Source organism: Muntiacus reevesi, chromosome 1 (genome assembly GCF_963930625.1).
Source record: "Muntiacus reevesi chromosome 1, mMunRee1.1, whole genome shotgun sequence".
Lineage (NCBI taxonomy): Eukaryota > Metazoa > Chordata > Mammalia > Artiodactyla > Cervidae > Muntiacus > Muntiacus reevesi.
In genome coordinates this window covers 47,424,427-47,482,139 of record NC_089249.1, presented here as the reverse complement: position 1 = coordinate 47,482,139, position 57,713 = coordinate 47,424,427, and the positions used below count along the sequence as shown (strand labels likewise).

General features: G+C 46.0%; 2 protein-coding genes and 1 non-coding gene across 4 annotated transcripts; 2 read left to right on the top strand and 1 right to left on the bottom strand.

Moving 5' to 3' along the window:
* Positions 1-16,706: 16,706 nt before the first annotated feature.
* COPS7A (COP9 signalosome subunit 7A) lies at positions 16,707-23,266 on the top strand. Of its 2 annotated transcripts, none has more exons than XM_065942081.1 (8): positions 16,707-16,825; positions 17,268-17,472; positions 19,359-19,434; positions 19,659-19,747; positions 20,844-21,046; positions 21,833-21,938; positions 22,097-22,248; positions 22,395-23,266. In XM_065942081.1, the coding sequence occupies exons 2-8, from the start codon at positions 17,311-17,313 to the stop codon at positions 22,432-22,434; spliced, it is 828 nt and encodes a 275-aa protein (XP_065798153.1). In that variant the 5' UTR covers positions 16,707-16,825; positions 17,268-17,310; the 3' UTR covers positions 22,435-23,266. The 2 variants fall into 2 exon arrangements, with proteins under 2 accessions (XP_065798153.1, XP_065798152.1); XM_065942080.1 differs by having other exon boundaries at positions 16,766-16,938.
* A 17,720-nt stretch (positions 23,267-40,986) lies between these two features.
* Positions 40,987-46,195, bottom strand: MLF2 (myeloid leukemia factor 2). Its single transcript, XM_065942079.1, has 9 exons — positions 45,643-46,195; positions 44,977-45,054; positions 44,599-44,725; positions 44,309-44,344; positions 43,669-43,722; positions 43,201-43,329; positions 42,892-43,051; positions 41,889-42,110; positions 40,987-41,496 (listed from the first exon to the last, which is right to left on the bottom strand). Exons 2-8 carry the CDS (start codon positions 45,024-45,026, stop codon positions 41,923-41,925), a joined length of 744 nt encoding a protein of 247 aa, XP_065798151.1. The 5' UTR covers positions 45,027-45,054; positions 45,643-46,195; the 3' UTR covers positions 40,987-41,496; positions 41,889-41,922.
* TRNAG-CCC (transfer RNA glycine (anticodon CCC)) lies at positions 41,597-41,669 on the top strand. Its single transcript has one exon. It is a non-coding gene; the product is annotated as a tRNA-Gly (tRNA).
* Positions 46,196-57,713: the final 11,518 nt, after the last annotated feature.

Here is a 57,713-nt window from a genome sequence, read left to right as displayed (position 1 = left end):
GGAGAAGGGAATGGCAACCCACTCCAGTATTCTTGCCTGGAGAATTCCATGGACATAGGAACCTGGCAGGCTATAGTCCATGGGGTCGCAAAGTTTCAGACACAGCAGAGCGACTAACACTTGCTTCCTTAAAACATCTGAGGGGCTTTTCATTGTAATTAGAGTAAAATTCCTTGTTAGGAGAGGCCCACCCACTAGTATTCCTCAATATTCAAATGATGTGCCAGATCGGACTTCTAAAAGTTCTAAACATCTGAAATTATCCTCTTGACACCCCTGTACTTTTCATTCCAACTGCCTGGAATCCTTTGCCCACCCCTCCCATCTTCCTCTTGTTGGGTCCCTCTTGTCATTCAGCCACCCACTCTGTCTCTTCAGAAGGTTTCGCTGTCTTTCTGACTCATCACTCTCTGAAATGATCTTATATTTGTTTCCTGTTTATTGTCCACCCCCACCCCACCCCCATATACACTGCAGAACAAAGACCTCATTTGCCTTGTTCATCAGTATCCTTCTTCCGTGCCTGGCGCATAGTAGATGCTCAATATCTGTTGCTTGGTGAACTTCACCTGGGACTCCTGCCCACTCATCCTCTCCCCGCTCTTCACCTGCCTTTTCTGTCTATCTGCCTGCCCTCTCTGATCTCTGCCCTGTGGTGAATGCTCTAAGTCAAGTCTCTGCTTGCACTCCTGCCTCTCTAGATTCTCACCCCTCATCCCCTGCCTTATTACTATTATTAACCTGACACATTCGCCTCCCGGAAGGAAACCTGCTGTCCTGATCGGCATCTGCAGTGACTGCCCTCCTGCTCGTCTGTCCCTGACAGCCCTTCATTCTGAGGTCAGAAGGCAGTGAGGGAGCCCTCCTCCTAGTGTCTCCCTGTGGCCAGGAAAAATGGTGCACATTTTATGTAAACATGGTCATGTGAGGCTGTGTCCTGGGCCCCAGTGAGCTCCAGCTGCATCCTGAGAATATGCTGTAAGAGGCCTCATTATATGATGAGTGTGGGTCAAATTTATCAAGTGAATACTCACTATCAGCCTAAGTGCCTTTTATGCCGAGTACTTTGGGTCATTATGACTTATTTCAGGTATTCTTGATTGATTCATTCTTGCAAGGACTATTTCTGGAACATCTGCTATAGGCTGGGTACTGAGTTACAGCCTGGGGCATGGTGGAGAGCAGGAAAAAAAGCCATCACTGTCTTCATGAAACTTAGAATGGAGCCAGGGAGACAATGAAACACAAAGTGATACATGTGTCTTTAGATGAATTTGAGGACCTTCCCACACGCCGCAGTCTATAAATTCTCTCCTCGTGTCTGGCTCTGCTGGTATCTTTATCAACTTCTTTGGGTTGACTGGGGCTTCCCAGTATTTGTCAGAGTAAATTGCTGTCGCTTTCCTGTCCTCAAATGTCCAGTTCTTCTGAATTCTTCTCACTTTCAGCTGATGATCTTGCTTGTTGCTTTTTTGAGAAAATAGAGGGAGAAGAGAACTTCCCCACTTCCACCACCTCATCCCAGATGCACCTCTCCTTCTGTGGGGGATCCCAGGCTCTTTTCAACCACCCAAAGCTATCACTCCAGCGATTGTCTCTCCCTCTCCTGCACTATCACCTCCTTCTCTCTGCTTGATTATGCCCAACAGCATGTAAACACACTGTACTTCTTGCAGCTTTAGCTTGAAACAAAACTTCCTTAGCTCCAGGTTTCTCCTCCAGCATCAGTCCTTCTCTGCTTCCCGTTACAGCAAAGGTCACAGAAGATGCTTTCTGTTCACCCTCTCTTTCACCTCTCTTCCCATTCCTTCTCTTTCTCTTTTATCAACTTAAACTTTAATTTTTGTAATGTATTCTTTTGAATTGGCAACACATTTCCCCATGTGCAAAAAAAAACTTTCCAATATACAAAAATCTGTGTAGTGAAAGTTCTCATTCTCAGCTCATCTACTAGCTTGTCCACGTCCCATCTTCTGCCTTCAGTGTGACTCATTTCTACATATTCTTCCAGAGTCTTTTATTCCCACACAAGCAAATAATAATGAAAGTTCTTATTCCCCCATATATTTGACATAGTCTTGCCATACTGTCTACACTGTTCTACATCTTTACTCTTTGAAACATTTCTTTATTTGGGGTTGCCCTGAGTCTTTGTTGCTGCATGCAGACTTTCTCTATTGGTGCTGAGCAGGGGCTACTCTCTAGTGGCAGTGCTGCAGCTTCTAACTGCGGGCTTCTCTTGTTGAGGCTCTGAGGCGCTAGTTGTGGTAAACTGGCTTAGCTGCCCTGCAGCATGTGGGATCTTCCCAGACCAGGAATGGAACTTGTGTCCCCTGCATTGGCGGGCAGATTCTCAACCTCTGGACCACCAGGAAAATCCACTTCCTCTCTTAATAGATGGCATCTCCTTTCTTCCAGTTGATTGGGGCAAAAATCTTGGAATCATCCTTTTTAAAAACCATTTATTTATTTTTTGTCCATGACACAAGGCATGTGAGATCTAGTTCCCTGACCAGGGATCTAACCTGGGCCCCCTGCATCAGGAGCTCAGAGTCTTGGCCAATGGACCATCAGGGAAGTCCACATTATTTTGGCACAGCTCTTAGGATCTTAGTGCTTGACCAGGGATCAAACCAGGCAGTGAAAGTGCAGAGTCCTAACTGGACAGACAGGGAATTCCCTCCACTCTTTTCAAATATCATCTCTCACAAATGGATATAAGTTTAAACAATATGTTACTTCAGTTCAGTCACTCAGTTGTGTCCGACTCTTTGCAACCCCATGAACTGCAGCACGCCAGGCCTCCCTGTCCATCACCAACTCCCGGAGTTTACCCAAACTTCAGTCGGTGATGCCATCCAACCATCTCATCCTCTGTCGTCCCTTCTCCTCCTGCCTTCAATCTTTCCCAGCATCAGGGTCTTTTCAAATGAGTCAGCTCTTCGCATCAGGTGGCCAAATTACTGGAGTTTCAGCTTCAACCTCAGTCCTTCCAATGAACAGCCAAGACTGATCTCCTTTAGGATGGACTGGTTGGATCTCCTTGCAGTCCAAGGGACTCTCAAGAATCTTCTCCAACAGCACAGTTCAAAAGCATCAATTCTTTGGCACTCAGCTTTCTTTATAGTCCAACTCTCATATCCATACATGACTACTGGAAAAACCACAGCCTTGACTAGACGGACCTTTGTTGACAAAGTAATGCCTCTGCTTTTTAATATGCTCTCTAGGTTGGTCATAACTTTCCTTCCAAGGAGTAAGTGTCTTTTAATTTCATGGCTACAATCACCATCTGCAGTGATTTTGGAACCCCCCAAAATAAAGTCAGCCACTGTTTCCACTGTTTCCCCATCTATTTGTCATGAAGTGATGGGACCAGATGCCATGATCTTAGTTTTCTGAATGTTGAACTTTAAACCAACTTTTTCACTCTCCTCTTTCACTTTCATCAAGAGGCTCTTTAGTTCTTCTTCACTTTCTGCCATAAGGGTGGTGTCATCTGCATATCTGAGGTTATTGATATTTCTCCCGGCAATCTTGATTCCAGCTTGTGCTTCTTCCAGCTCAGCGTTTCTCATGATGTACTCTGCATATAAGTTAAATAAGCAGGGTGACAATATACAGCCTTGACGTACTCCTTTTTCTATTTGGAACCAGTCTTTCTTGCTTATTTTCAAACTCTATAAAAATATCATAGTGTGTGTAGCTTTCTAATACAAGTATTTTTTCCACTTAATATGATGCTTCTAAGATTTGTCCATATTGTTGCATATTGCTGGAGCTCATAGATTTTCACTGGAATATACTACACCACTGTGGATATGTAATATGTATCATAATTCATGTATTCCCCCATGGATGGATTTATGAATTGTTTCCATTTCTTGCTATAATAAACAGGATTTCTGTAAACATAACTGTGTCTTCTGCATGCTACAAGAATTTCTCTAGAGTATAAATATAACAGTGAAACTGCTAGGTTGTGAGGTGTAAGAATAATTATCTTCGAAAAAGAATGCCACATTGTTCTTTTAGTTTACATCCCTACCATCAATATTTGAGTTCCCATTGATCTACATTCTCTCCAACATTTGTATTTTTAGACTTTGTAGTTCTTGCCCCTCCAGCAGATGTACAGTAATATATTCTTGTGATTTATTTGGCATTTCTCTAATTAAAAATGTAATTGAGCACCTTTTCATATATGTAACAGTCTTTTGGGTTTCTTCTTTTGGGAAACGCCTGATCACTTGGGTTTTATGTTTTTCTTATTGATTTGCAGAAGATCTTTATATATTCTGGACATTAATCTTTTATCGATTTTATGTGTTATAAATGTCTTCTCTGTGAAAATATTTGTGACCTGTCCTTTTGTTTTTTTCACCATATACTTTGATTATCAGAATTTCTTAACTTTAATAAAGGCATATTTATCAACCCTTCATTTTATCATTAAGCTTTTTGCATCTTGTATAAAAAAAATCACTCTCTGCCCTCTTGGTCAGGAAAGCATTTTCTTACATGATCTTTAAAGGATTTTAAACTTTTTCTCTTTATACTTAAGTTCTAAACCTACCTAGAATCAATTTTTGTATATAGTGTGTTACAAGGGTCTATTTTTCATTGTTTAATATGGAAAATCAGTTATCCACTATTATTTATTACATAGTCTCTTTTTTCTGACTATTCTGCTTCGCTGACTCTGTTGGATATCAAAATCCCATATATATATATGTATATGGATTTATTTCTGACACTCTATTTTGTTCCACTGGTCAGCTTTTAAAAACCTGCACATGAAACATGCTTTCCTAAATCCTATGGCTTTAAAATAAATCTAGATATATCCTACAGTGAACACAACTTTACCAATATACTCTTCTAGAGTATCCTGACACTTCTTGACTCTTGCTCTATTTGAGAATCAACTTGTTAAGTTCTACAGGATTTGATTAAAACTTCATTGAATACAAAGTCCAATTGGAGACAAATTGATACCTTTTTTTATACTGAAACTTCCTGTCATGAATTTGGGATACATCTCAATTTATTTAGACCCGGATGCTGGGAAAGACTGAGGGCAGGAGAAGGGAACGACAGAGGATGAGATGGTTGGATGGCATCACTGACTCAGTGGACCTTGAGTCTAAGCAAACTGCAGGAGATAGTGACGGACAGGGAAGCCAGGTGTATTGCAGTACGTGGGGTTGCAAAGAGTCAGACACGACTTAGCGACTGAATGACAACAACAGCGTCTTTCAATGAACTTGCATCATTTTCCACATACAGATAATTCCCATCTTCTGTTTTATGTACTCCTAGGCGCTCTATTGGAGAAGGCAATGGCAACCCACTCCAGTACTCTCGCCTGGAAAATCCCATGGACAGAGGAGCCTGGTAGGCTACAGTCCATGGGGTCGCTAAGAGTTGGACACAGCTGAGTGACTTCACTTTCACTTTTCACTTTCATGTATTGGAGAAGGAAATGGCAACCCACTCCAGTGTTCTTGCCTGGAGAATCCCAGGGACAGGGGAGCCTGGTGAGCTGCCGTCTATGGGGTCGCACAGAGTCGGACACGACTGAAGTGATTTAGCAGCAGGCGCTCTATTGCTTTTGTTATGGTAAATGGTGTTTTTTTAAGATTACATTTCAAATTGCTTTTTGCTGGTATATAGAAATGCAATTGATTTTTAATATTGGTTTCTAGACCCAACAACATCAATAACCTCTCTTTTATGTATACTAACTTTTCCATAGATGCTTGGAAGTTTCTACAAAGACAATCATGTCATCTGCAAATGACAGCTGTTTGCCTTTTCCATTCCAACGCTGTGCCTTTAATTCCCTCTGTTTTTACTGACCAGGACCTATATAGTACAATGCTGTTGTTATAATAGCTGGCTTCTTTCTTTTGTTCTTGTTTTCTTTTTCTTTTTTTAATGTTGGCTGCACTGGGTCTTTCTTTTGTTCCTGTTTTTTTTTTTTTCAATTTTGGTGTATACAGTGATATTTCATTATGGTCTTAACATCCATTTCTTTAATCACTCATAAGGTTGGCCATTATGTTTATTTATATGTTCATTGACCTTGTGGATTTCCTCTTGTGAAGGGCTAGTTCAACTCTTTGAAAAAAGTGAGAAGTATTAGTCCCTCAGTCGTGTCAAACTCTTTTGGGACCTCATGGATTATAGCCTGCCAGGCTCCTCTGTCCATGAAATTTCCCAGGCAAGAATATTGGAGTGGGTAGCCATTCCCTTCTGCAGAGGATATTTCCAACCCAGGGACTGACCCTACATCTCCTGCCTTGCAGTTGGATTCTTCACTGTCTGAGCCACTGAGGAAGCCCAGTTCAACTCTTTAGTTCACATTTATTTTTATTGTTAGGATTTTTTTCTTAATCATTTGTAGGAGTTCTTCACACATCCGGGACACATCCTTTGTCAGTGATGATGTTAAAATGCTTCCTTCTATTCTGTAGTTTGTCTTGATGAACAGATGTTCTTCATTTTAATGTAGTCAAAAGTATCAGTCTTTTCCTTTATGCTTAGCGTATTTGTCTTGAGCAAGATTTTCCTACCTTGAATTCATGAATAAATTCTTCTACATTATCTGTTTGTTTATTTGTTTGTTTGTTTGGTTTTGGCCAAGCTGCACAGCTTGATGGTATCAGTTCCTGGACCAGGGACTGTACCCAAAACAAGGCAGAAAAAGCCCAGAACCTTAATCATTAAGTGACCGAAAACTCCCTGACATTATTTTATGAAACTTTTACTTTAAGACTAAATGTAGCATAGTGGGGAATGAATTTTTGTATATGGCTTAAGATAGGGCTTCCATTTTATTTTTTCTTATAGATATCCAGTTGTCACAGCAACATTGAAATTTGTATCTTTCTTTCCTGCTCAAATGTGCAAACTCTATCAGAAATCACATTTATATATTTGTGAATTTGTTTCTGAGCTCTGTTTTATGTTCTAGTGGTCAATTTATCTATCTTGTGTCAACATTATACTATTGTAATCCTTGGTGATGGTGGTGGTTTAGTTGCTCCGTCTTGTCCAATTCTTTTGCAACCCCATGGACTGTAGCCCACCTTGCTCCTCTGTCCGTGAGATTTCCCAGGCAAGAATACTGGATTGGGTTGCCATTTGCTTCTCCAAGGGATCTTCCCAACCCAGGGATAGAACCGGTGTCTCCTGCACTGGCTGATTAGTTCTTTACCATCTGAGCCACAAAGGAAGCCCATCTTAATTATTGTAGCTTTGTAATTATGGCCTGGTATCTGGTAAAGCAAGTCTTTCCACCTTGTTCTCTTCAAGAGGCTATATTTGGCCTTTTTCATTTCCATGTAAATTTTAGAATCGGTTTGTCAGTTTCATACGCCCACAAAAAAAGCCTGTTAGGATTTTGATTAGGATTGTGCTGAATCTGTGAATCTCTTTAGAGAGAACTGACTTCTTCATGATATTGAGACTTCTAATCTATGACTGTGAAATACCTCTCCATATATTTGAGGTCTTCAGTGTCTCACAATAAATTATAACATGCTGCATGTGAGTCTCGGAGAAGGCAGTGGCAACCCACTCCAGTACTCTTGCCTGGAAAACCCCAGGGACGGGGGATGGGGTCACTAAGAGGTGGACACGACTGAGCATCTTCACTTTCACTTTTCACTTCCATGCATTGGAGAAGGAAATGGCAACCCACTCCAGTGTTCTTGCCTGGAGAACCCCAGGGACGGGGGAGCCTTGTGGGCTGCTGTCTATGGGGTTGCACAGAGTCGGACACGACTGAAGTGGCTTAGCAGCAGCAGCAGCATGTGAGTCTCACTCGTATTTTGTTACATTTATACCTTTATATGTGATATTTTTCATAGTATTGCCAGTGATAACTTTTAAAATTATTCATCATCTAATTGTTGTTCATGTATAAATATATTAATTGATTTTATATTTTCTTAAGCAAACTCTTATTCTAATAATTTATTTGTAGATTCTTTTGAGTTTTCTACATTTGCAATCACAATTTCACATTTTATGTAAATGATACCTGCTTTGTTTCCTTTAAATAGAATTGGTGATACCAAGCATTCTTTTATCAGTCACAAATTTCCTTCTAGGTCTTTTTTTTTTTTTTTTTTTTTACCATATTGTGTGGCTTGTAAGATCTCAGTTCCCTGACCAGGAATTGAACTTGGGCCACGGCAATGAAAGCCCAGAATTGTAGCCACCAGGCCACTGGGGAACTCGCACAAGTTCCCTTCCAGTTTTCTAAAAGATTTTTTTTTTTTTTACCACAAATATATGTTGATTTCATCACATGCTTTTTCTATTGAGATGATTGTGTGACTTATTCTTTTAATACACTAAAATGAATAAAATGAAAGTATTTTCTAGTATTAAGCTACATTTAAATTCCTGACATAAACTCAAGTTAGCCTTGATGTATTATCTTTTTTACACTTTGCTGGATTCAGTTTGCTAGTGTTTTGTTGAAGATCTTTGTATCTATGTTAATAAGTGAGATTGACCTGTAATTTTTTTTTCTAGTATTGCCCTTTTCTGGTTTAGTTATCACAGTAATTCTGGCTCCATAAAATGTCCTTTCTTTTCCTAATTTTTGGACAAGTCTATATAAGGTTAAAATGAGCTGCACTTTGAAAGCTTGGTGCAACTTGCCTGAAGGATGTAATTTTTAACTCTTTATTTTCCTTTTACATCTCATATCTCATCCATTTGCAAATTCTGTTCACCTCAGCTTTAAACTACTACTAACCTTCACTGCTATCACCTTCACCTAAGCCACCACTATTTTTCGCTTGAGTCATTAGAGTACATGCTCAGTGACTTTAGTCATGTCCAACTCTTTGTGACCCCATGGACTGTAGCCCACCAGGCTCCTCGGTCCATGGGATTTCCCAGGCAAGAAAACTGGAGTGGGTTGCCAGGCCCTTCTCCAGGGGATCTTCCCTATCCAGGGATTGAACGTACATCTCCTGCACTGCAGGCATATTCTTAGCTGGTCAAATGATCATGTTCAAAAGGTGTGGATGAATAGATCATTGGCAGCATCAAGGGCTGTGTATTATTCAGTGCTGAGTCTTAAGAGTTTGAAAGAAATAAAGGTCACTTGGAGTGTGCTTAGAAAAGAGCAACTTAAAGGGCAAAGGGCCCAGAACCACTTCAGCTGAAAAGTGATCTCAGGAGCCAGCAGTGTTTAGCCAGGAAAAGGGAAGACGTACTATAGTCCTGTCTTCAGAGATTTGAAGAGCTTCTCTCAAGGAAGTGAAATGAGCCTCTATTCAGAGGTGCCTGGAGGAGGCTGTTTCCAAGTTGCTTGACATTCTGTGAGTCTATGATATGTTCTTCATGAATCCAAAGAGAATGTCTTAGTTCAAGCAGTTATAACAAGGCACCGTAGACTAGATTTAGGAGGGGTCATGGATCTTCCCTCACAGCTCAGTTGGTAAAGAATCTGCCTGCAAGGCAGGAGACCCAGGTCCAATTCCTGGGTTGAGAAGATCCCCTGGAGAAGGGAATGGCAACCGACTCCAGTATTCTTGCCTGGAAAATCCCATGGACAGAGGAGCCTAGCAGGCTAGAGTCTATGGACCTGGAGTCAGACATGACCTAGTGACTAAACCACCCATTGGAGTAGGCTCCTAAATAAACTCATTTCTGTTCACACAACCATCATAATATTTTAAACATGTGGGTCAGATCCTGTTACTGAAGGTGCAGTCATTGCAGCACTGCAGCAAAGGTCAAATCCTCCATTGGTCAAAGGTCAAACCCTCCACTGGCTGTCCATCTCACGCAAAGTAAGAACCAAAGTCCTTACAGTAGGACTGATACACAAGGCCTGATACGACCTGGCCACCTGCTCTCCTTCCATCTCAGCCCATACTTCTCTCCCTTGCTCACTCTGATACGGACCAGGGTTCTTGGCCTTCCCCAGTCAATAGAAATTGACTAAAGGCAAAACAAGCAATTCAGGCAAGCTTTCACTGGGGCTTCTGCGGCCACAGGAGGGAGCAAAAACAAGGAACAGATTCTTGTCCTCCTCTGGGAGAGAAGGAAGAAGCTGGTTTCTGGTTTCTCACATCGGGTGAGGATAGAGGTATGTCCAGGGGGTTGGCAGAGGGGTGTCAGGTGGTCTGCCCACCCCTTTGTGGTGTTGAGTGCAGGGGGCATTCCCAGTACCCTGCTTTTGCTCCTGACACGGTTTTTTCTTCCAGATCTTCAGAAGTGGCCATTTGGTTTTTTTGGTCTTTTTGTATCTTTTTGTTCATAATTTGCCCCAACTGTGCATGCACACACTTATTTTTGGCCCCATATAGTTTCTTCATATTTTGTTGCTTGCTCCAGGAGATGTGTGTCCAGGTGCAAGCATTGCAGTGCTGCGGCAAGCAGCCCCAGGTCCCAGATCCCATCTGGTCTCAACTCAGCTCTAGCCACACAGGTCCCCCCAAGCTGTTCCTCAAACTCATCAAGTATGTTCTCATTACAGAGGCTTTGCACTTGTAGTCTGCTCTGCCTGCATCTGGTCCCATCACGACATGGCAAATAGATAGAGAAACAATGGAAACAATGACAGACTTTATTTTCTTGGGCTCCAAAACCACTGCAGATGGTGACTGCAGCCATGGAATTAAAAGACATTTGCTCCTTGAAGGAAAAACTATGACAAACCTAGACAGTGTATTAAAAAGCAGAGGCATTACTTTACCAACAAAGGTTCATGTAGTCAAAGCTATGGTTTTTCCAGTAGTCATGTACGGATGTGAGTTGGACCATAAAGAAAGCTAAACACTGAAGAGTTGATGCTTTTGAACTGTGGTGTTAGAGAAGACTCTTGAGAGTCCCTTGGACTGCAAGGAGATCCAACCAGTCAATCCTAAAGGAAATCAGTCCTGAATATTCATTGGAAGGACTGAAGCTGAACCTGAAGCTCCAGTGCTTTGGCCACCTGATGTGAAGAACTGACCATTGGAAGAGACCCTGATGCTGGGAAAGATTGAAGGCAGGGAGAGAAGGAGACAATATAGGATGAGATGGTTGGATGACATCACTGATTAAATGGACATGAGCTTGAGCAAGCTTCGATGGACAGGGAAGCCTGGTGTGCTGCAGTCCATGGGGTCACAAAGAGTCAGACATGACTGAATGAGTGAACTGAAATGCCTGGAATGTTGTCCCCACAGAAATTCATGTGACTTGCTCCTTTTTCTTTTTAAAAAATCTCTATTCCATTGTCACCTTAACAGAGAGGTCTTTCCTTACCACCATATACATCATAGGAAATGTTTCTTGCATTATCCATCCACCTTCCTTGTTATGTTTACTTCATAATTTGCTTCTGACCAGTTTTGTGTGTGGATCTGTGTATTTATGGCCTGAGTCTCACCACAAGAATGTAAATACCAAGAGGGCAGGTATTTCATCTGTATCCCTAGTAGTTAGAACAATGCCTGGTAATGAGAGGTGCTAAATATACTCCTTTGAATCAGTGATGAATATTTTATTAAGCGTCTGACTCCTCAGACGGCAGCCTGCTTCTCTAGCTTTATTTCAGTGCATCTTGTTTTCTACCCTCCCATTAAAAACACAGCACCTGGCACATGGCCTTGTGCATAACTGTCACTTAGTAACAAATAACTGTTACATCCTAGGCTTTGCTTGAGTTTAATTAGCTCCCAGCCTCTGCCTTGAAGATCTTTACTTTTCTTCCCACTTTCCCCACTTCTTGCTTCATTTCCTTTTTTTTTTTTCCCCATCACATCTACCCCTCCTCCTCTTCTCTCTCTGTCTTTTCTAATCTCACTTGTTTAGTCCATCCCCTCGTCTTTCTTTCTCCAAATTTTCCTTTCCTATTTATTTATTGTCCTCTCATTTTCTCCTCTTATTCCTCTTTCTCTCATGGAACCATGGAGCATCAGAATCAGAATTGGCCTTAATCTCTTCACTTTCACTTTTTAATTTTCTCTCACTTTGCACCATGAAAAAGGAGACAGACACCACAAGATGGCACAATTCCCTTTAAGGTCATAGCTAGAGTAAAACTGAAAGAGAGAGATCTCAGATTACCTCTTTCTCCCTCTTGGCTTCTTTCATTTCTGCTTTCTCCTCTCTTTCTTAGTATAGTGTTGGAGTCAGACAAACTTGCATTTGGATCTCGGTTCTATCACTTATACTTGTGATTTTCAACAAATTATTTAACTTCTGTGATCCTCAATGCCCTCACTGGGCTTCCGTGATAGCTCAGTTGGTAAAGATTCTGCCTGCTGGGAGTTCCCTGGTGGTCCAGTGGTAAGACTCTGTGCTCCCAAACAGGAAGTCTGGGTTTGATCCCTGGTCAGGAAGCTAGATCCCACATGCTGCAACTGAAGATCCCACATGTCACAACTAAGACCAGCACAGTAAAGTAAATAAACATAAATATTAAAACTTATACATACATTAAAAATTTAAAAAAAAAGAATCTGCCTGCAATGCAGGAGACCCCGGTTTGATTTCTGGGTCAGGAAGATCCCCTGGAGAAGGGAAAGGCTACCCACTCCAGTATTCTGGTCTGGAGAATTCCACAGACTGTATAGTCCATGGGGTCACAAAGAGTTGGACATGACTGAGTGACTTTCACCTCACTCCACTTCAGTGTCCTCACAGGTTAACTGAGATATAAAGGCGCACCTCAAAGGGTTGTTAAGATTAAATAAAAACAACAAAAACATACCCAGGCCAAAAAATCCCTACAACTAACATTATACTTAATAGTAAGAAATTCAAAACTTTCTAAGATCATGTACAAGGGCTTCCCTGGTGACCCAGGGGTAAAGACCCTGCACTTCCACTGCACAGGATGTGGATTTAATCCTTGACCAAGGAAGTTACCCATGCTGTGAGATGTGGCCAAAAAGAAAAAAAAAAAAAAAAGAAGAAGAAGAAGATCAGGCACAAGGCAAGGATATTCCCTCTCACCATTCTTTTTCAACATTACTGTTGTACTGGAAATCCTTGCTAATGCAATAAAAAAAAAAAAAGAAATAAAAGATACACAGATTGGGAAGGAAGACATAAAATTGCCTTTGTTCACAGATGACACTATCATTTATGAAGAAAATCTGAAAGAACAACAACAACAAAAGTCTGCTGGAACTAATGAGCAATTATAGTGAGGTTGCAGAATACAAAGGTTAGTATACAAGAGTCAGTTGCTTCCTATATACCAACCATGAACAAGTGGAATTTGAAATTAAAAACAATGTCATTTAGTAACCAGAAATGTGAAATACTTAAGTATAAATCTAGCATAGCAAAGCATTTATAAGATCTATAAGGAAAACTAGAAAATTCATTAAAAAAATCAAAGAAGAACTAATTAAATGGAGAATTAGTCCAAGTACATGAATAGGAAAACTCAATATCATCAAAATATCAGTTCTTCCCAACTCAGCCTATAGGTTCAGTAAATCACAACCACAATTGCAGCAAGTTATTTTATGGATAGCAACAAACTGATTCTAAAGTTGATATGGAGAGGCAAAAGACCCATAATAGTCAATACAATGTTAAAGGAGAAGAACAAAATTGGAGGACTGACACTATCTGATTTCAAGATTTACTATAAAGCATTTTAGTCATCAAGACAGTATGATATTGATGAAAAAACAGACAAATATATCAACAGAACAGAATAGAGAACCCAGAAATAGACTCCCATAGAGCCAACTAATCTTTGAAAAATAACCAAAAGAAATGCAATGGAACAAAGATAGCCTCTTCAACAAATGGTGTTGGACATCCACTTGCAAACAAAGAAAGAAAGAAAGGACTCTAGACACAGACTTTACACCCTTCACAAAAATTAATAGATCACAAGCCTACATGTAAAATGCGAAACTATTAAACTCCTAAAGATAACATAGAAGAAAACCTAGATGAACTTGATACCTTTTTAGATACACCATCAAAGACATGATATGTGAAAGAAATAATTGATAAGGTCAACAATTAAAATGTAAAACTTCTGCTCTGAAGTAGATAATATCAGGAGAATTAAAAGACAAGCCACAGACTGGAAGAAAATATTAATATTTGCAAAAGATATGTCTGATAAAGGATTGTTATCCAAAATATATTTTTTTAAATGATTATCAATAAAACTCAACAAATAAGAAAACAAACAACCCAGTTAAGAAGTGAACCAAGACCTTAACAGACACTTCACCAAAGAAGATATACAGATGGCAAGCTCCACATCATATATTATCAGGGAAATGCAAAATATGTAATAAAAGAGCAATGAGATGCAACCACACACCTATTAGAATGGCCCAAATCTAGAACACTGACAACATCAAGTGCTGGTGAGTGTGTGGAGTAACAGGAGTTTTCACTCACTGCTGGTGGGAATACAAGTTGGACAGCCTAGCTGGGCAGCCTTTCACCATATGATCCAGGAATTGTGCACTTTGGTATTTCCCTGAGGGATGAGAAAACTTATGTCCACAGTGAAACCTGAACATGGATGTTTATAGCTGCTTTATTCATAATTGCCTCAACTTGGAAGCAACCAATGTCCTTCAATTGCTGAATGCAACAACAGTGATACATCCAGACAATGGAATGCTATTTGGCACTAAAAAGAAGCAAGCTAATAAGCCACAAAAAGACATGGAGGAAACTTAAAGTGAAAGAAACCAATCTGAGAAGGTTACATACTGAATGATTTCTACTCTATGACAATCTAGAAAAGGCAGTGTTATGGAGATGACAAAAGTATCAGTAGTTGCCAGGGGTGGGAGGTGGAGAGAGAGAACTAGGCAGATCATAGAGAATTTTTAGGTCAAGAATACTATATATATAATAATTATAGATATATGTCATTATACAGTTCCAAACCCAATGAATGCATACCACCAAGAGTCAACCCTCAGGTAAAATTTTGACCATGCTGCATACCATGTAGGATCTTAGCTTCCCAACAAGGGATGGATCTCATGCTCCCTGCAGTGAGAGCATGGAATGTCAAGCAATGGACCACCATGGAAGTCCCTCGTGACTGATGTTAATAATGGAGATTATGCACGTGTAGGCTCAGGGGCTATATGGCAAACCTCTGTACCTTCCTCTTAATTTTATTATAAACCTAAAACTGTTCTAAAAATGTAATCTTTAAAACATTGAACAAATAAAGACCTGGCACATATTAGAACATATATTGTCTCATTCCTCATTCTTTCCTCATATGTTTTTTTCTTTCCTTTTTAAATATTAATAGATATGGTTAGATTGATTAATTATTTGGTTCCTCCAAACTTTGGATGGTTTCTTATCCCTTTGATTCCTTCTCACTTTCAGGTGTCAACTCATTTATTCTTCTTTCTCCTCCCCTGCCTCTTCCTCATTTTTTTTTCATCTCCTTCTCTCTTTTCCCTATTTACTGAGCTCCCCGAGGCCTGTTTTTCCATTTGGAAAAGAGAAACAATAATGAATTGTTTCAAGTATCAAGTGCATAAGTAAAACTATTAGCTCAGTGCCTCACCCGAAAGCTCCAAGACATCATTAACTTTGCTCTCATTTGACCTTCTGCAAGGCCAGTATGAAATATAGAACACTATAGAAATGTTAGTTGTTTATTTTTTTCACCTAAAGTATCATGGTGAATTGGAAAGATTTGAAAACACATGGGTTTTGAAAACCCAGGTTTGAAAACACATGGGTTCCACGTAAAATCAAATTTTTATGAGCCTCAATTTTTCTAAGCTGTAGAGTGAGAGTAACAATATATGCCTTCCCTCCTTAGTTATTTTTTTTTCTTTCTTTCTTTTTTTCCTTCCCCAGGAAGTAGAAGAGTCAATATTACAGAAAAGCATCCCTCTATAAGCACATGTTATAATCATGATAAGATGGTTTCCTGGAGTCACAATGGGGACACTGTTACAAGGATTCAATGGGATACAATTTTAATTTTAAAAGATGTCTGATCAATAGTAAATATTCAATTTGTTGTTTAGTCGCTAAGACTCTTTTGCGACCCCATGGACTAGAGTCTGTCAGGCGCCTCTGTCCATGGGATTTCCTAGGCAAGAATACTGGAATGGGTTGCCATTTCCTTCTCCAGGGGATCTTCCCAACCAAGGGATCAAACGGGAGTCTCCTACATTGCAAGGTAGCTACTTTACCATTGAGCCACCAGGGAATTTTCAATATATGCTAGTTATTACTATCTCCTTTATTGTTTCCACTTTTTTCTCTTGCTCCTCCAAAAAAATGAGTGGTTGCTACACCCAGGTGCTCTCTGCTACTGGACATCTATTACTGATGTCTTCTTCTCTACCTTCCTTCTTCATCCTACCTTCCTTTTTTCTTTCTGACCCTCTCTTCGGATCACAGCTTTCCTCTCACCTCAAGCACCCCCATGAAGCCAGAAGTCGAGCTATTAGGCAGCTTAGATCTAACTATGAACAAGCCCTGAACTGCCTAAGACTGGAGCCCCCTCCTCATTTAGCGTCTAGCACCCGACCAACAATAAAGTTTTATTGAAACAAAGCAAGAAAAAGAGCCGCCCATCAGTCTTTCCTCAATAGCCAATCAGAGAGCAGAATGCCCGCGTCGCTCTCGGGAGCTTCAGCAGTCAGAGGCGAGGGCGGAGCATGTCGCGCCCGAAATCCGCCCCGTAAGAGCGGAAGTACGGCCGGAAGTCAGCCATAGAGTTTAGGGGCCAGAGTGACCCTGCAGGGAGGTGGCAGGAAAAGCTGAGAACAGCTGCCGGAGGTGACGGAGCGGTGGCCCCGCCCGGTGCGCTGGAAGACGGAGCTTCCAGGTAGCGGCCCGCAGAGTCTGACCCAGAGTACGACGGGGTAGCCGGCGGGAGCCCACGGTCCCTCGGCGGCCTCTTTAAGGGAGGGGGCGGAGCCACGTGAAAGGATCGCTAGGGTGAGGTCACGTGGTGTGGGGCACCTGCGGGGCACACTGGATATTTGGGGGAGCGTCGTCTTTGGGGTGGACACTGTGTGACATCCCTTCCCCCACTGAGACTTGTGCCTTGGAGGTCCATGGGGTGCACGTGGTGGGATTTGGGGATAGGCTCAGGCATGGGGGAGGTGGGCGTGACAACGCTTTATCAGCCCGGGTGCCATCGAAGTGGCTGATCTTAGGATTCCTAAGGTACGAGGGTTGCTTTGTGGTTACAAAGTGGCTCAGTGCCTCTGCACTCCAGCCCCTAGGCCTTGTGCTTTCCAGCTTCCCATCCTCTTTCCTTGCAGCTCCAGACTTCCTGAGCCCAGGTCCCCCCAGCTCAGCGCCAACATGAGTGCCGAGGTCAAGGTGACAGGGCAGAACCAGGAGCAATTTCTGCTTCTGGCCAAGTCCGCCAAGGGGGCAGCGCTGGCAACACTCATCCACCAGGTGCTGGAGGCCCCTGGTGTCTACGTGTTTGGGGAACTGCTGGATATGCCTAATGTTAGAGAGGTGGGTTCCTGACCTGGATAGCTCCCAAGGAGGCTTGAGGCTGAAGACTGAGAATGGGTGGACAGGGCTCATTTTGCAACCCCATAACCATTCAGCTGAGTAAGAGCTTGTGATTCAGAATAGGAGACCTGATTCCAGCTTGTCTCCATCAATGTCATAGCTCTTAATAATCATATTACCTTGATTGTAGTGTGTGTTAGTTGCTCAGTCGTGTCTAACTCGTTGTGACCCCATGAACTGTAGCCCACCAGGCTCCTCTGTCCATGGGATTCTCCAGGCAAGGATACTGGCATAGGTTGCCATTTCCTACTCCAGGGGATCTTCCCCACGCAGGGATCAAACCCTGGTCTCCTGCATTGCAGGCAGATTTTTTACTATCTGAGCCACCAGGGAAGCCTTTTACCTTAATCAGCTCACTTTTATTTTAGGACCTACATTTTCTTTTTTAAAAATGGACATGGGGCTTCCCTCGAAGTCCACTGGTTAAGACCTTCCAATGCAGGGGGTGGAGGTTTGATCCCAGGTGGGGAAACTAAGATCCCACATGCCACATGATATGGCCACAAAAACAAAACAAAAGAGACCTGTTACTGCCCCTCAGTGTCGTAGAAATCAGGTGAGATTATGCGAAAGTGTAAAGTCTGGTACAAATAGAAGGAATGATTGTGAAATAGTCAAGACCAGTTCTCTTCCCTTTACAGCATACGCGAATTCACTTAAGTTAGCTAAGGTAGAAGTTATCTTTTTCTTCAAGACACACACTAAGATGCTAGGAACACAGGGAAGAGAACTGTTCACACAGAAGTGATAGAGTTAAAAGTCCAGAGTGAGTAGGTTACCAAGATGTATGGCACCAGCCCAAGTCCTGAGATACCATGACAATGGTAGGTGGGTGAACTCGGAGTAAATTTTTTGAGGGCCAGTGATTGAGTCAATGCAGTTAGCCTTTCGGGATCCTTCTCATCCCAGAGAAAACTGGCTGCCTTCTTTCCCTGCTTTCCTCTGCAGTGGAATAAAAGAGAATCAAGGGGAAGGAAAAGAGGTAGGTTTTGGGTGCCTGTTTAGCACTCTGCTAGTCATCTGGGAATACCAGAAAAGTACAAGCCACAGGGCTCCCCTTCTGAAACGTACATTCCAGTTGTGGAGTTAAGACGAATGGATATCCATGTATAAATCACTTATTTAGCAAGTATTTATCAGCAGAGCCAAGTACATGCACATTTCTGCTAGACCTGAGTGGGATAGCAGGAACCAGGTCTGTAATCTTGTTGAAAAAAAATACATTGTTAGGTAACGGCTTTGATGAACTAAGTGGGTGACCAGTGGTAGGAGGAGAGGAGGTCTGGGTGGACTGGCTTGGGTGGTGCACACTCCCAGCTGAGGCCAGTCTGAAGCAGAGGCACCTCCCAATGCCTCCCAAGATCCTGCAGCTGTCAAGGGAGTGAGGCCAAGGCAGAAGTCCTTGGTGAATTGGGGAGTACAGCAGACTCCCTAAAGGTATTCAAATTCAGAAATACTAAATATACTCTAAGGATGAAACAACACAGTTTGTAATGTCTTGGGGGTGTGTGTGTATGTGTGAGATGTGTTAGATAACTAAACACTGTGAAAGTTTTCAACTCTGACTTTAGGGTAGGAATTGGAGGCAGATGGAGGAAGAGGGTGTTGTGGGTCTGGGGGACAGAATCAACAAAGGCCTGGAGGTGAAATTGAGGCTTCCCTAGGGAGAGCAATCAGAAAGGCAGAGAATTCCTTTCGGTGAGCTGGGAGAGCTAATGTTGGAGGGGAAAGTTGGGCCCGGAGACTGGAGTTCAAACAGGCAGAGTCTGGAGGGTGGAGAGAGAGGACCTTCCTGTCACCACTTCTCTCCACTCATCTTCCCGCAGCTGGCTGAGAGCGACTTCGCTTCCACGTTTCGGCTGCTGACGGTGTTTGCTTACGGGACGTACGCTGACTACCTAGGTAACTGGAAGGGTTGGAGCTCTGGAGACTGGAGGTGGGAGAAAGGCAGTGTACAGAGGGACTTAGAAGACATTCCTGGGGTACCTGACTTAGATCCCTTGGATACACAGGGTCAGGGTCAAGACCTGAATTGGCATGGAAAACTCAAAAAAAAAAAAGGGAAGGAGGCTAGGACTTCCCACAAAAATGCAAATCAGGATTTCCTACACTGTATTTTTTTCTAGCTGAAGCCCGGAATCTTCCCCCACTCACAGAGGCTCAGAAGAATAAGCTTCGACACCTATCGGTCGTCACCTTGGCTGCCAAAGTCAAGGTGAGTGACAGTCCCCATCGGGTCCTGAGTCACAGAACACCTTTCTGTATGTCCCTTCTCGAGGGTCTATCGGAAGTAAACGATCACTGTGTTGCTTCTTCTTGCCTCCCCGCCACGGCCCTCCAGGGCCTACACCTGAACTCCATTACCTTTGGCCTTTGGGGCTGAATATGATTCTCCTAGTTTTCTCTTTTGCTTTTCAGCCAACTCAGGTTCTAAGTAAAACACCTTTCGTGTTTGGATTCAGAATAGCAGCAAGGATACTGCTCACTATCCTTCAACAGCCCCCTCCTCCCTCCTAAGGAACTAAGATCCTGCAAGCTATAGCATGTGACCAAAAAGAAAGAAATCTATAACCCAGAAGTGTTACATATTTGTATTCCCTGTTGGGTCCTGTTTTTGACTTTCCCCCCGCCCATCTGCATCTTCCAGTTGTTACCTCACTCTCCGTCATGCTTACGGTTGTACTTAAACCAGGATGTCTCCTGTGAGATGCCTCTTTGGAAGCAGATGGAGTAACTCCAGACCTCCCCCATACCACATCCTCCCGAGATGTCAGGGTTGTCTTCACCAGTCCATGTGCTGTCCTGAGCTGAGCTGGAGGATGGACATTTAGGCAGATGTCCCCCTGCGGTGGAGGCAGTAGGGGACTCGGGGAGCCTGCTTATGTGCTAAGTCACTGCAGTCATATCAGGCTTTGTGATCCCTTGGACTGTAGCCCACCAGGCTCCACTGTCAATGGGATTCTCCAGGCAAGAGTACTGGAGTGGGTTGCCATGCCCTCCTCCAGGGGCTCCTCCCAAGCCAGGGATCGAGCCCAGGTCTCTTATGTCTCCTGCATTGGCCAGCGGGTTCTTTACCACTAGCGCCACCTGGGAAGCCCAGGGGAGCGTATGTCTTTTATTTAAGATTGTGCTCCTCACCCTGTTATTTCTCAAGTAGAAATACTTGTTATTTATGTTGCTTTAGAACCAGCCTCTTAGAGGAGGTGATCAGGAGTAGGAGTGGAGGGTGGGCAGGGGGACGGGGAGAAGGGGGTCTTGGAAGCCTGTCTCTGCCGCGGCCCCACACAGACCCCACTGCCCTTGGGCCCCAGTGTATCCCCTATGCAGTGCTGCTGGAGGCGCTGGCCCTGCGCAACGTGAGGCAGCTGGAAGACCTGGTCATCGAGGCTGTGTACGCCGATGTGCTGCGCGGCTCCCTGGACCAGCGCCACCAGCGGCTGGAGGTCGACTACAGCATTGGGCGGGACATCCAGCGCCAGGATCTCAGGGCCATCGCCCGGACCCTGCAGGAGTGGTGAGATCCCAGAGAGGGAGGGGCGCTTTGGAGACGGAGGAGGGCTGGGCAGGGCAGAGGACGGAGGAGACTCCCGAAGAGGAGGAGGAGGGGGAAGCATGCCTGGAGTGCCTGCTGTGGGCGGGGGTGGTAGCCTTGAGCGGTTGTCCCCTGGGGGGTGGGTCATCTGTCTCAGGCTGGATGCAGCCCCCCCTCCCCCGATCTGTGGCCAGCACTGTCCACAGGCCGCTGGCCTCTCCCAAGTCTGTTCTCTCGTGTTCTTGTCTGACTTCAGTTTGTTAACACGCCTTCCTTTTTTCCCTCTGTAACTTTTCCCACCCTGTTTCTGTTTTAGCTCCTACTTCCATTTGGGGGGGCTTCCATGGCAGGTAAAGAACCTGCCTGCAATGCAGGAGACTGGGATTCAGTCCCTGGGTTGGGAAGATCTCCTGGAGAAGGGAATGGCAACCCACTCCAGTATTTGTGCCTGGAGAATTACATGGACAGAGGAGCCTGGCGGGCTACAGTCCATGGGGTCGCAGAAGCTCGGACACGAGTGAGCGACTAACCCTTCCCCTTTCCCATCTTGCATGTCACTGCAGGCACTGCCTGTCTCCTCCTATGTCCTCCCTGACTGTCCTTCTGTCCTGGGAATTTTGTCACAGGCGGTCTCCAGGTGCCCTGGCGAAACTTCTCGCTCAGACAGGGTTCCCGACACCAGGACCGAGGGGTCTCCCTGAGTCTTTCCCTCGTGAGTCTGTGGTCAGCGCCCTCCTGCATTGACCGCCTCCCCGCCAACTCCCACAGGTGCCTGGGCTGCGAGGTGGTCCTGTCAGGCATCGAGGAGCAGGTGAGCCGGGCCAACCAGCACAAGGAGCAGCAGCTGGGCCTGAAGCAGCAGATCGAGAGCGAGGTGAGCAGCTGGGGGGCCAGCCGGCCGATCCCAGCTCCTCCTCCAGCCCAGGCCGCTTGTCCCAGGCAGAGGGATTTGGACAGTGGCAGTGGAGACACACCAGCTGGGCAGGGTCTTAAACCTTCCTTGTTTCCCCTCTTTCCTTTTTCTCTCGGTAGGTCGCCAACCTGAAGAAAACCATTAAGGTTACAACAGCCGCAGCAGCTGCGGCCACGTCTCAGGACCCCGAGCAGCACCTGGCCGAGTTGAGGGAGCCGGCCCCGGGCACCAACCAGCGCCAGCCCAGCAAAAAAGCCTCCAAGGGCAAGGGGTGAGCGGGTGTGGGGGCCACTCGAGTCCAGGCTGCCTTCTCCTGCCTCCCTCATCCCTTCAGGCGCTTGTGGGGGTCAGGAATGGGGGGTTGCAGTGCCTAGCAGTTCCCTACAGCCCCTGCTGTCTCTCTTTCCCCCTTGCCAGGCTCCGAGGGAGCGCCAAGATTTGGTCCAAGTCGAACTGAAAGGACTGTCGTTTCTTCTTGGCATGTGGGGTGCTCACTGCCCACCCGCCCACCCCGTAGGAGTCCTCAGCCTTCCTATGCCCCTGGCCAGCTGATAATCTAGGTTCCTGACCCCCACCCCTGCCGGCTCCCGTCCCTGCTCCCCCACTCCCACCCCCAAGCATAGGCCACATCTTCTCCAGGGTCATGATTTTGTTGGTACTTTTTGTTTCACATGACTTTCTTACATGTTCCATTGTCCCCTCCTCCTCCCCGCCACGCTCTTTGCCCTGTTTCTTTAGGACCCAGCATCTGCCCCTGTTGACTACACGCCACCGTCCCCAGCATAAACCACCCCCCCCCCCCCGCCCGGCAAGTTTCTTTCCTGCCGCCCACGCCTTGCATGCCTCTCCCCGCCTGCCCCCCACCCCCCCCCTGCAGCCTGTTCAGGCAGCATCCAAAGAGCCATAGGGCTCCCACCTTTATTCCCACGCGGAGAGCTCTGGGAGCCAGCCTGCCATTCTAGGAGTTGCTGGACACTTGTAGCCTAGAATCTTGTCCCTCTGCAGCCGTTCCCATCCTCTCTCCCCCCGTTGGGTCCTGGGAGCACTGCTGCTCCACTGACCCCAGAGCCTCAAGACAGCTGTTCTCAAGCTGTCATGAAATGGTTCTTTCCTGGCCCTGGCTGTCCTCAAAAGCCTGATGGCCATCCTGGAAGGATTTATACTTCCTCTTGTGAGTTTGGTGGGGAACGGGAGGGGATATAGATTGTATAAAAAGAGTATATATACATATATCTATATATAACATGACACAGAAATAAATCTATGAGAAGTCTATCTACAAACTATCTCACCAGCCTTGCATGGGGTGTCTTCTGTCTTTGGTATTTGTGGACACAAAGAAGGCTCTTTCCCTGCCCACTCTAAAGCGAAGTGCCAGAAAAACAAGAGAACCAGGTACTATGCCGAAGCCAACTGGGTGCCTGGCTGGAGACCTAGGCACCCAGTTGGACTTTGGACAGATTGCTCAGTATGTCGGCATTCATTCAGGAGCCGAGGGCGCTTGCTGAGCACCAGCGTGTGCTCGGCTGGAGATGCAAAATGATGGTCACTGTCCCTGCTCTCAGGGAACTCCCGAGTTCAGCCTCTTTATGTCCTCCTCATAGAATTGTAGGGGAAGAGTTGAGAGTAAACTTCGATTTTTGCATCAAAACCACACAGGAGGGCTTCCCTGGTGGCTCAGTGGTAGAGAATCCGCCTGCCAAGGTGGGAGACACAGGTTCGATCCCTGATCCGGCAGATCCCACAGGCAGCAGAGCAGCTAAGCCCCTGCCCCCCAGCTGCCGACTCCATGCTCTAGAGCCCAGGAGCTGCAGCTACTGAGCCCACGTGCCAGAACCACTGAAGCCTGTGCGCCCTGGAGCCCATGCTCCACAACAAGAGAAGCCACCGCAATGAGAAGCCCACAGGGCACAATTAGAGTAACCCCCGAAAAGCCTGAGCAACAGTGAAGACCCAGCACAGCCAAAAACTACATAAATGAAAACAAATCACACAGGACTCTCAGGTGTCAGTAAGAAGCTGTAGTTGGACTCCTGTCCCCTGTCCATGGCAGAGCATTCGAGAGGTGTGCTGGGAGGTTTGGTCCCCTTGGCCCAGTGCGCTGCTGTGCACACCCTAAACTTGGGGTGCTCTAGTGTAAGGGACAGTTGGTCTCCCACCTGAACGAGAGGCAATTGCCTCCTGAGGGTCCCAGTGTTGACCGAGCCGCTCTCCCTAGCTTGTGCTGTCCTCTAGGGGGAGACCATTGTTTACTGGTCTTAAAGTATCAGTTGAAATAGAATTGGAAGTAGGGGTGGATCCCGAGTGTTTGGTTAAAAGTGGGCTGGGTGAGTCTGTTGTCTTGAGGGGCAGTGGAGACTTACTGAGACGAGTCCAGGGAGCCCTGTCGTCACAGTTGACACTCTTGGCCTCTCATTTTAGCTTTGGTTAGACTAGCCTGTTGTTCAGTCGCTAAGTTGGCTCTGTGACCCCATGGTCTGCAGCACACCAGGCTCCCTTGTCCTTCACTACCTCCCAGAGTTTGCTCAAACTCATGTCCATTGAGTCAGTGTTGCCATCCAACCACTTCATCCTCTGTCACCCCCTTCTCCCTTCCTCAGTCTTTCTCGGTAGCAGGGTCTTTTCCATTGAGTTGGCTCTTGGCATCAGATGGTTGCCAAAGTATTGGAGACTGTTGAGACTTTTGCATCTTGATTCTAAGTCTTTACCTCTGAAATAAATCCCTCTGCCCTCCCACACCATCCACTTCTGTAGAAGTTGCGAACTCCTGGTGCTTCAAGCCTGTGTCTCCTCCCTCTGCCCATACCCCACTTTTTTCTTGAGCTTTAATATCTCATTTTCCTGTAAGCTGCCTCCAGCTATGACTCCATAACTGCCCTGATCCCTGCAGTTCCAACTGTCAGTGAATGGCTTCAGGGTCTGGTGCGGGTGGTCTTAGACTGCCGGGTCCTATACCCAGAGGGAGAAGGGGCCATTCACAGCCTCAAGGACATGCAAATGCAGTTTGTCTTTGACTTACAAAGACAGGGCAAGTCTTAGAGATGGGGGAGTGGATTATTTGTGGACTGTTTTGACCTTGGAATTTGGTTCAGGATTTATGGATTCCCAGGTGGTGCTAGTGGTAAAGAACCTGCCTGCCAATGCAGGAGATGCAAGAGATCCAGGTTCAATCCCTGAGTTTGGAAGATCACCTGGAGGTGGAAATGGCAACCCACTCCAGTATTCTTGCCTGGAAAATCCCACGGACAGAGGAACCTGGTGGGATACAGTCCATAGGATCACAGAGTCAGACAGGACTGAAGTGACTTAGCACATTAGGGATTTCATGTATAACAAAGCCTAGGGTTCTAGGAAAATTCTCCCAACCAAAAATTCTCATCACTTGTACATTCTCACACGCTGATCCCAACTCTATGGCAACCACTTAGGGCTGGGCCACTGTGATAGGAGGGGAAAGAGAACTTGCCTTCATGTGAATTCAGAGTTCACACACATGAAACAGGTAACTCTTAAAAGGTTAAGCCAAACTCTGGACATAAAAAGTGCTTTTATACAAACAGGAAAGTGTGTAAAAAGGGATGCACCTTTATACACAAAAAGCAAAGACAGGGACTTCCCTGCTGGCCCAGGGGTTAAGTCTCTGAGCTCCCAATGCAGGGGGCCCACCACGTTCGATCCCTGGTCAGGGAACTAGATCCCACATGCAGCAACTAAGACCTGGTGCAGCCAAATAAATGAATAAAAAAAAAAAAAGCAAAGAGTGTCTCCAGTCAGTATTTAATGTGCATGTGTACATGCATGCTCAGTCGTGTCCAACTCTTTCTGACCCCATGGGCTGTAGCCCACCAACCTCCTCTGTCCATGGGCTTCTCCAGGCAAGAATACTGGAGTGGGTTGCCATTTCCTTCTCCAGGGGATCTTCCCAACCCAGGTCTCCCAGATCCCTCTTCTCAAACCCATGTCTCTTGTATCTCCTGCATTGGCAGGCAAATTCTTTACCACTGGCACCACCTGGGAAGCCCGTGTTTGATGAGATTCTGTTAAAGAGAAGTGAGAAATTCTCTGCTTAGGTGCATCTTCCAACATCGGTGGAGAGACAGTAGTTGAGAGGGGCAAGTCTAGGCAGTGAGTGAGTTCTCTGTTGCTGTGTTAACAAATTACCCTGAAACCTAGTGGCTTAAAACAACACACGGTTATTATCTCGGTTTCTACGGCCCAGAAATCTGCACAACTCAGCACTACAGTTTTCTGCTGAGTTTTCAGGGTCACTTCCAAGGCTACAACAGGGTGTGAGTGAGGGTGTCTCAGCTCAGGGTTCCGGTGTGTGGGACTGACTTCTGGGCCTAGCCAGCGATTGTCAGCAGGATTCCCTACCTCTGGGTGGTCAGGCCGAGGTCCTCACTCCTTGGCTGACTGTAGGTCAGAGGCTGCCCTCTTTGTCAGAGTAAGAGACCACTTCAGCAAGGTGAAAGCCCAGTCTTCTGTAACCTAATTGGGGAGGAAACATCCCGTCATTCACCAGTCACCAAGTCCAGCCTAGTGATCATTAGAAGGCAAGGATCTTTGGAAGGTGTGTTGGAGGTGTCCTACCACAAGCAGTGTTTTTTTGGTCCACCAGCGTCAGAATCATCAGGGGAGCTTTTGAAAATGCATGTTGCTGAACCCCACTCACACCACGGTTCCTACTGAATTCGGATCACTGCAGTTGGACTAGAAATGGGACTTCACTGCTCATTGACTCAGCTCGGAGCTGTGATGGCCCATTTATGTAAGCAGACTTGCCCAGATTAGTGCCACCTTGGATCAGCCGAAAAGGCTTCAACCGTAGGGCCTTGGAGGACAGATGAGGAGGCCAGGGGCACCATCTGGGGGAGAAAAATGAGCAAATGTGAAACTCTTGAGTACAGAACTTGTCTGTCCTCTGAGGTTCTTAACTATACGATTACATTATTAAGTGTGTGGTAAGTACTAAGAAGTATAGGGTGACACGAAAGCCCTTACCAGAGAATCGACTTCTCATCTGGGGTCAGGGAAGCCTCTGACGAGGATGTGACCTTTAAATTGAAACTAGATACCCAAGTAGCAGTTAACCTGATAAAGAAATGGGAGGATGAGCATTCTGAGTGGGAGGAATCGGAAGAAGGCCTAGAGCTGGAAAGTTTTCTTCCTGTGACCTACTTTGGCTCCCTAAAGTGAAATGTGCTATTTGGGGAGTGGGACAGGGAATACAGTCCTATGCTTCTACCAACTGTTCATGTATCTAATCAATTGATAAATATATCTTGACTGAAAAATCTGAAATAATACAAATCATAATGCATATATTATACTTCTCAGCATAGGGATTTTGGTGACTTTCATCTTTTTTGCCCATCTCTATTTTCCAATCTTTCTATGGTAATTGCTAATGAAAAATAGTATTTATTATTAAGTAGTATTAGTAATATTTATGAATCACTGTGATCAAGCACTCTTAGTGCTTTATGGATATAAACTCATTTAATACAACAACCTTCTGAGGTTAATATCACTACCATCTGCTTCTAAAGATGATGGACATGGTACAGAGAAGTCATCTTAACCTGCCTAGGGTCACACAGATTGTAATGGAGTAGGCTCACCCCACCCTGTCTCTCTGACAGTCCTGGACAGAACACACAGCAACAGTTATCTGAGACCTGTGGTGAACAAACACAGCAGGGATGTCCCTGATGGTCCAGCGGTTGGGACCCATGCGCTTTCACTGCTGAGGGCCTGGGGTTTGATCCTTGGGAACTAGGATCCCGCAAGCCACACAGTGCAACCAGAAAAACCCAAAAAGCAAACAAGCAAACAAAAATGGTAAGTGGGAGAAAGACACCAGAATTCAAAGTTCCACTAAAACAGTGGTGAGTTTTCCTTTCCGCCCACCCCTCCAGTATCGCCCGGAATGAACTCAAAGGCAGCCCAAACCTAGAAGTGCACATCTGGTGTGAGCTGAAAGGCTCCCCTTGGAGCCCTCTGCTGCAGATCTAAGAAGGGGGCTCTGACAGTGGGGGGGAAGTCCCCTCTTTCTTCCCCCTCTCCCCTCCAGCCCCACAGGACACCAGGGTGGCGGTAGCTATGGCAGCACAGTGACTGCAACGGTGGCCAGGCAGACACTGGAAACTCTGGGAAGGAGAACCCTTCTCTCTGACCACTGGAGCTCTGGTCACAAAAATGTGGAGCAAATCTGCCCTTCTTTTTCCTTTCTCTCTTCTCTTATTGCTTGACTCAGACGCATAGTGAGAAATGTCCAGCAGAGGGACTTTCCTGGTGGTCCAGTGGCTAGGACCCCCAATACAGAAGGGCCCAAGTTTGATCCCTGGACAGAGAACTAGATCCAATATGCTGCAACTAAAGATCCAAGTGCCACAACTAAGACCTGGCTCAGCCAAAGAAATGTTAAAAAAACAAAAAATGTCCAGCAGAGCAGAAAAACTAAAGCTCTGACTTTTGGGCCAGAGGATTGGAAAGAGAAGCTCCAGAGAACCAGAAAGTACCAGGAAATCACAGAAAGATAAATCAAGATAGCAGCCTAGATAGCTCTGTGCAAACTCCTGGGCTCACCTCCGAGCTGTGCAAGCATGAATCTGACCCTGAACAGCTTACCTGAAGCCTTGTCAGCTGAGCTATAGGACAGGCCACTGTCCAGGTTTGACCGGCCACTGGGTGGCACACACGTAGGACTGATCCAGATAGCACTGCGAACTGAAAATTAAATTGACATTGGAACCATAGTGCGAAAAAGGCAGGTTGCTGCCTGATTCTAACCTAGTTGATCACTTGCTGAAACAAGATATACTCTTTAGTATTTTTTTCATAAGACCCAGAGTCTTCAAACTGTATTCAAACTTTCAGGGTATGAGCTGAAATTACTCAGTATATAAAGAGCTCTCCGGGAAAAGACAGAGATGACAGAGGTTTTGGAAGGCAAAGACTCCAAAGCAGTTAGTGTAACTATACTGGAAGAGGAAAGGGAAATGCTTTTGAAACAAATGAAAATATACTAATAGAAATATATTTTATATATAAAATAGAAAATATAATAAGTAAAAGGTACAAAGAAGAAGTAAATGGAGATTTTTAGAACTAAAAAAATAGGAATAAACAAAATAAAATCTTTGCTGGGTAGGTTTTAATAGCAGGATGAAGATGACAGACAAAAGCGTGAGTTTGAAGGTAGATCAATATAAATTATGCAATCTTGGGAATTCACTAGTGGTCCAGTGGTTAGGACTTGAGCTTTCACTGCCAGGGCCTGGGTTCAGTCCCTGATCAGGGAACAAAGATCCCACAAGCCGAGCAGCACAGCCAGAAAAAAATTATGAAACCTAAACAACAGATAAAAAAGATAAAAAACAAAAACAAAAAAAAAACGACCAGAGCCTCAGGGCCTGTCGAACAATATTAAAGGTCTAACATTTGTGTCAACAGATTCTCAGAAGGTGAGGTGAAAAATACAGAACAGAAAAATTATTAGAATGGAAAATAATTTAAAAAATAAGATGTGTATAACTGAATCACCCTGCTGTGCACCTGAAACATTGTAAGTCAATTATAGTTTAATAAAATATATACATTAAAAAGAAATCATAGCTAAAAATGTCCCAAATTTGCAAAAGATAAACATCAGTTCAGTTCAGTTCAGTTGTTCAGTCATGTCTGACTCTTTGCGACCCCTTGGACTGCAGCACGCCAGGTCTCCCTGTCCATCATCAACTCACGGAGTTTACTCAAATTCATGTCCATTGAGTTGGTGATGTCATCCAACCATCTCATCCTCTGTCATCCCCTTCTTCTCCTGCCCTCAATCTTTCCCAGCATCGGGGTCTTTTCAAATGAGTCAGATTTTTGCCTCAGGTGGTCAAAGTATTGGAGTTTCAGCTTCAGCATCAGTCCTTGCAATGAATATTCAGGACTGACTTCCTTCAGGATGGACTGGTTAGATCTCCTTGCTGTCCAAGGGACTCTCAAGAGTCTTCTCCAACACCACAGTTCAAAAGCATCATTTCTTCAGCACTCAGCTTTCTTTATAGTCCAACTCTCATATCCATATATGACTATTGGAAAAATCATAGTTTTGACTAGAGGCCCTTGATTGGCAAAGTAATGTCTCTGCTTTTTAATTATGCTGTTGAGGCTGGTCATAACTTTTCTTCCAAGGAGTAAGTGTCGTTTAATTTCATGGCTGCAGTCACCATCTGCCTTGTTTTGGAGCCCCAAAAAATAAAGTCTGTCACTGTTTCCACTGTTACCCCATCTACTTGCCATGAAGTGATGGAAACAGATGCCATGATCTTAGTTTTCTGAATGTTGAGCTTTAAGCCAACTTTTTCACTCTCCTCTTTCACTTTCATCAAGAGGCTCTTTAGTTCTTCTTCACTTTCTGCCATAAGGGTGGTGTCATCTGCATATCTGAGGTTATTGTTATTTCTCCCGACAATCTTTATTCCAGCTTGTGCTCCATCCAGCCCAGCGTTTCTCATGATGTACTCTGCATATAAGTTAAATAAGCAGGGTGACAATGTACAGCCTTGATGTACTCCTTTTCCTATTTGGAACCATTCTGTTGTTCCATGTCTAGTTCTAACTATTGCTTCCTGACCTGCATACAGATTTCTCAAGAGGCAGGTCAGGTGGTCTGGCATTCCCATTTCTTGACGAATTTGCCACAGTTTATTGTGATCCACACAGTCAAAGGCTTTGATGTAGTCAATAAAGCAGAAGTAGATATTTTTCTGGAACTTTCTTGATTTTCGATCCTCCAAGGGAGGTTGGCAATTTGATCTCTGGTTCCTCTGCCTTTTCTAAATCCAGCTTGAACATCTGGAAGTTCACGGTTCACGCACTATTGAAGCCTGGCTTAGAGAATTTTGAGCATTACTTTACTAGTGTGTGAGATGAGTGCAATTGTGCAGTAGTTTGAGCATTCTTTGGCACTGCCTTTCTTTGGTATTGGAATGAAAACGGACCTTTTCCAGTCCTGTGGCCACTACTGAGTTTTCCAAATTTGCTGGCATATTGAGTGCAGCACTTTCATAGCATCATCTTTTAAGCTTTGAAATAGCTCAACTGGAATTCCATCACCTCCATTAGCTTTGTTTGTAGTGATACTTCCTAAGGCCCACTTGACTTTGCATTCCAGGATGTCTGGCTCTAGGTGAATGTTTCCACTATAGTGATACTTCCTAAGGCCCACTTGACTTTGCATTCCAGGATGTCTGGCTCTAGGTGAATGTTTCCACTATTGTGATTATCTAGGTCATGAAGATCTTTTTTGTACAGTTCTTCAGTCTATTCTTGCCACCTCTTCTTAATATCTTCTGCTTCTGTTAGGTCCATACTACTTCTGTCCTTTATTGTGCCCATCTTTGCATGAAATGTTCCCTTGGTATCTCTAATTTTCTTGACGAGATCTCTAGTCTTTCCCATTCTGTTGTTTTCCTCTATATCTTTGCATTGATCACTGAGGAAGGCTTTCTGATCTCTCCTTGCTATTCTTTGGAACTCTGCATTTAAATGGATTTATCTTTCCTTTTTCCTTTGCCTTTAGCTTCTCTTCTTTTCACAGATATTTGTAAGGCCTCCTATTTCTTTTTCTTGGGGATGGTCTTGATCCCTATCTCCTGTACAGTGTCACAAACCTCTGTCCATAGTTCTTCAGGCACTCTATCAGATCTAATCCCTTGAATCTATTTGTCACTTCCACTGTAAAGGATTTGATTTAGGTCATACCTGAATGGTCTAGTGGTTTTCCCTACTTTCTTCAAAGATAAGCATACAGACTGAAGAAACTTGGTGAGAGCAAACAGGATACACTCAAAGAAATCCATGACCAGACACATCATAATCAGATTGCTGAAAATTAAAGACAGAAAAACATTCTAAGGCCATTCAGAGAAAGACAATGCATTTCATATACAAAACATATATCAAAAACAATGACTCAGATTACAGGAGATTTCTCATTAGTGATTACAGAAGCCAGAATAAAGTGGAACAATGCTTAAAGAGCTGAAAGAACACTGTCAACTCAGAATTCTGTATCCAGTGAAAATATCATTCAGGAATGAATGTGGAATAAACACATTCTTGGGTGGAGGAGAAGTATGAGAATCTGTTATCATCAGATCTACTGTAAAAGAAATGCTGAAGGGTGATCTTGAGACTGAAGAGAAATAACAGAAGAGACTTGAGATGTCAAGAATAAAGGAAGGGGTGCTTCCCTGGTGATCCAGTGGTTAAGAATTTATTCGTCCATTGCCTGGGGTCAGTCCCTGATCAGGGAACTAGGTCCCATATGCCGCAACTAAGGCCCAGTGCAGCTAACTAAATGAACAAATATTAAATAAAAAAAAGTAAAAGGATGGGAAAAGAAGTACCATGCAAATACTAATCAAAAGAAAGATGAAGTGGCTGTAGTAATATCAGATAAATTAACTTTAGAGCAAAGAAAATTGCCAGGGATGAAGAACACTGAAGAACAATGATAAAAAGTTGTTTTCCCACTATGGAAAACACTGTGGAGATTTCTTTAAAAACTGGAAATAGAACTGCCATATGACCCAGCAATACCACTTCTGGGCATGCACATTGAGGAAACCAGATCTGAAAGAGACACGTGCACCCCAATGTTCATTGCAGCACTGTTTATAATAGCCAGGACATGGAAGCAACCTAGATGCTCATCAGCAGATGAATGGATAAGGAAGCTGTGGTACATATACACCATGGAATATTACTCAGCCGTTAAAAAGAATTCATTTGACAGAACAGACTTTTGAACTCTGGGGGAGAACGTGAGGGTGGGATGTTTTGAAAGAACAGCATGTATACTATCTATGGTGAAACGGACCACCAGCCCAGGTGGGATGCATGAGTCAGGTGCTCAGGCCTGGTGCACTGGGAGGACCCAGAGGAGTCGGGTGGAGAGGGAGGTGGGAGGGGGGATCGGGATGGGGAATACGTGTAACTATATGGCTGATTCATGTCAATGTATGACAAAACCCACTGAAATGTTGTAAAGTGATTGGCCTCCAACTAATAAAATAATATTTAAAAAAAAAAATAAATAAAAAATAAAATTGAAAAAAAAAAAAAAAAAAAGAATTCATTTGAATCAGTTCTAATGAGATGGATTAAACTGGAGCCCATTATACAGAGTGAAGTAAGCCAGAAAGATAAAGAACATTACAGTATAATAACACATATATATGGAATTTAGAAAGATGGTAACGATAACCCTATATGCAAAACAAGAAAAGAGACACAGAAGTACAGACCACACTTTTGAACTCTGTGGGAGAAGGTGAGGGTGGGATGTTTCGAAAGAACAGCATGTATATTATCTATGGTGAAACAGATCACCAGCCCAGGTGGGATGCATGAGTCAAGTGCTCAGGCCTGATGCATTGGGAAGACCCAGAGGAATCAGGTGGAGAGGGAGGTGGGAGGGGGGATCGAGATGGGGAATATGTGTAACTCTATGGCTGATTCTTATCAATGTATGACAAAACCCACTGAATAAATAAATAAATAAATAAATAAATAAAAATTAAAAAAAAAAAGAAAAAGTTGTTTTCCAAGAAGACATAATACTAAATGCCTCTGTGTCTAACTACAGAGCTTCAAAATACATGAAGCAGAAACTGATACATATCAAGGAGAAAATGGACAAGTCCATAGTTAAGCAAAAAAAAAAGTCAAAATTGCTCTCCCAGTAATCAATGGAACAAGTAAACAGAAAATCAGTGAGTATATAGCTGTATATAGCAACCCACTCCAGTACTCTTACCTGGGAAATCCCATGGATGGAGGAGTCTGGTAGGCTACAGTCCATGGGGTTGCAAAGAGTCGGACACAACTTCACTTCATAGAACTGAAGAAACTAATTAAAATTTCTAGAACACTCCCACAGACAGTAGAATACACTTTTTTTCTTTCTCCAAGTGCACACAGAACGTTTACCAAGATAGACTATATCCTGGGTCATAAAATTAACTTTAACAAATTTAAAAGATCATACAAAGTATATTTTCTGAGCATAATATAATTAAAACTAGAAATCAGTAACAGAAAGATAAAAAGGAAGTTGCCAAACACTCGGAAATTAAACAACACACTTCTAAACCCAGAGTCCAAAGGGATAGTCTCAAAAGAAATTTGGAAATATTGTGAACTTAACAAAAAGGAAGTTATATTAAAAACATGTAATCACTAAAGCAGTGATTACAGGAAAAATTAGAGTCTCAAATGCTTGCATTAGAAAGGTCCAAAGTCAACAATCTGTACTTCTCTACCTTGAGAAGGTGCATAAAGATGAGCAAAGGCATGTAGGAGGAAACCCCAAGAGCAGAACATAATGAATATGAAAACCAAAAAAAAAAAAAAAAAATCAGTGAAACAAACATTGATTCTTTGAAGTGATCAATAAAATTGATAAACCTCTAGCTATACTGAACAAAAGGAGAAGGCAACAGCACCCCACTCTAGTACTCTTGCTTGGAAAATCCCATGGATGGAGGAGCCTGGTAGGCTGCAGTCCTTGGGGTCGCTAAGAGTCAGACACGCCTGAGCATCTTCACTTTCACTTTTCACTTTCATGTATTGGAGAAGGAAATGGCAACCCACTCCAGTGTTCTTGCCTGGAGAAACCCAGGGACGGGGGAGCCTGGTGGGCTGCCATCTATGGGGTCACACAGAGTTGGACACGACTGAAGCGACTTAGCAGCAGCAGCAGCATACTGAACAAAAACGAAAAAAAAAGAGAAAGTACAGATAACCAATATCAAGAATAAAAGGAGATATCACTGCAAACCCCACAAAGATTAAAGGTTAGTAAGGGAATGCTACAAATAATTCTACACACAAATCCAGTAGCTTTGATGAACCAGACCAACTCTGAAAGTCACAAGTTACCAAAACGCCACCATGAAGAGAGATGTAAATACAAATGTACAACCAGAAAACGTTCAGAAAATAGCAGAAGAAAATCTTAGTCACATACCAAGAGTTTGGCAAAGTGTTCCTGGATATGATACCAAAATCATGATTCTTAAAAGAAAAAAAAAAAGTGAGAAGTTGGACTTCATCGAAATTTAGAATTTTGCTTTGAGAAAGACAACACCAAAAAGAGGAAAAAACAGACTACAGAATGGGAGAAAGTACTTGTAAATCCCTATCTAACAAACGATTTCTAACCAGAATACTTAAGGAAAGCTTGAAACTCAACACTAAGAAAATAACCCAATTTTGAAAAAACAGCTGAAAGCCTTAGACACTTCATCAAAGAGGCTATAATGACAAACAAGCACATGAAAGGATGTTCAACACCATTAATCACCAGGGAAATGCAAATTAAAACCATGGTGAGATGTTTGTAAACGTTTCACTGTGCATGAAAGAATACCCACACACCTAATAGAATGGGTAAAATAAAATAAAAACTGACAATACCAACTACTGGCAAGGATACAAAGCAACTGGAACTCTTCTTACATGGCTGGTGGGATTGCAAAATGGTCCAGCCACTCTGGGAAACAGTTTGGCATTTTCTCACAAAGTTAAATATGCACTTCCATATGACCTAGAAATCCCATGCCATTTCTCTCCTAAAGAAACTAAAACATGTTCACACATGTGTACATGATTTTTTATGGCAGTTCTATTCATAATTGCCAAAAACTGGAAACAACTGGAATGTTCTTTGACAGATGAATGGATGAACAAACTATAAACACACAGTGAAACAGTACTTGGCAGTAGGAAGGAGTGAACTATTAATACACACAACATGAGTGCGTCTAAAAAGCTTTATGCTGAGTATAAGAGCCATTCTCTAAAGGTTGCATAGCGTAGCAACACCTTTATTGCTGGTTTGGTTCCGGAGTGAGTCAGATGAATTTTTTGGTTTCCCAGTGCACATAAAAATTATGTTTTCGCCGTAGTATAGTCTATTATATGTGCACTGGCATTATGTTTAAAAATTAATTTAAAAATGCTTTATTTTAAAATGCTTCATACCTTAATTTAGAAACGCTTCATCCTTAATTTAAAATGCTTCATCGCTAAAAAATCCTAACCATCATCAGGGCCTCCAGCAAGTCATAATCTTTTTGCAACAGTAAAAATTGGTGTCTTCCCAGGCGGTCCAGTAGTTAAAGCTTTGCCTCCCAGTGCAGGGGATGTGAGTTTCATCCCCGGTTGGGGAACTAAGATCCCACATGACTTTTGGCCAAAAAACCAAAACATAAAAAACAGTATTGTAACAAGTTTAATAAAGACTTAAAAAAGCTCACTGGTCACAGATCTGTGAATTTTGCAAATATAATGATAATGAGAAAGTTTGAATGTTGCCAGAATTACCTTCTCTAGTGGTTCAGCAGTAAAGAATCCACCTGCAATGCAGGAACCAGAGGGGACATGGGTTCCATCCCTGGGTCGGGAAGATACCTGGGAGAAGGGCATGGCAATCCACTCCAGTATTCTTGCCTACAGAATTCCATGGACAGAGATACCTGGCAGGCTGCAGTCCATAGGGTAGCAGAGAGTTGGGCACAATGAAGCGACTTAGCATGGCATAGAGACATGTAGTGAGCAAAATCTGTTGGAAAAAATGGTACCAGTGGCCTTGCTCAGTGCTGGGCTTCCACAAATATTTTAATTTGTTAGAAAAAAAAAAAAAACACAGAAAAACAGAATCTGCGAAGTAAATAAAGCAAAGCACAATAAAACAACATAAGCCTGTGTATCATTTCATTATATGACATTCTGGAAATGGCACATTTGTACCAATGATGAACACATCAGTCGTTGCCAAGGGTTAGGACTGGGGGGAGGGGTGGCCACAAATGAGTAGCAGAAGAGGGTTTGGGGATGATAGAACTTTTTTTTAGAAATATCTATGTATGTATTTATTTGATATGCCGGGTCTTAGTTACAGCCTGCAGGATCTTTGAACTCTTAGTTGCAGCCTGTGGGATCTATTTCTCGGACCAGGGATCGAACCCAGGTCCCCTGCACTGGAAGCTTAGAGTCTTAACCACTGGACCACCAGGGAAGTCCTGTGAGGGAATTATTTTGATCCTGATAGTGGTGGTTCTTCCACAAGTCTGTATGTTCAAACTTATAGAACCCATGCACAGAAATTTTATTGTATGTTAAAAATATTGAAAAAAATCCGCAAATAAACCAGACATACTGAGTCACTGGCATCCATCATTTTTATGTTTTGACTTGGGTAAATGTTATAAATTTGAAATAAACAAAAAAAATCAAAGAACATTCTATTTAAAGGACCCCCATGGGGAATCATGCCTCACAGCACATTTGTATAGCTTGTGTCTGTCTGGACTTTGAGTTCTGGCTCTTGAGTTCTGTGAGGTAGCTGTATGGGGTTCAACAAGTCACCTGTTACTTAAGCAGTGAAGTAGGAGCAGGGGTTTGGAGGGCATCTGTAATTGTTGCTAGGCTGTACTGGAATCCTCTTCAACCTTGAGATTCTGCTTTAGTGGGTCTGGGGTGGTGGTTCTGATCAGCTGCCACTTTAGGGAACATCCAGAGAAAGTCATCTCAAAGGTCTCTTTCAACTCTACAACTGTTACTTATATCATATACTGGGTTTGCTTGGAATTAAGGTCTATCTGTGCCACCTTCCCTGTGAATTGGGAATTGCCCCCACTCGGAATCTAGGCTAAGTTCAGCGGTGGTTTTCTTAGACTCTAGCTTTGTTTTCTTTTTTCTTTCTTTTTTAAAGATACAACTTTTAAAATAATTTTATAGGGCTTCCCAGATGGCGCTAGTGTAAAGAAACTGCCTGCCAATGCAGGAGACGAAAGAGATGCAGGTTCGATCCCTGGGTTGGGAAGATGCCCTGGAAGAGGGCATGGCAACCCACTCCAGTATTCTTGCCTGGAGAATCCCATGGATGGAGGAGCCTGGCAGGCTACAGTCCATGGGGTTGCAAAGAGTGAGACACAACTGAAGTGACTTAGCACACATTTATTTATTTTTGGCTCTGTTGGGTCTTAGTTTCTGTGAGGGCCTTTTTTTCTAGATGGGGTGATCAGGGGCTACTCTCCAGTTGCAGTGTGCAGGCTTCTCATCCCAGTGGCTTCTCTTGTTGTGGAACACGGGCTCTAGGACGCTTGGGCTTCAGTAGTTGCCCTTTCCGGGCTCTAGAGTGCAGGCTCAGTAGGTGTGGTGTGCGCGTTTAGTTGATCTGAAGCACGTGGAATCTTCCAGGACTAGGGATCAAGCGTGTGTCCTGCATTGTCAGGTGGGTTCTCTACCACTGAGCCACCAGGGAAGCCTTAGCTCTGTTTTCTTTCATCAAACCATTTCCCACATCAGTGTCACCTTGACCTTTCCCCCGGTATTTCTGCTCCTTCTTTTAGAGACCCAACCCCACTCCATGGCCCTTTCTCACACCCGTTTCTCTTCCATCCCCCAGCTTCCTGTGTCCAGATGTCCTAGCCTCAGACCTTCAGACACTTGGTTGGTCTCCATCTAGAGAAAACTGACATCTCGGGGATAATTGTTCAGACCCTGCACACTATCCAGGTGGCAGGTAACAGAGCAGATGAGGAGAATGGGCTGTATGCTGGGAGAAACCAGTGACTTAGTGGTGTCTGACTCTTTGCAACCCCCTGGACTGTAGCCCGCCAGGCTCCTCTGTCCATGGGATTCTCCAGGCAAGAGTACTGGAGTGAGTTGACATTTCCTTCTCCAAGGGATCTTCCTGACTCAGAGATTGAGCCTGGGTCTCCTGCACTGCAGACAGATTTTGTACTGTCTGAGCCACCAGATGGTGGACCAAAGGTGCAGGACGGGGGCAGGGTCACAGGGGCAAAATCAGGCATCTGTCTCATGCACTGAGTCAAACATGTCCTCTGTACTCATGCACCCCACTCTCATAATTCTGAGCTATGAATCCGTGTCCCCACTGCCAACAGGGCCTGGAAAAAGGCCCATTTTGCAAAGCAGGACACGGATTCTAAGAGGTGAAGACTCTTCCCTCGGGCTTGCTCCTGCCGGTCTGTACTCCTAATTTCACCCCTCTCTCTAATTCATAGTCTCCCACCAAGTCTCAGACTCTCCCACCCTGTCATTTTCTTGGGTGGGGGAAATCGTCCAAGTGAGTCTGGCCACGTCCTCTGGACACCTGGCAGGTCGAGGCTGGGTCATGGCGACTGATCCATTTCAAAGAGCTGACCCGGAATTGAAACCTCAGCATTTCTCCTGCATGCTTTCCTGCTCCCTGACCCTCACCCGCCATGGCAGACAGGTCAGGAAAGTGCCAGGGGGCTGGTTTTAGGGCATTTCATTCAATTTTGCTAGTGCTTAGTTTCCCACCATGTATCTTAGCTGAAGAATACCATCACAGGCCTTGCAAATATGAGCTGGGTTTGCAAAGTGGTCATCACCCAGGAGCTGGGAGCAGGGGTGAAAATTGATTTATTCATGCATCTGAAGCCAGGACCCAATGGCAATGCTTGTGAAACCCTGGATGACTCACCTGGATTGAAACCAGGGCAACCCTTGGCCTGCTCCAGCCCCCACTCAGAACTGCGCCCAGAAGCGTGGGCCCTGGAGCTGGAATCCAGGTTGAGAGGTTGGGCTTGAGCTGCAGCCTGAGATGTTGGAGTGAGAAGGGACACCCATAGCTGCGGTCCAGGGAAGGGAGGTCTTGCCCAAGGCCACATGGCTGGGCTGGTGGCAGAGCTGAGCCAAGGAGCCTGGGGGCGCCTCCAGGCTCCCATGGGAGCCTCCTCCCATGCTCTTTCACCTGCTGCCTCTGGAGATTGACGACAATTCTTCCACTCCCAGAGGAAGAAAGGGGTGAACTGGACAGGGCACAGGTTACACTGGAAGTTGAAGACTGGGGATGCTTTGAGCTCCAACAATTCAGCATCCCAGGTGGAGATGAACTCTCTCCTGTTTGACTTCTGGGATTTCTGGATTCTTTTCATCACTGGTTGGTTCCTTTGACCCTGGAAGTGCATCGAAAGTGGCTGGGTGACTAAGACTTAGTACCCAATCTGGACAGGACATTAGTACTTGGTTGCTGACAAGCTCACCTTCATCTGCCCGTTGTGTGTCTGGATAAATCCACTTGAATCTGTTTGCCCATCAAGGACACGGGAAAATCTCCTTCCCAGAGAGGACCCGGTGCTGTTTTTGCCTTTGATTTATCAACTGACAAGGGCAGTAGATGTTTATAAAGCAGAAACCACCCTCAGACTCTCATAGGCACTCCCCATCACTGGTGAGTTCCTGGGAGGGACAGGGTGACCCATTTGCTGAGCCAGGTCAAGCAGGAGCCAATGTCTTGAGAAATTAGAGCTCCTCAAGCTGGTCCCGAGCTGCTCAGGTTCCAGGTTAGCTTTCTTCCCTGGGCTCAAATTCTCAACAACTGGGGCTGGAGGTTTTGAAGAACGCTGCTGCCTCGAGTTCCTCCCGTTTGAAGACCGGAGTGGGGTCCTTCCTGCTCTGTACCCCAAGTGTTCCTGCCTACAGTCTAGGCAAGAAATGCCCAAGCTACAAGGGGCAGAAAACTTGCCGGACACCTACATACATGCTCTGCCACCCCCTCAAAAGCGAGGAAGCCTGCAGGACAGTCGCCGTCAGTCTCACCCCCAACCCAGCCTGGCCACATGCACTGCTGCTTTTCATGAAGCATTGACAGCCCCACTGCGGGACCATTGCCGTGCTGGGCTTGAACGAGAAGGCCACGCATGGAGCTAGAGGGAGGTAAGGCAACTAGAGAAGGAAATGGCAACCCACTCCAGTATTCTTGCCTGGAACAGTTCATGGGGTCGCAAAGAGTTGGACACGACTCAGCGACTAAATACAAGGTGACTAGGAGACAGGAGGGTTGAAACTGAACATGGAAGAGATCAACAAAGCCAGACACAACACCATAAATCAACTATACTTCAATAAAATACATTAAAGGAAAAAAAAAAAGTAAAGCCAGACACCTACTTGGTCTTTTTTCCATTCTCCTTTATTTCATAAACACCTAGTTACAAGTTGCACAAATCAAAAAATAAAGGCAGAGAGGGTGTGGGGAAGACCTTTGTGATGTGAAGCGGGTAGGAAGGGAAAAAGGGATGGGGACAGGTCCTTTCCCTCCACACACAGCCCTGGATGAGGGCTGTGGCCCCTACAGTAGGGGATCTGAGGAGGAGGTGGGCAGAGAGCCAGAGTCACTGGGGCCCCTAAACCCAGAACTCACCCTCAAAGCCCCTTCAATGCATGGCAGGAGCAGAACGAGGAAAGGAAGGAGATTCAGAGACGGAGTAGCAAAGTGAAAAATCAAGTCATTGTGGTAAAGAGGTTAAAGAAGGAAAGGAAAAAGGGCAGTGAAAGGTTCTCCCTGAGACCCCCAGGGAGGGGCTGGGGCCAGCTTGCCTGTTAATTTAATATTAAATTGGGAGTGGGAGTTGAAGGGGAAAAGTTATCTCAGGGGATGACATCTCAGCCTCTCAGCTTGTACCTGGAGTGGGAAACAGAAACACACAAATTAAAAGGAAGACAAGATACAGAAGCGAGGAGTTCTGTCTTTCTGTACCAATTAGAACAACTACTTGGGGGCTTCCCTGATGGTCCAGTGGCTAGGACTCTGTGCTCCCAATGCAGGGGACCTGGGTTTGATCCCTGGTCAGGGAATTAGATCCCACATGCTACAACTAAAACTTGGTAATAGCCAAAATTAAAAAAAAATTTTTTTAAATAAATACAAAAAAATAAAAATAAAAAACCAACTTCTTCTACCAACCAAGGTGGTGGTTGCTGGGTACCTAGGCTGCTTCTGCCGCAAGGCTGAGTGATGCTCACATACTACACGGCCTCACCCCGTCCTGTCCCTGCCCGCCCGGTGGTACTTACAAGAGATACAAGAGAGGCCGAGGGCTTAGGGCCCTCACCAGTCGTAGCGGCGGGACTGTCGGGATGGGGAGTCCTCGGGTCCCTGTATAGCCAGGCGGGGAGGCCCCTCAGCCCTTCGTCCTCCGCCCCCGGAAGCCTCATGCCTCCGAAATTCCAGAGGGCGCTGCTGCCGGAATCGGGAGGTCTCCCTCCGCCACTCGTCATCAAACGCCGCGGCCTCACCTGAAGAGGACAGAGGCGACCACACGGGGCACCTGAGTACCACCCAACTTCCCAGGCAGACCCGCGCCCGATGCAGGCTTGAGCCACAGGCTCTGAGACCAACACCCAGGGAGAAGGCTGAAAGGCCTTGGGGCAGGGAGCGGGTGGGGAGGGGACAGGCGAAGTTGGATTCACCATGGTTTCCCAAGGCCATGAGTAGGAAATCAGGAATAGATACTTAGTTAAGAAGCATAGTCCCCCCCCCCCCCAAAAAAAAGAAGCATAGTCCCATACACACCATAAGTATTTAATAAATGTTGACTGATTTGAAAGAAATAAAGACGAGAAAGGAAGACACTGATGGAATAGGGTAGATTACTATCAATATCTGACTTAGGTGACAGAGTTTGCCCTCCCCAGTGAGGCCATCTCCTGCACTGACTTAGCCCTAAGCTGACAGAGGCTCCAAGTAAGTGAAGAACGTGGAGCTCATCCATAATGTTGCCCAAGAAACAGGTACAGAGCTAGGGAGCATGCGTGAGGGCTCAGTCGTGACTGACTCTTTGCAGCCCCATGGACTGTAGCCCACCAGGCTCCTCTGTCCATGGGATTTCCCAGGCAAGAATACTGGAGTGGAAAAAAAAAAAAAAAAAAAGAATACTAGAGTGGGTTGCCATTTCCTTCTCCAGGGGATCTTCTCGACCTAGGGATCAAAGCAGGGAGAAAAAGCTGCCATTTCTCAGCTCATGAGATGGGGGCTGGTGGCAGGAAGCCGGCAGGCTGGAGCTGGAAGGGGGCTTACTCTCGTCCAGGTTGATGTAGTCCTGCCGCTCCTCCTGGTCCCCCGTGCGGTGGTTTCGGGAGCGCTGGAGGATGTGAGCCCGGTCCCGGATGTGATGCCCGATGGACATCTGCTCCAGCCCGCTGTCGGAGTCGCGCACGGTCCGCCGGGTCTCCCGAATCTGGGGGAGGTGGAGCGCCACATGCTCACTGGATCCTTCCAAACCTGGCTATGCCAGCCCGGAAACACCACCCGGGACCCCCTCTTGAAAAGAGCCAGCCAGGCCACCCGACCGTGCCTCCCTGGGATAGGAGGAGCCCTCCAACTCACCCCGCCTGGGGCCGAGCGCATCTCTGACGTCTCTTGGTAGACCTTGGGGGCCCCGTCGCCGGTGTTGGAGTAGGAGATGACGGTGGAGGAGGAGAAGGTCTGGCAATTGCCTCCGGCTGTCATGTGCTCCTGGGAAGGGAAGGGAATGGCAAGGCTGAGTGAGCAGGGGCTGGCTTCTGGAGCAGGGATCCCTCCCTGTAGCCTCGGAGCAAATGTGAGGACTCACCATCACCCCACCCACCCCCACCCCCGCCCCCGCCCAGTCCCTCTGAGTCCAACAATAAGCCAGGTGGACCTGGAGGAACCCAGCTTTAACTGCCCATTTCATGAGATGCCGGCCGCTTTCCACTCAGGACCCCTGCGCTCTCCGGGTCTGGCCATCTTATCCAGCTTGCACGTCTCTGTGAACACGGCCTTCCCCACTCCCCACCAGGGACTCGCCAGGGGAGGCGGACACAAGACCCTTACCATGTTGCCGATCATGTCGTTCATCATCCCAAACATGTCCATGAAGCCACCTGACTGGAGCAAAAAGGAAACAGAGTCAGGTTGCTGAATTCAGGCTCCCACAGGTCACCTGGCTACACCATCCCTCTCTCCCCTTCCTTCACATCTGGCAGCGGCTCTTCCTCATTCCTCATGAGCAGGAGCAGGACAGGTGTGCCTCTCTCCACGCTTCTCTTCCCACCCACCCCGCCCTCCTTCTCAGGCTCTGCGGCTACTAGGATCCCACCTTTTTCCTCCTACTTTTAGGAAGCGAGTCTGTGTTACTGGAGTTTAACCTATAAAGAGGTTGGTTCTGAAGCTGTAGAAAAATCTACACATCATCTCTAGTTGGCCCTCCAACAGCACCTCCCTCCTCAAAAGAAGACATCTTGCCAGGCAATTATATTTCCCTAATGGGCATGACTCCTAGAAGCACAGGAGTCAGTAAATTAGTGTCATCAGCTCATAGGACTCAGCACACAGCAGGCCCGGAGATCTGTGAGCACACGAAGACTCTAGGGTTACCAATTAGCCTATATTTCAGACAGGCAAATTTGGAACTAATATCTAAGGGTTACAGAGCATGTTTGAGATGGACGGATGCAAGGAGATGAAAACTTACCATTCCCAGCATTCCAAAAGGGGAGACAGCCCCAGCCTACGGGAACATGCCAGGAATAGAAATTAGAGGCCACATGCGACCTCACCCTCCCAAACCAAGCCCATGGCCTCCCTTGCTTTTTTCCATCCTCCTCTCAAAGGAGCATCACAAAGCCTGTCTTCCACACCCCCTTCCCCACTCCTAGAAGGCATGCCACTTGCTAAGTCAGCCAACATGCAAGAAAAATAAAGCACTGCATTAACCACCCTCCCACCTTTCCTTGACTCTCAGGTCTGTGGCGGCACCATTACCTGCATCCTCCGGCTGGCAGGCCGGGTCCCTGGCAGATTGCCATCTGTGATGCTGAGGAAGGGGCTATATCCAAAACCTCCTGACAACATCCGGTTCATGTGCTGACGGTGAATGGCAAAGGGGTCCCTGTGCAGGGAGAGTACAGAGCAGATGGCAGAAGGGGCAGCGGTCAGCACCTCCCCGCCACCCCCCCCCCAAGAAAAGAGCCATAGGGAACCAGCAGCACAGACATCCCCTCCAAGTCTAAGCTGGAGCTTAGAGTGGCCACCCAGGTGTGATCCAAGCCGGCAACGGGAGCCCAGGTGTCTGTCTCAACTACTCAGGGACTAAAGTGGACCGATGTGTGCTCTGGGGCAAGATGGGGAGGGGATACTCACATCAGGAACATGGGGTCCTCGGGCTCCACATCCCTCATGAAGCGGAACATCCTGATTTCAGCTCCAGGGAGCTCCACACTGTGAAGATGTGGAGGCTTAAAGGTTGGAAACGGCCAGGCTTTTTTGCACACCCGCTCAGGGCAGGGGCTCTCAGAGCGTGGTCCCTTCCAAACACTGTAACTGGCCCCCAAACTCCAGGGAGACCCTTCTCCAGGTGTTCAACATCAACCTCTAGGGAGAGCAGAGCTCGTCAACCCTCTCTCCGAAGGAGGACCGTGGAAAATTTTCCCGAGCCTGTTTTCTGCCTCCCCCACTCAGAGCCATCCTCTTCCCAAAACCACGGCCAAAGCACACTCCCCTAACCCCCGACGCCACCTTTCCGGATGCGAATCTCAAGAGCCGCCCCCCACCCCCGCCCCATAAATGACCCCAACCACTCCGCTCCCTTCTCACACCCCGGCCGCTGCCAGACCTCCCCCGGGTGGGCCTCATCATCCCCGCCGCGCCTGGCGGCGCCCCCTCACCCCGAACCCTGCTTTCCTGCCGGGTGAGCAGGAGAGGCAGGCTTGACCCGCTCCCCTTCCCGCATCCCAGGCTCCCGGGGACCCTGCAGCCCGGCTGGCCGCTCCCGCCCCGAACTGGCTGCCCGCTCCGCTCGAGCCTCACCGGTCCCCGGTCCGGGCTCAGCGGCCCATCCGGCCGGTCTCGCCTCTCGGTGCGCGGCAGGATCGGGGCTCGCGGCCCGGGACGCGGGACTGGTTCGGGCGTGAGCTCCTCGGCCTCCCGCACCACCTCCTCTTACAGCTGCCACCTCCGTGCACCCCCCGCGCCGTCGGCCCACGGAGCCCGAACCCCAGCCAGGCCCGGACGGAAGTGACGTCACGACGGGACAGCCCACCCCAGGCCGGGCCTGCGGAGCTCCGCCTATGGGCGGGCGTGGGGCGCACGCGGGGCCGGCTCCCAGGCCTAGCTGCTGGGGGCCGCGGGGTCCTCCGGGACTCGGGGAGCGGAGGCCTCGTTAGTAACCTTGATTTGGGTTCTGTGGCCCCGAGGAGGCTCCCTGTCAGGGTGTGGGGGAAGGAGCAGCGGAGTCCATCGCCGGGAGGGGAAGAGGACGGGGACAGGTTCCCCCGGGCAGGGCAGGCTCCCAGTGGGTGACGAGGTGGGGCGGATCCCTGGGAGAGCTTTCAGCAGATTTCTACCGGGGAAGCGTTCATTCCGAGCGGGAGGAAGGACGGCAATGCTGCGGGGGAGGCGCTGGGGCCAGTCCCCTCGGGAGGAGGCGCGTTCCAGGCCGGGGCGGCGTCCTCGGAGTGACGTAGCGGGAGGAGGTGACAGTGCTGCCTAGGTCTTCCTCTGGCTTCGAGAACTCGGGCTGGGGCACGGAGGATCCAGGCTGGGGGTCCGGCCGCCAGATGGCGCCCTTCGGCCGGGCTGGAACTGCAGCCCCTGGGGATCTGGCGTTGGCGGGGCTCTGGGGGACCCCCCCCCGCCCCCGCCGCCCCCAGTTACCCTGCTGTGAGGAGTCAGACTGGGGAGAGAGTTCTGAAATCTTTTCATTGAATGCCAACCTTCCCTTTCTTTTCTCTGAGTATCCTCAGGAGCTCCCAGTCCGCAATGATCTTTTTTGCCTCTAGTCAGTCAGGTTGGTAGGTAGGTCGAGGGAGAAGAAAACTCCCAGTTCACCAAAATCACCGAGGGGCCGAGTTGCGAACAGTTCCAGGAGACCTGACTCGAAGGCCAAAGGCTGACACTTTGACATACTAAATGTGTTGCATAAAATCCGGCTTAACTGGAGAGACGGGCCCTCCCCCTGGGTGTCCAGGGATTTGGGCTCTCCAGGCTGGACTTTAGACCGGACTCATCCAGACGCCAGCTCGCCTGGTTCTTTACACTGGCCGCTAGCCATGTTAGTGCTCTGTGGGCCTGACAGCCAGAGAGACTTGTTCCCATCACCAGCACTTCGCTGGAGAGGAAGAGGGGTTGGTCCCTGGTGACTCAGGAAAAGGTAGTTACGAGTGGGGCTGCCTCTCAGGTTTCTTTGGACTTGATTATTATTAAAGAGAGGAAAAAACAAAAATAATAGTGGCAACAGAGGGGAACAGAGACAGAGAAATTAGAAGCTGGCAGACTGGCAAAGCCAAAGAAAGAATAAAAGAAAATGTGTTTTCCATTGATATTTCTGGGGAATAGACTTGGTAAAAGTTTCTGTCTTCCAAATGCTCTATCTCTGAACAGTCCACCATGCCAGTGCCCCTTTCCTCTTGCCTCCAAACAAAAGCAGTGTGACAAGTGGTTAAGAGTTATCCTGGTCAGAGTTCTGCAGCCCAAACTTAGTGAAGTGTGGGCCTCACCTTCCAGCATCTCCGTCCCTGTTTCATTATGTCCAGCCTACCCAGAGTTGGATAGAAGATGCAGCTAGTCTTCTAGCCTTCTCCTTTGATCTTCTTCCATTACCTGGTGTTCTCTGTTGTTGTTTAGTCACTAAGTCATTTCCGACTCTTTGCGACCCCATAGACTGTAGCCCTCCAGGCTTCTCCGTCCATGGGATTTTTCAGGCAAGAATACTGGAGCGGGTTGCCATTTCCTCCTCCAGGTGATCTTCCTGACCCAGGGATTGAATCTGTGTCTCCAGTGTCTTTTGTATTGTAGGCAGATTCTTTCCACTGAGCCATTGCGGGAAGGTGCTTAGAGCTCTTTTTCTTCTTCCTTCCAAGACTTAAGAATCTGATATCGGGGACTTCACTAGCCATCCAATGGTTAAGACTCTGCTTTCACTGCAGTGGCCATGGGTTCCATCCCTGGTCAGGGAACTAAGGATCCAGTATGCCACAAGGCATAGCAAAAAAAAAAAAAAAGAAGAAAAAACAGAAAACTCTGATATCAGTCATTTTTACTTTTGCATGATTTTTAATCAATCACCTCCCCTAAGAATAACTACAAATGACAGTTTAGCATCCATGACACAAAGGTCTAAACCTAGGCTTTCTCTCAGGTTAAAAAGAGAGCTTTGAAGAGGTGGGGATGAAGGGGGAGATGCAAGAGTTCATTCTCAGTATGCCCAGCAATGGACTATATAGGCAGCCATCCACTCCAGGAATTGAAGGAATGTAATTTTACAAGCCACCTTTCTCCAGAGTTTGTATCTGTTTTCCTTCTCTGTCACCTTCCTATTCCTTCCCTTCCCTCCCCTACTCACTGCCTTCTCTTCCTTTCTTCCTTCTTTCCCTCCTTCCCTTCATCCCTCCTTCTTTCCTTTTTTTTTTCCTTTCCTTTCTTAAATATGTCTCTGTCTCGTAAACTCTGATGAACAGAAATTCCTCAGTCATCAGAGTTTCCTATAGATGATAAAATGTAGGAGGGAGGGTGTGCCCAGTCCCGAGTGAGGCTGAACTTGAACAGGATAAGCATTGTTGGGAGGAAGAGAAACAGTTTCTCCTCACTGCTTTATGTGATGAAGCCAAAGTTGGGACGTCCTTGAGAGGGGAAAGAAAGTGTTAGTTGCTCAGTCATGTCAGACTCATTGTGACTCCATGGGCTGTAGCCCACCAGGCTCCTCTGTCCATGGGATTCTCCAGGCACTAATAGTGGAATGGGTTGCCATCTCCTTCTCCAGGGGATCTTCCCAACCCGAACCCAGGTCTCCCACATTGCAGATGGAATCTTTACCATCTGAGCCACTAGGGAAACTCAGAGGGGAGATCTAGGTCAGAAGAGTGCCCTTGTCATTTCTGAGGTCTGGCATCTGGAACAATCCCAGGGCAGCTGGCTTCTGGGGTGATGGTGGACTTAGGGGACACTGGATTCCAACTTGAGCTAACATGAATGGGTGTGACTGAGTGTATGTGTGTGTGTGTATCGGAGGAGGGAGATAAATCCTGACACTGAGCACTAAGTTGCCCCAGGAAGAGAGAGTGAATTGTATAGTGGACACCAGATCAGAATGAGATTGAAAAATGGCTTAGGAACAGTTTTATAAGTCCAGCTTTTCAGTTTGTTTTACATCCATGTCCACTCAACAAATATTTATTGAATACCTACTGTGTGAGGCTTCCCAGGTGGTGATAGTAGTAAAGAACCCGCCTCCCAATGCAGGTAACATAAGAGATGTGGGTTCGATCCCTCAGTTGGCAAGATTCCTTTGGAGGAGGGCATAGCAACCCACTTCAATATTCTTGCCTGGAGAATCCCAAGGACAGAGGAGCCTCACAAGATACAGTCCATGGGGTCACAAAAAGTTGGACACAACTGAACGACTAACACTTTCGTTTTTTACTTTCCAGTAGTTAGAATTCAGTGCTTTCGCTACTGTGGTCCCAGGTTCAATCCCTCGTCGGAGAACTAAGATTCCCTACAAGCCATGAGGCACAGCCAAAAATAAATAAAATAAAAACAAACAAAATTTTTAAATGACTCCAGGTTTTGTTTTTTTTTTTTAATCTGGGCAATCTGAATGAGAAATAAATGACCATTCTGTATCAGGACAGGCTTGAGAACATATGGAAATTACGTCTAGCTGAAATTGTGATCCTGACCACGTGGCTACACAGGGTAACTGAGTGGACAGTCTTCTCTTTATTATTATTTTTTTAATCTATGTATTTTATTTTACAGCCACGGCACATGGCATCTTAGTTCCCTGATGAGGGATCAAACCTACGCCCCCTTGCTTTGGAAACACAGTCTTAACCACTGGACCACTAGGGAAGTCCCACAGTCTTCTCTTTAGATTGAGCCACCTGAAGCAGGAGGAGGACAACAGGAATACAGGAATCCTGAGGCTAGTTCGACTATCAGATATGAGATGTTGGATCATCTTGGGTAGATATGCTAATATTAATGGTTGGCATGAGCACTGGAGTTTTAAGTCTTAAGAACTTCCTGTTGTCCCTTGATCATTTCAAGGAGCCATCCCTAAGGAGGCCATGTATCTCATGATTAACATGGGCTTTCAGGATTGAAGTTTGTGCTACCTGTGTGGTGAAAAGTGAAAGTGAAAGTCACTCAGTTGTGTCCGACTCTTTGCGACCCCATGGATAGTCCATGGGATTCTCCAGGCCAGAATACTGGAGTTGGTAGCCTTTCCCTTCTCCAGGGGATCTTCCCTACCCAGGGATCGAAACCCAGGTTTCCCACATTGCAGGTGGATTCTTTACTGGCGGAGCCACAAGGGAAGCCTGTGTGGTAGTTCCTGTCAATAAACATTTATGGAGCTCCTATTATGTGTCAGGCACAGAGCAAGGTGCTGGGGATGAAAGACAAATAAGACATGGTCTCTGCTCAGCAGGGTTCACAGCCACAGTGAGGTGGCCAACATGGAGTCGATGATAATCCAGGGATGAAAGCCGCCATAGAAAGATAAAGATGTATATTCAAAGCGGAAAGGTGGTTCAGAAAATGGAAAGGGTGACTTGGGAACTGGGGCGGGGCAGCCAGGAGAGCATTCTAATTTTTTGGAGGGGGCTGCCCCGTGATCATGTGGGACCTTAGTTTCAAGATCACAGATCAAAACCACACCCACTGCATTGGAAGCATGGGGTCTTAACCACTGGTCTGCCAGGAAGTCCCCAGGAGGTCATTTTAGGTTGAAGGTAAGATCAAAGCAAAGGCATTGGGACTCCTCTGGCCATCCAGTGGTTAAGACTTCATGCTTCAATGCATGGGGCATGGGTTCAGCCCCTGGTTGGGGAACTAAGACCCCACATGCTGTGCAGTATGGCCAAAAAATAAATTTAAAAAAGATAAAAGCAAAGGCACAGAGGTAGGCTCCATTGGGGAGGAGCTATGAAGAGTTAAAAAAAAAAAATGCCAAAGCAAAACATTTGAGGCAATCTTGGTGATAGCCAAGGCTACAGAGGTTACAGGGACCAGATCTTGAAAAGCCGTATTTAGTTCTGGACTTTATCATTGGCCTGGGGAAGCTATCAGGAGGTTTTATGGAGGGAGATGACAACAGTCTATTTGTATTTTGGGTAGAAAGGCAGTTTATACATTTCAGCAAACATTTCTGAGCTACAATACGCCATATACCGAGGTAGGTGTGAAGATCCAAAAATTCTTAAATCATTATTGAAAACCCAAATGAATTAAGCTTAAAGTCAAGTGAGTGATGTTGACCTCTGGAGCAGGGGCAAGACGGCTTGGAGAGAAGAGAAGGAGCTCAAGGAATCTTTAGAAAGTGAAATGTGAGGGATCTAGGGAGGGAAAGAGGAGGCCATGTCTCAGATGACCCCTTGGCATGAATGAATGGGTGGAGGACAGGACCTTTAACTGAAATAGAAAAACGGAGGAACTGCAGTTGGAAGGTGTGGGGTTGAGGCACTGTGGAGGATCCAGGGAGAGAAGACCGAAGAGAATTGGAGTCATGATTTGTGCTCAGGAGTGAAGCAGGCACTGGAAGAGGGCATGGCAGCCTCCTCCAGTATTCTTGCCTGGAGAATCCCATAGACAGAGGAGCCTGGTGGGCTATGGTCCATAGGGTCACACAGAGTCGGACACAAATGAAGCGATTCAGCATGTGTGCATGACCAAATCATCTCCTAATTTCTCAGTTACTTAGGTTTTTTGAGGAAAAGTATGTTCATTCCCCCGAGCCACCTGGAAGGGATTAGTTGACCCGGCAATCATCTCCTCCCAGTTGTGAAATCCTCTCTCGGCCTTTTACCTGCTGTGCAAAATAAGCCTCTAGCTGTCACTCCTGGTCCGTGTCCCCTAGCCTTTTCTATTTTTTCATAATAATTTAGTTTACTTCTGAGTATTTTAAATATAAAGGAAACAAATATAACAGTTTTGTTTCAGAACTCGAGGTATCAACCATTAAAAGATGGGGATTTTGTAAAAAAAAAAAAAAGTGGATTATTGAATACTTACAGTGTTTACACCTTTAATATTAATTACACATAGTTTTAGAGGATGGAAGTGCACAAAATAAGGAGCTGTTAGAAACATCTTCAAAGTGGGAACCACAGCAGATGGAACTGTGGTACTAGACATCCACCCCCAGTGGTGGTGGTGGTAGTATAGCTGCTCAGTCGTATTTGATTCCTCCAACCCCATGGGCTGTATAGCCCCCCAGGCTCCTCTGTCCATGGCATTTCCCAGGCAAGAATATTGAAGTGGGTTGTCATTTCCTTCTCCATCTCCTTGCCTTTTCAATTTCACTTTCCTCTCCTCTGGGTCAGCCACATAGTCTATTTCATCTGTGAAAATGTGGAAATGCTGAGCAAACATGCATCTGTTGTAAAGTACATGACAAGAGTGACCCACATGACCCTCCAACATGGCAGCCAGAGTTGCTCTTGACTTTTCTACCTACTGAACACCGGGATGGAGATGGAAAAAGAGACAGAAAAAGAAAGGAGGTTTAGGACCAAGGTCTGAAGTGGTGCCGCACCATATGGTAGCCACTAGGCACAGATAGTATTTAAATTTAACTAAAATTGGGAATTCCCTGGCAGTCCAGTGGTTAAGACTCAGTGATGTCACTGCTGTGGCCTGGGTTCAACCCCTAGCCAGGGAACTAAAATCCCACAAGTCAATTAGCACAGATGGAAAAAAGAAAAAAAAAGAATGAGACAGACTTATTTTAAATAAATAATACATTTAATTAAAATTAAATTAAAAAATTCAGTTCTTCAGTTGCACTAGCCACATTTCAAGTCGGCAATAACCACACATGGCTCGTGGCCACTGTACTGGACACTATAGATACAGAACAGTCCCATCACCACAGAAAATTTTACTAGACAGAGTCAGAAAGCATTTATAAATACTACCTTCTTCTGGACTTTTTTGAAGGCCTGTGAAGGCTTTTAGAAGAAGGGAAAATTGGATGAAGGTAGTCAAAAGGTATAAGCTTCCAGTTATAAGGTAAATATAAGGATATAACATACAACGTGATAAATATAATTAGCAGTGTTGTATGTTATACATGTAAGAGTTCTTAATGAAAAAAAACTTTAGTTAATTTGATATCTGGATTTGATGATGGATATTCACTATGCACTAAACTTGGCCCTTCCCTGGGTAAAGAACCTGCCTGCCAAAGCAGGAGACATACGAGACAGGAGTTCAATCCCTGGGTCAGGCAGATCCCCTGGAAGAGGGCATGGCAACCCACTCCAGTATTCCTGCCTGAAGAATCCCATGGACAGAGGAATATGGTGGCCACAGTCCATAGGGTTGCAAAAGAGTCGGACACAACTGAATCAACTTAGCACACATGTACACATGTTCACTAAAATTATTGTGGGTATCATTTCATGGTATATGTAAAGTCAAATCATTATGCTGTACACTGTAAACAAACAGTGCTGGATGTCAATTATATCTCAGTAAAACTGAAAGAAAAAAAAGAAAGAAAAGCACACATAAAGGGGAGAAACTGAAAGGAGGGCAGCGGAGAATTGGCAACATCGAACTCTGAGTGTAAAAGTGAAGGAGGTCATGAAGGATGGCACAGAGGATAAGAAAAGTCAATTGAAGAATCTAGAGGAGAGCTATGATGATAAACCGATGATTTTTTAAAAGTTTTTTTAAAACCTTATTCATTTTTGGCTGCGCTGGGTCTCTGTTGCTGCACAAGGGCTTTCTGCAGTTGCAGTGAGCAGGGGCTACTCTTAGTTGCAGTGCTCAGGCTTCTCTTGTTGCAGAGCATGGGCTCTTAGGTGCATGGGCTCAGTATTTGTGGCAAGTGGGCTTAGCTGCCCCGAGGCACGTGGAATCTTCCCAACCAGAGATCGAACAAACATACCCTGCATTGGCAGGCAGATTCTTAACCACTGGATCACCAGTTCAGTTTCGTTCAGTCGTTCAGTCGTGTCCAACTCTGTGACCCCATGAATCGCAGCATGCCAGGCCTCCCTGTCCATCACCAACTCCTGGAGTTTACTCAAACTCATGTCCATTGAGTCGGTGATGCCATCCAGCCATCTCATCCTCTGTCATCCCCTTCTCCTCCTGCCCCCAAACCCTCCCAGCATCAGGGTCTTTTCCAATGAGTCAACTTTTCGCATGAGGTGGCCAAAGTACTGGAGTTTCAGCTTCAGCATCAGTCCTTCCAGTGAACACCCAGGACTGATCTCCTTCAGGATGGACTGGTTGGATCTCCTTGAAGTCCAAGGGACTCTCAAGAGTCTTCTCCAACACCACAGTTCAAAAGCACCAATTCTTTGGCACTCAGCTTTCTTCCTAGTCCATCTCTCACATCCATACATGACCACTGGAAAAACCATAGCCTTGACTAGACGGACCTTTGTTGCCAAAGTAATGTCTCTGCTTTTTAATATGCTATCTAGGTTGGTCATAACTTTCCTTCCAAGAAGTAAGCGTCTTTTAATTTCATGGCTGCAGTCACCATCTGCAGTGATTTTGGAGCCCCCCAAAATAAAGTCTGACACTGTTTCCACTGTTTCCCCATCTATTTGCCATGAAGTAATAGGACCAGATGCCATGATCTTAGTTTTCTGAATGTTGAGCTTTAAGCCAACTTTTTCACTCTCCTCTTTCAATTTCATCAAGAGGCTTTTTAGTTCTTCTTCACTTTCTGCCATAAGGGTGGTGTTATCTGCATATCTGAGGTTATTGATATTTCTCCCGGCAATCTTGATTCCAGCTTGTGCTTCCTCCAGCCCAGCATTTCTCATGACGTACTCTGCATATAAGTTAAATAAGCAGGGTGACAATATACAGCCTTGACATACTCCTTTTCCTATTTGGAACCAGTCTGTTGTTCCACGTCCAGTTCTAACTGTTGCTTCCTGACCAACATGTAGGTTTCTCAAGAGGCAGGTCAGGTGGTCTGGTATCCCATCTCTTTCAGAATTTTCCAGTTTATTGTGATCCACACAGTCAAAGGCTTTGGCATAGTTAATAAAGCAGAAATAGATGTTTTTCTGGAACTCTCTTGCTTTTTTGATGATCCAGCGGATGTTGGCAATTTGATCTCTGGTTCCTCTGCCTTTTCTAAAACCAGCTTGAACATCGGGAAGTTCACGGTTCACGTGTTGCTGAAGCCTGGCTTGGAGAATTTTGAGCATTACTTTACTAGCGTGTGAGATGAGCCAGAGAAGTCCAAAACCAACAATTTTTGATAGAAAGGAAGCTCAAGAGGAAGTAGGAAAGCCATAGAAATTTTGACTGTGATGCTGATATTGTAAAAGACAGACTGACCACCAGGATGCCAGTAGTTGCTGAGAAGACCCCAAGTCAGAGAGAGGCCCCCCATACCCTGATGCATGCCCTGTGCTTCCACAGCTGCCCAAGGAAGGAAAGCTGAGAGCGCTCTGAGGCAGAATCGAAGATGTGGTGTCAGGGTTGGGAAGTCAAGGATGTACTAAGCTCTTGCTCCCGGGTGCCTAGCCTTGTGCCAGACACCATTCTCAGGAGGAGACATCAGTAAGGGTCGGGGAGTGGGGAAGGCAGTTTGGAGTTGGGAACAAGGGGTCTAGAATCCAGAGAGATCAGGGAGGTACCCCAGAAAAGGAGCACCCCTGGACACGGGACGGGGTGCGGTCCGGTGCAAGACAGTGCTGGATACCTGTCCTTTTTCAGGTTTGTACTTTGAATAGCCTCTCCCATCTCTTCCTGGAGGGCAGGGAGGGACCATATCTTTTCCATTCAGCTTTGTGTCTCCAGCGTTGGTGAGGAAGCAAGCGAGTGCAAAAGCGAAAGTCATTCAGTCGTGTCTCACTCTTTGTGACCCCATGGACTACACAGTCCAAGGAATTCTCCAGACCAGAATACTGGAGCAGGTAGCCATTTCCTTCTCCAGGGGATCTTCCCAACCCAGGGATCGAACCCAGGTCTCCCACATTGTAGGCAGATTCTTTACCAACTGAGGCACTAGGGAAGCCCCATCACCAAGAGGGAGCTCAATAAAAGTTTGCTGAAATTCAAGAGTCCAAGCTTGCTCTAAATGCCAAAAGCACCTAGAAAACTCAGCACTGTTGTAGTTCACACAGATGCGAGTAGAATATAATGAGGGAGACAACTTGACGGGGCATGTTCCTGACAAACGTGGCTTCATGTTATCATGAAGATGATTTCTTGGGGCTTCCCTGGTGGTCCAGCAGTTAAGAATCTGCCTTCTAATGCAGGTTCAGTCCCTAGTGGGGGAACTAACATCTGACATCCTTCTACTACTGAGCCTGGAGAAGCTCAACAAAGATCCAGCACAGCACAGAAAAGAAAGGAAGAAAAAGGAAAGATGATTTCTTTAGAAACACTCCTGCAGGTAACATATTCAAAGCAAACTTGACCAAAGTTAGGCTGGCTGAAATCTCTAGCCGTCTGTCTCCTCTTGACTCTGACTCTCCACTGTCTTGGGTTTTGAAAAAAAAAGAGGTTTTTTTTTTTTTTTTTTTTTTTAAGCAAAGGAAAAATGAGGAATAGCAAATGAGGTCATTGGGAGTGGAGTGAGATGAAGAGCATAGTGAGGAGTGGAGGGGTCCAGCTTTTAGGTTTCTATCCTCCCACCCTTGAATGATAGCTAACTAGGCCTTCCTTAGCACTTAAACTAACAGATAAATAGGCAAGTTAGGAAAACAACAACAACAAACACCAGGAAGTTGGAGAGGGGGAAGAATTCACTTAAGAATGAGATGGAAATAGTTGGAGTTGAACTTCTTCATAGTGGTGAGGGAATTGCCAGGATGTCTGAAAGCAGAGTTTCCAGGGGGCTCAGGCCTCCCCTTTTCTCACTTGGCCTCCCTTTTTCCACCTCCAGAAAATGTGTAAGAAGCAGAACTTCCCCCCATTCAACTAGTGGAAAATTCTCTGTTGAGCCGTGGAGTAAAAGACCTCTAGAAGCAGGCGAGGCTCCACAAGGCCTCAGAAATGATGCTCTGGAAAGGAGCAGACAGACAGGCTGGTATCAGTTAACTCTCGTGGCCCCGGAGGCCCAGAGACCAACCCCAAGGAATAGGAGGTGCGCTTTCAGAACCCCACTCATTCCAAATTCATCCTGATTGTCCTGTCTAGCTTTCCTCTCCTGAAGCCAAGACTTCGGGAGGCTGATCTGCTGTCCAACCAGTGAGCGAGGGCTAAGGGGTGCTTCTCTCAAGCAGGAAGGGACTTAGATCCAGGCCTTCTGCTTTCTAGATCTTTTTCCTTTGGTCCCTGCGGACCCTAGTGTCCAAACTCTTAGATTCTCAAGGCTCTCCCTTGGGCCTTGGGGCAGGATTCCCATTCTCTGCCTCTCCATCTCCCTGGAATTTTCCACTGCAGCTGCCTCCGCTCCCAGACACCCCTCCCTGGGCAAAATTCCCGGCTCCCTCCGCCTCCCCTTCCCTAATCACACCTCGATCCCACCCCCCGGCCCTCAAGCCCAGCCCACAGTCCAACCCACAGTCCACACTAACCCAAGTGGTCCCAGTTAGAGAAATGGGAGGCCAGACCCTTATAGAAGGGTGAGAGGGAGGGTCCCAGGCTCCTTCCGGGGCTGGGAGAAAGGACAGTGGAGGGGCTGGCCCCCTGTGGGGCTGGAGTGGGGGGAGTGGCCCTCCTCAAATCCCCATATAAGGCAGGGCAAGCAGTGAGGCTCCTGGATTGGCTGATTCAAATGAGCATTCCACCTGGCAACAGGGTTTCTATTGGCTCTCAGGAAAAATAGGAGGAAGGTGGATGGAGGTTGTTGGTGGCGGTGATTGGAGGGGGGGAGGGGAGTGGAGGTGACCGGAGTGGGGGGCGGTTACCAGGGCAACAGGGTAAGAGCCCAGCAGGGTGTCCGAGACAGCAGG

What these genes read in the sequence shown, in the direction of transcription:
- MLF2 (XM_065942079.1), bottom strand. Translation starts at nt 45,026, where the DNA reads ATGTTCCGCTTCATGAGGGATGTGGAGCCCGAGGACCCCATGTTCCTG. An exon ending in ACGACATGATCGGCAACATG is followed by an intron (nt 43,330 to 43,668) that starts GTAAGGGTCTTG and finishes TTCCCTTCCCAG; the next exon opens with GAGCACATGACAGCCGGAGG. An exon ending in TGCGCTCGGCCCCAGGCGGG is followed by an intron (nt 43,052 to 43,200) that starts GTGAGTTGGAGG and finishes CACCTCCCCCAG; the next exon opens with ATTCGGGAGACCCGGCGGAC.
- COPS7A (XM_065942081.1), top strand. Translation starts at nt 17,311, where the DNA reads ATGAGTGCCGAGGTCAAGGTGACAGGGCAGAACCAGGAGCAATTTCTG. An exon ending in AGCAGCAGATCGAGAGCGAG is followed by an intron (nt 21,939 to 22,096) that starts GTGAGCAGCTGG and finishes TTCTCTCGGTAG; the next exon opens with GTCGCCAACCTGAAGAAAAC. An exon ending in AAAGCCTCCAAGGGCAAGGG is followed by an intron (nt 22,249 to 22,394) that starts GTGAGCGGGTGT and finishes CCCCCTTGCCAG; the next exon opens with GCTCCGAGGGAGCGCCAAGA.